This window comes from Hibiscus syriacus, unplaced genomic scaffold, assembly GCF_006381635.1.
Source record: "Hibiscus syriacus cultivar Baekdansim isolate YM2019G1 unplaced genomic scaffold, ASM638163v2 tig00111708_pilon, whole genome shotgun sequence".
Classification (NCBI taxonomy): Eukaryota; Viridiplantae; Streptophyta; class Magnoliopsida; order Malvales; family Malvaceae; genus Hibiscus; species Hibiscus syriacus.
Window position 1 is genome coordinate 1,928,921 of NW_024063159.1, and position 62,698 is coordinate 1,991,618.

Genomic DNA, 62,698 nt, shown 5'->3' on the forward strand with positions numbered 1-62,698 from the left:
TCCCGAATTTGTCCATCATAGTAAACAATAGTTGAAATACGCGTCATTTCGAGAGTTTGAAAGATTGAGAGTCTTATATATACAAAAACAATAGTTGAAATACATATAATTAAATAAATAATATATGGATTAAAATATAAACTAATCCAATTTTTTTTAAAAAAAATCACAATAATTTAAATAACACAATTTCATATTGTTACCATATCGACAAAATATTTCGAGGTATGATCTCACATTCTAATTTTACAACCATAAAAAATAATACAAAATAATTAGTACAATAAAATTTATTTAAATAATTAAATATAAAATAAATATAATATAATAAAAAAAATAATTTTACCTTATAAAAACAATAACAAAAATTACTTAGATTGATAAAAGTAATTGATAGAAGTGAAAATAAACAAGTAATTTTGGTATGGTGATGTTTGTATTCGGACGGATTATTTATAGGGGAGGGGATCGTTAAAAAGATGAGTTTTCAGGCTCGAGTAATAATGGAGTGCCCGATAATTCAACATACATGATGGAAGACACAGATGAATGTGTCAGAAGTTCAGCGAAAGTGCCGATGACCATCCACGCCTTTCTTTACATGTCGTCAGCTCGGACATAACTCCGCGAAGGCACAACTGATGATATGTGCTTTATTATCATTGTGTAGAAAAGAGTGTTACATCGATAATATTAAGGAAGAGAGTATCTGATAAATAAATATTAAATCTAGAGGTGATTTTTCGGTAGAAACGCTGAAAATAAACGAGTAAAAAGTTTTTCAATTAATTATAATAATTGATTACGTTAAGTAATAAATATATTTATTTCTTTCATGTTTTCAGATTGAGCTGACGTTTTCCCAAGAAAGTTAAAGATGAAGCTTAAGCTAGATCTAATCCAACAATTTAATTATTATTTTAATAAAAAAAATAAGTGGAGTTCAAATAAATATATCTATACGGTCCAACCCTAAAATGCATACATGTTGAATTATATATTATTTTGTTAATTCTTAAATAAAATAAACAAATTTTAAAATTTTAAATTATTTATTTTAATTTGATTTGATTTTAAAATTTTACTTCCGACAATGATTTGTCATTTCCATAGCCGCTATAAAGGTTTTAACCCATAAGAAAAAATAACCTCAGTGACCGAAAATTCCTTATAATATACGATTTTAACCAACTTTTTTACGATTTGCCAAAATGACCAACAAAATCGCAATATGATCTCTAAATCGCAACGCGGTCTCCATTATCGCAATTCAGTTTCCAGATTCGCAACGCGATTTTGACCATCGCATTGCGATTTTTGAAATCCGCATTGCGATTTTAGATAATCACAATGCGAATATGTAAATCGCAATGCGAATATGTAAATCGCAACGCGATAACACTTGATCGCAATGCGATTCTGACTATCGCAACGCGATAATACGTGATCGCAACGCGATTCTGACTATCGCAACGAGATTCTGACTATCGCGTTATGATAATATAAAATCGCAATGCGATTTTCAAAGCGCCATTAGTATCGCAACGCGTATTTTATTTTCAAATTCCAAACACGAATATTTACCCGTAATCGCAACTCTTAACCTAAAACCCTAAATCACAACTCAGTCCCATCTCCATCTCTCACTCTCTACGGCGACATCCGTCCCCATCTCCGACAAAATCCATCCCCATTTCCGGCGAAATCCGTCCCCATCTCCGGCAAAATCCGTCTATCTCCATCTCTCAGAGCCACCCTCACAATCATTCACGATCAGAAATGGAAAATCAACCAAATCAACCACCGAGGGTTAGTTTTTTTAATTATTTTTATTTTGAAATTTTTGCATTATTATTAGGTTTTTCATATTGAAATTAATGATAAGTTTACTGGTAATTTCAATAATAGATTGCTGCCAATACTGCTACTGTTTAGTCTTTAACCCTATGAAGTTAGTAATTGTCTTTGTTTTGTCTTTTGGTTGAAGTAAAGCAATTCATTCAAGTTTCAATTTTAGACAATGACCATTTAAAACCGAGAATCGCAACGCGAAATGAAAATCGCAATGACAAAATTCGCGTTGTGATTATCTCGTTGAGATAGCCATTTCGCGTTGCGATAGTCGAATTCGCGTTGCGATAATCATTTTCGTGTTGCGATTTTCATTTTCGTGTTGCGATTTTAAGTTTCAGAAACTATTCTTCTTCTGCAAATTGAAACTTGAATGAATTACATTACTTCAACCAAAAATCAAAGACAAATACGAAATTCACAGTGTTGCAAAATTAAGTTTGAAGAATAAACTACTACGCTTTATGTTTATTATTGTTTATGGTATATCTTCACAGTTTAGTTTTTGGTATATCTAACTTGGTATGTTTATTTTTTTTGTAGAACTTTTTTTCGGCTTAATTGACCTTAAGGAATAAAATAAGCCTAGTCACTACAATTGCGTCGAAGCTTTCACCTGTACAAAGACAATTATTTGAGGATACTTGCTTCGGGCCATGGTTGAAAGTACAACATCCGGGTGGAGATGCTATGTTGACCCATTTGTGGCTTCAGACCATGACACGCGATCTACCCGAGAGTATAGAATGTGGTAATGAAGAGATATGGTTTCATTTTCCACCGGCGTATACGTGTTTTGGGCGGGAGGAGTTTTGCTTAATCACTGGTCTACGCTTCGGACACGATGATGTAGGTCGATACACTAGTCATATTACCCGCCCATCATGGTTATCCCGGGTTTTTCCTGAGCTGTCAATGGAGAAGCCGAATTTACACGTCGACGACTTGACGAGATTATTTAATAAGAAAGATGGTTTTACTCGGATGGATGACGTCGATGTTGTCCGAGTATGCCTTTTAGTACTTTTGCATGCCGACTTTTTAGGCATAGAGGGCAGACAACCTATTCCTAAGGACCTAATATTATTGGTAGAGGACCTAAATGTATGGAACCTATTTCCGTAGGGTTTGTATCTATGGAAAGCTACCTGGAATAAGTTGTCGTCTGCCTTTGATGACCGCAAAAGTTTGTGTGGCGATGGTTCCAAATACACTTTGTCAGGTTTTATTTGGGCCTTTAAGGTAAGAATTTATATATAATGTTTCCAAAATTATAATTAATTATTTTAACAATTACTAATGTTTGTGTATTATATTGTTTGTAGATTTGGATATTTGAGACTTTTCCCGACATGCAGACATATGCATTCAAAACTTCAAATGATATTCCTAGGGCTATTTCCTGGAAGAGGAAACGGCAGCTGTTGATTTGGGAAGAGTTACTACGGTATACGATAATAAATGATGTAAGTTAACAGGAATACTACCATATATAAACAAGTTATTACTAGTACACGTTTAACTTTATTTGAGCTTTTATATTGTTAGGAGGCCAACACTCCATTACAGAGGCTGACACCCACGGAGGCTGAGCTTGCCACTGATTGGTGGCAAGCTAATAAGCGTTTTTTTAATGGCACGGATGATGAGCAGCCTCCACTTCGAGAGCCATCACCTCACCCAGAGCCATCACTAGATCGACCACACTATACACCTCTACAACGAGAGCCATCACCTATTCTGTCACATCATCGAGCCTCTTCTCCACCATCACCTCATGATAGGCTACCAGCAAAGATGCCACGACATTTATCTCCCTGTTCTCCACCTCCACCTTCACGGGATGAGTTAGGGGAGTTACGTGATAAGGTCAATGCCTTGCGTGAGGAGGTCAATACTTTACGCGATGACAATGGTGAATGGCGTGAGGAGGTATCTACTTTACATGGTGAGGTAGCGGCTCTACGTGAGATGGTAGCATTGTTACAGAATGAGGTTCATACTCTATGCAACGAGGTAAGTTTAAGATTTTTCATTTAACTTGATTAATCGTAATTTCACTTAGATTAACCATTTCACTTGGATTGCTTAGTAAATTCATTCGGTTGCTGTCAATACTGCTAAACAGTTCTAAAATAACTTAGTATTTGTCTTTGTTTTGTCTTTTGGTTGAAGTTAGTAAATTCATTTTTGTCTTTTGGATTGCTTAGTAAATTCATTCGGTAGTAGTTTATTCTTCAAACTTAAATTTGCAACACTGTGAAGTTAGTATTTGTCTTTGTCTTTTGGTTGAAGTAATACAATCCATTCAAGTTTCAATTTGCAGAAGAAGAATAGTCACAACACGAAAATGATTATCGCAACGCGAATTTGACTATCGCAACGTGAATTTGACTATCGCAACGGGATAATCGCAATGCGAAAACGACTATCGCAACGCGGAAATGACTATCGCAACACGAATTTGACTATCGCAACGGGATAATCGCAATGCGAAAATGACTATCGCAATGCGAATTTAGTTTCGCGTTGTGATTTTGGTTTCGCGTTGCGATTTTCTCGTTGCGATAATCATTTTCGTTTGCAATTTTAAGTTTCGTGTTGCGATTTTAAGTTTCAGAAACTATTCTTCTTCTGCAAATTGAAACTTGAATGGATTGCATTACTTCAACCAAAAGACAAAGACAAATACTAACTTCACAGTGTTGCAAATTTAAGTTTGAAGAATAAACTACTACCCTTTATGTTGTCCTTGAACATGCACTAAACCTATATGTTGTCCTTTTAAATGTTTATATAAGTGCTTACTTCTGGAATGTTATCTGATGCATTTTGTGAACTATGATAGAATAATGACTTGGGTGAATACCGTGCAAGTTTGAAACATATTTGTCTTTGTTTTCACTATTTAATATAATGTCTGTTTATTTACTGATTTTATGTATTAATTTATTTTTAGCGGCCCGATAAGGTGGATGCTTTACGTCGGGTTTTTTTTACACGACGGGGTTCACACATCAGACGGCGTACACGTATCATTAAGTCTCCGTTCACCCCAATAGTGCGAAGACTCTGTAAGAAGAAGCCCGACTCACCTGTCATCGTTCAAGAGGCCTCTCCTATCGTTCAAGAGGTCCCTATCATCCCTCAAGAGTCCCCTCCCACCGTTCAAGAGGCCCTTGTCATCGTTGAAGAGGCCCCTCCCAACATTCTAGAGCCCGATTCACACGGCATATTATATCGAATTATTGAGAAACCCCCTCTCGTGCCAGACATGATGGATGACTGTTGGCTTTCGTATAAGTTACCGACCAGTACCATTCCGGCAGATGAAGTGAAGAGGAAAAAACTACCGGAAACAATTCTGGATAATACCTTTTGGGCTAAGACCGCAGTTGATTTTTATCTACATGAGCGGAGCCAGGGGTGTTACGCTGACATATACAAACTCAACAATGATATGCATTTGTTGATTGATCGGTCTTGGTGGGGTGTGTTATTAGGGGTTGAAGACAATGGCTATTTCGATGGGGGGTAAGTCTTATATTTTTCTTCTTATAATTCATTTTGATTAATTTTTTTTTAAATTTATGTAATTCACTAATATATGTCTTTTTTTGTAAACATAATATTGATGCATGGGTGTCACGTCTTCTAATAATAAGGAAAATAAGAAAAATAAAAAAATACCCGATATACAATTATGCCGACGTCTTTTCACGTAGTTCACATGAAGAATCAACGACATGAATCATATGTGTTGGCTAATGGACAAGCTAAACTTTATCCTGCATGGTGGGAGGTCGATAAGGTTAGTATTTATTTTTTAAATATTTTAAAGGTGTTTATAAATAAGTGCGCAATTGAATTATTACTTATGATTGTAGGTGTTTATCCCTATTTTGGAACGTACTCATTGGCTTCTTGTCGAGCTTCAGCTTCCATCCCTGAAGACAATAGTATATGACAGCATGATAAATTACATATCATTGTCTGATTTGAGAGATATTATTAAGGGATGGAGCTCTCATTTGGCTAAATTCTTGGATGCGATTAATTATTGGACTTATTCTGGAAACAAGAAGCCAAAGAAGTTCAATATTACAATTATCAGAGACGAGACCGCACCACAATAAATGCAAGAAGCCAGAGGGGATTGTCGTCCTCTCGTATGCATGTGCTTGGAGCGTTTGACGACAGGAAGTACAAAGTTTCTACCTCCCACCGATAGAGATAGAGGTGCAGTAGGCTTGTGGTTTCGGCATTTTATGGCTAGAACGATATATGCGAGACGCTTCCTACCTGCATCTGCGTTATGAAAGATTCAATAAACAATTGGTAAGTCAAATGCAAGTGTTGTTAAGTACCTAGAATTCAATATAATTTGCTGTTTGTTGGTTTTAGATGTGTAGAAAGTGTTGTTTGAGCAAATGTTTGGTTTCTGCAGGTTAATCCTGAAGTGAGCTGCGTGAAATTGATGTGCATAAACAACTGTCTGGGGTACACTTTTTTTATTGTGATTGATTCTTAAAAGTCTGACTTGTTTAATTGATGAGAAAAATAATATAATAAGAGTTGATTTGTTTAATTGATGTGTAAATAATTCTTATTTGTGCTTGTTTAATTGATTAAAAGTTGATTATTGATGTGTAAATAATTCTTATTTGTACTTGTTTAATTGATTGAAATGTAAAAGTTGATTTGTTGATTTCAACTGCATCATATTCCGTTGCGATAGTCTAATACACTTTGCGATTTTCTTGTTGCGATAGTCAAATTCCCGTTGCGATAATCAAATTCGTGTTGCGATAGTCATTTCGCGTTGCGATAGTCAAATTCGCGTTGCGATAGTTAAATTCGCGTTGCGATAGTCATTTTCGCGTTGCGATAGTCATTTTCGCATTGCGATTATCCCGTTGCGATAGTCATTTTCGCATTACGATTATCCCGTTGCGATATTCAAATTCAAGTTGCGATAGTCATATTCGCGTTGCGATAGTCAAATGAATGTGTAATAAGTGATAACAACTGAACAAATCATAGCAATGTTCAAACTCAAGTTACTAATATACATGGGCCTAACTGAAAATGTTAAAAGTTTACACATAAAATACACATAATACAACGTTTGCATTTACAAATCACCTAAGTTAATAGTCCTAAAAGGTGAAGCCGGTTGTGATTGGGATTTTGATTTTGATTGCGATTTTGATTGCCTTTTGCTTGACACCATATGAGCTTTGGATATTGATGATGATCCATATTTTGGTAGAGGAAAAGATGATTGTGATGGCACTGGTGATCCACATATCAACCTTGTATGACCACTTTCCTTGCACCGACTACATGTCAATCTCTTCTTCTCTTCACCCTTAGACGGTATACGATCGTGACTTTTTGGTCAGCCATGTAGCCTTCTGTCCATGGCTAGTGGCAAAACTGTTTGTAAGTCATCTGGTATGTCTCACTCAAAAGGATGTAGATAATCTCGGCATAAGTCTGTCGATATACTTTTGTAGTGTAGCAATCCATAGCATATGCGCTTGAATCATCTTGGTTTAGATGAAGAGCAACTTTTATAACATGGCCACACGGATAACCAGATATTTGCCATTTTATACAACTACACGTCTTTGCATTTAGATCGACAAGCCCATTTAAGTTATTATCCAGTACTTCAAACAAAGTGTTTGAACATGGTTCAACTCTCCATGACGTTGACTTCCCAACACGTTTCGTTATCTTTTCTTGTAGTACCACTGTTGAATAGAGGCTCGAAAAAACTACATTAACATAGTAATGGGTAATTTCCAGGAATGACGACTTAGGGCATTGATTGATTCTGCACTATTAGACGTCATGAAACCATATCTTGCTCCAAGTTGATGTACTCTTGACCATCTTTCAAACACGACATCTTCTAGTGTTTGAGCACACTGAGGCAAAACACGTCTTAAACAATTTATATGCTTATTAAAATCCACTTCCCGATAAGCTTTTACAGCCTTCCAGTATGTCCATTTGTGATTTTTTATACCAGCAGACCTTGATTTTAGATTTCTATATAAATGAACACCACAAAGTCCATGAAAAGCATCTGGGAAACACCTTCTAACAGCGTTGTCAATTGAGTTTGCCCTATCAGATATGATTGTCAGATTGCTAATAGGACCTATGCAATCCCTAAGATGCCCCATAAACCATGTCCATGAATCAGAGATTTCAGATTTGCCAACCCCGTAAGCTATTGTCAGAATCCCATTGTTAGCATCCATGGCTACTGCTAATAAGTTTACTCCAAGGTATCGACCTTTTAAATGTGCTCTGTCAACTATAATAACTGGGCGCATGCAAGTAATAAACGAACGAATCTACAAAATCATATACACAAGAAATATAATCATTTAAATGTGAAATGCATGTAACTAACAAAAATGAGTCAACAAAATTATATTGATTTACTAACCGTAGCACCAATGGAGATAAACAGCAACTCAAAGCGTCCATCTCTATCTGTTTTGATATGAGTTACCAACCTATGATTTTTCAACTTTAAATTGTGACAATAAGCCGGCAGTTGGGCAAACGATGCTTCTGGCGACCCCCTCAACAATTCCAAGGCATAACATTTGACTCTTCAAGCTTGAGAATATGAGATACTAATCTTGAACCGAGCATTCATGTCAGTCATAATTTCATGTCCCCGATATACCATGCCATTCAAAAACATTAACTCAGCCAGAAAACCACCCAACACCTTTTTGTTTGCCTGTCTATGGTGAGGAAAAACTTGGGTTCTTGAACATGTATGTTTATCAATAAAAGTCCTAACTTGAAACATTTCGCAATCTTTTATCCTCTTTGCAATCATACGACACGTACAGTTTTTGTCAATCATACACCTTGTTTCGAAACGATCTTTGCTTGATTTGTTAACTTTTAGTTGATAGCCATCTTCCACATATTTCGTATACAAAACTATCTTCAAGTCTTCCTTTGTATCAAAACAATCATCTTTCTTGATACGAATAATTTTTGTGTAACAATCAACTGCTATTTTTACCAACTCTTCTTCCGGTATCTGAAGTAATTATGGCATATTCAGTTATACTCTCGTGGTATTTTCTTCGGGGATTTCTTATTCTTCTTTTTCTTCTTCAGGGTTATATAAATTACAGAATGGATGTTCAACATGTTCATTCACAGTCGTAACTTCCTCCTCATTATCATCAACAACATCTTTCTCGGCAGCGGCTGTTTCATCGTCAAAATTCGGGTATTGACCAATAACAAAATCATTACACGCAGGGTCTGTTTCTTCTTCTAAAACATCATCAAAATTCGAGTATTGACCAAGATCAAAGTCCGGGTATTGACCAAGATCAAATTTCGAATACCGACTAGTACTCATAATTTTTTCTGTTGGCTCATCATCGTCTAACTGGTTAATACGAAAATCGGAATTTGGTGTTGAAAGTTGATTGGGATTTGGATTAGGAAAAGGTTGTGGGTTTTGAGATTGTGTTTGGTATTATAAATGTGGTGAAATAAAATTTTCTTGGTGATGAAATTATGGTGGAACCATTAAATTTTGAGCACCATGAACTGGGGTTGAAAAACTTAGTTGATTACTACCCGCTACTGACCCAACTTCACTACTTCTAGGTTCAATAACATACAATGTAACATCATCTTGCGAAACACTAATGTAAGCAATGAATCGTTCAATATCTTCATTGTCGGTTAACAAATAAACTTTACATTTTCTCTGATAAGATAACCTAAATCCACTTAAGGGCTCTAAATTCAATTTATTTGCAACACGTAACATTAGAGTTTCATAAGTTAACTTTTTTAATGACAGTTTTAGTTGAAGATTCATGGGTAAAGGCATATATTGTAAAACACCATGAACATTCTCCCATGACCCTCCAAAACACAAATCTATCCAAACATGATCAACATTAGATGATTTCATTATTGTAAATTAATTTACTAAACAAATGAGCTACGAAACTAAAACCTGTTGCCGGATGGGGAAGGATGTCGTTGGATATAGGAACGGATGTCGTTGGAGAGAGTGATAGATGGAGATGGAATGAGTTGCGATTTAGGGATTTAGGTTATGAGTTGATGCTGTTGCGTAGTAGTTATATACCCATTTGTGTTGCGAAACTAAAACTTGTTGCGAATTTGAAATTCAGTGATGCGTTAGTCAGAATCACGTTATGATAGTCAAAATCGCGTTGCGATAGTCAGAATCGCGTTGCGATAGTCTGAATCGCGTTGCGATAGTCAGAATCGCGTTGCGATCAAGTGTTATCGCGTTGCGATTTACATATTCGCATTGCGATTATCTAAAATCGCAACGCGGATTTCGAAAATCGCAATGCGATGGTCAAAATCACGTTGCGAATCTGGAAACTGAATTGCGATAATGGAGATCGCGTTGCGATTTAGAGATCGCATTGCGATTTTGTTGGTCATTTTGGCAAATCGTAAAAAGGTTGGTTAAAATCGTATATTATAAGGAATTTTCGGTCACTGAGGTTATTTTCTCTTTACATAACAACGATCTCTCTCTCGGCGGCAATAATAAACTAGAACTTTCAAAAGTTCAGAAAAATATTCATGTGTGGCAGTTTTAATATAAAGCTTTTTAATTATTGATATATATAAATACGGTAGAAAAATTGGTAAAAAAATAATGTTTTAGGTAGCGTTTTACTAAAAACATTATTTTTTACTAGGTTTTTCTACCACGTTTACTTATATCGGTAATAATAATAATAATAATAATAATAACAAAATCGGTAGAAATAATGTTTTCTATCATTTTTTACCGGTTTAATTATTTAAAATAATAACAAAACCAGTAATATCTTTTTTTAGTCATATATTAAGGTTGTCGCACTGTAGAACTTCCCCACCATAATCTTTATCGTGTAGTGATATAAGCAGAGTTTCAAATCGCAGTCGCGATTGCGTTTTTCGGTCATTTCGGATTTACCGTGATTGTGGCCATCGCGGGTGCTATTGCAGCCGTCGCGGGCACTATTGGGTGCTATTGTGGGTGTAACAGGTAACTCGGATAGTAACGAAACCGTTATTTCGCAGGCGCTATCACGTTTTCGGACCGTAATTTAAAACACTAGATATAAGTATTGAATTGATACTTTGGTCTATATCTTCAACAGACATTTCTTGTGTGGCAAATTTCCTGTCCATGATATTTCTTGGGAGGAGATATAGAGTAAATCAACTACTTGGATGTTTTCTTGTAGCCGTTGGTGTAATCATAACCGTAGCAAGGTAACTTAAGGCTGTTTTTGAGTTCTAATCTTCTATTGCTACATTTATGAATTTTGGTGGTGCAACTTCTAAATGACTTCCAAACGACTTGTTTTATAGAGGGCTCTGAAACCGAGTGAGGGCCAAAAACTAGCAAATAGAATCTGATTTGAGTGCCCTAAACTTAACCTATGATATCATTATTTCTAGTGGATTTTTATAACAGTAAATCTCAATAGAAGTAGCATGCTCTTCCTGTTCTAGCTGCGTGGAGAGAGATTTGTATAAAAGCTTCAGCCTTCAGTGATTAGAATAGAATAATAAAACCATTTTAGAAGTGAAAACTGAGATATATGAACATTCTTGTCATCTTCTTGTATTATCACTGTTGATTGCTTGCTTCCTCCGTTCAGGCCAGATGAACTTCTCAATAGTCTTTCTTCTAGAATCTCAACTACTTCATAGTAGTTTACTGTTATCTTCCATACAGATCTTCTAATTTTGAAGGCAAAGTTATACTGCAGTTGTAGCATAACTTAGATTTAATTCAAATGATAAATAATTTTATTAGTTTCAGTCATGGTGATTTGAGAAACCGGAGCTACATTTTTATAATGTATAATGTAACAATTCCTGATAATGGTTGTTCCCTTACCAGATTTTGAGAATTTTGTTTATTGCCTGTGTTTACATCTACAGTGGGTCCAGCAGTGGTTATTCACTGATGGAAGCTAGCATATATTGTAGTTTATTGATGATATTGCAAGCAGCTGATACTGTTCTGAAGGTTGTTCGACTTTCTTTATTGACATCTATCTAGTCATTCCAAGTTCTAATATAATGCATTCATCTAAAAGGTGGTTGTTATGAATTAGGATGAGAAATAGAAGAAATTAGAGATTTCAGAATTAGAAAGACTTAGATACAGAAAATGTTCTTCATTCATAAGATAACCCTTAAAGGATTGGTACAAATTATATATATACCGTACCAGCTGTCATAACAAATCTAACAAAATAACCTTCCTAAGCTGACTCACCCTCCAAACTTCTCTCCAAAATTATAATAACCATTCAAGCCCAAGTCTAGACCCACCTGTAACTTATATTGGTTTAAGTCACAGTAAGCCCACTAACCTTCCCCAGCCTAAGTCTTCAACCCGTCTCTTACTCTTCATTTCATTTTTACTTCAATTCCCAATTCCTCATATAGGAACTCAATCCCTAGCCCCCATGTCAATCCCTAAATTCCTTCGATCCTTCCCCAATTTCTGATGTTGCTTCCCAATTCTTCCCTTCATCATTTCCCCTAAATCAACACGATCAAACGCTAACTTTTCTGTCATCATAACAATACCCCCTTCCCAGACGATTCTTGTCCCCAAGGATCAAACTAAGGAAATTGTTGTCTCAATACGGTATAATCTTCTGAAGTTGCTTCTGTTTCTCCCATATTTGTCCACTGAATGAGCAGTTGAATGACTGCTCGATTCTGTCTTGTAATCACTTGCTGATCCAAAACGAGGGCTGGGTAAATCTTCACTTATCCATCCGACGCGACCTCTGGAGGATCGATCGAGATAAGTCCTTTTTTCCCGACTTTCTTCTTAAGTAAACTCACATGGAAAACTGGATGTATCTTCGAATTTGCTGGCAAATCAAGTTTATAAGCAACTTGACCAATTTTGTCTTTTATTTTGTACGGTCCAAAATAACAAGCAGCAAGCCTCAAGTTTCTTTTTAGGGACAGTGATGTTTGTCTGTATGGTTGGAGCTTCAGGTAAACTTCATCCCCAATTTGAAACTCCCTGTTTATTCGATGTTTATCACTTATCTGCTTCATTCTGTTAGTAGCTTTAAGTAATTGCTCTCGTAGTAATGAATTTAACTGCTCTCTATTTTGCATGACATTCTGCATTGCCTCCACCCTAGAATCTGTAGTCCATGTCACATTAGGAGCTTTATACCCATATAAAGCTTCAAATGGTGTCATTTGTAGAGCAGAGTGATAATTAGTGTTGTACCATCATTCAGCCTAAGCTAACCATTTAGACCAAGTCTTTGGTTTCAAGAAACACATACACCTCAAATATTGTTCCAAACACTTATACAGTACTAAATAATGTAGTTGAACCCAATTGCTTCATTAATTCCTGCCAAAACAGACTAGTAAAAGACTTGTCCCTATCAGAAATAGCCACCTTAGGAGGACCATGTAACTTGTAAACCTGATTAAGATAAACTCTAGCAACTTTCACTACTGTATAGGGATGAGATAGTGGCATAAAATGAGCATATTTAGTGAATTTATTAATCACCACCAAAATGCAATTATATTTTTTTGAAGATGGCAAACCCTCAATAAATTCCATTATAATCATTTCCCAAGCATTGTTTGGGACTGCAATAGGTTGTAACAACCCTGGCTTAGAAATATGTTCTATTTTAGTCATTTGACACACATCACACTGTTGTATATGCTCTTGAATTTGCATTTTCATCCTTGGCCAGAAAAAATAAGACTTAATTTTTTGATAAGTAGCTTGAATACCTGAGTGACCTCCTTGTGGTGAGTCATGCAGAGCCACAATTATATTCTGCCTCAAATCCCCTTTTCTGCCCACATAAATTCTATTTTTGAAATATAATACTCCTTTTAATAATTTCCAGTCATGTAGCTCATCTGGCTTAATAACCATAATAGGAAGTTTCTCTTGGGCTAAAACATCTTCCTCATAACTTTTTTCAATATCATGTACCCAAGTAGGAGTTATAACAGTAACTCCCATTTGAATAAGTTCACCAGAATCCAGTTGTTGTCTAGATAGTGCATCTGCAGCTTTGTTATACTTACCCTTCCTATACTGAATAATATAATCCAACCCCAATAACTTTGTAAGTCCCTTCTTCTAGATAGTTGTAATTAACTTCTGATCAAGTAAATGTTTTAAGGACTCATGGTTTGTTTTAATGACAAACGAACCACTCTCCAAATAATGCCTCCAATGAGAAACTGTCATCAAAATGGCCAAATACTCCTTCTCATAAATTGAAAGATCTGCATGCTTAGGTCCCAAAGCTTTACTCAAATTGGCTATAGGTCTCCCTGCTTGAGAAAGAACAGCTCTAATCCCTTTAGAACTAACATTAGTTTCTAAAAAGAATTTCTGGTCAAAATTAGGCAAAGCTAACACTGGAGCATTACACATAACTTTCTTGAGCTTTTCAAAAGCTGTGATGGCTTCTTCAGACCAACAAAACCCATCCTTTTTCAACATATTAGTTAAGGGCTTACTCAGTTCTCCATATCCTCTTATGAATTTCATGTAGTATCCAGTTAATCCAAAAAATCCTCTTAAAGCTTTCTGATTCTTAGGCAAAGGCCACTGTTGCATAGCTTTAACTTTGTTAGGATCTGTTTCCACTCCCTCAGCTGATATTAAGTGTCCTAAATATTCCACTTGCTGCTGTCCAAAGAAGCACTTACTCCTTTTAGCATATAACCTATTTTTCAACAAAACCTCTAACATAGTTCTTAGGTGTTGTTTATGTTATGCCAAGCTAGGACTGTAAATCAATATATCATAAAAAAAAATACAAGAACAAACTTCCTTAAATATGCTCCAAACAAATCATTCAACAAAGCTTGAAAAGTAGCTGGAGCATTAGTAAGACCAAAAGGCGTTACTTTAAACTCATAGTGTCCTTGATGAGTCCTAAAAGCAATTTTATGAATATCTTCCTCCTTAATTCTAATCTGCCAATATCCAGACCTCAAATAAATTTTTGAAAAGAAGATAGCCCCATTCAACTCATCTAGCAAATCCTCCACTATAGGAATATAAAACTTATTTTTAACTGTAGCAGAATTAAGTGCCCTATAGTCCACACAAAATCTCCAAGTTCCATATTTCTTTTTTATAAGTAAACATGGAGAAGCAAAAGGACTTTTACTCACCTGAATAATAGATGAGGACATCATTTCAGTAATCTGTTTCTCTACTTCAGTCTTATGATGATGAGCAAATCTATAAGGTCTAAGGTTTACTGGTTGTGTCCCCTATTTAAGGACAATTGCATGATCATATTTCCTACTAGGAGGCATCCCCTTTGGTTCTTCAAAAACCTCTTTAAACTCTTCCAGTAGTTCTTGTAATGGTAAAGGAACTACATTGTCTTCCACTTCAGCACTTAGCAAATAAATCTCCCCACTTAATTCAGTGTCTTTTTCTGCTAACTTTTGTAATTTCTCACCCGAGATTGATCTGATTAAGGGCAGCTTTTGAGACCCCTTTATAACTATATTTTTACCATCTTTCTCAAAACTGATGGTTTTAGTTTTAAAATCCATCATTATAGGGCTAAATACTTCCATCCAATCTACCCCCAATACCATATCACTACCTCCCAGAGATAACACTCTGAAATCATGCTGGAAATCATAGCCCTGCATCTTCCAACTCTCATTGTTGCTTCTAGCCGTACTGAACAGTTTCTCCCCATTAGCTACTGTAATAACTAATGGCTGGGTATGAACCAATTCAACCCCTTCCTTGGCCCATTGATGAGTTACAAAACTATGAGTGTTGCCACTGTCAATTAGTACATTAATAGGTTTTCCCTTGATAAAACCTTGAATCCTCAAAGTAGTATGTCCCACATTCCCTGTAATAGCATTGATAGAAATTTCCAAGACTTCTTTAGCTTGATCTTCCACCTCTATTCTCTTCTGTTAAATCCTGTTCAGTAGAATCTGTATGTTCTCTTCCTCCATACAATTCAGCTGTCTGACTTTGCACTGATGCCCTGGAACAAATTTTCTCCACATTTAAAACACAAATTGTTGGCTCTTCTATAATCCAACAGATTCTGTTTTGGGTTGGTATTATGAGGAACTGACTTAGGTAATAAACTCCTATTACCACTGTTCTGTTGATTGTTTGAAGGAGTATAAGAAAAAAATCTACTAGGAGATTTGTACTTCTTTCCTTCAATCTCATTAGCTAACTCATATAGTTTAGCTTGCCTATAAGCTTCAGATAGGTTCTTAGGCTCCAACACTTTCACCTTATGTTTTAATTCCTCCTTAAGACCACTAATGAAGCTAGAAACAAAATAATCCTCCCCTAAATACTGATGTTGTTGTAACAAATAGGGTCTTAACTCCTCAAACTTTTCTTGATACTCTTTTACATTACCCTTCTGCATTAACTTATTAAATTCTTCAATGATATCTGAATAGTTTCTGTCACAAAATCTATAACACAAATCAGCCTCAAATTCATGCCAGTCACTCTATGCTTCGCATAATAACCATCAAACCAAGTCTCAGCCTTCCCCATCAAATACATTGCAGCCACATCCAGTTTCTGCTCCTTAGGAACTCCCAAAAGATTAAAATATTTTTGACATTTTCGAACCCACCCTCTGGGATTACTGCCATCAAACATCAGTAACTCCAATTTAGGATGAGGAAACATAGGCCCAGAACTCCCAAACAAACCCTTATTGTCTACTTTAAACTCATAGCACTGCCCATAATATTTCTTCTTGCAACCTTTGAATTAAAAGGTAGATGACTAGAAAACTCCACAGGTTTAGCAGCTAATATCCCCGGTTCATTTGGTTTAAAAGTATACTTCTCATGCTCACTCAAAATCGTAACTAAACATGGTTATTTACCTTCGCCTTTGTTTTGGTTTTCAACTGCTGATGGTTGAATTCTTGCTGACTGAGGTGAGTCTGTAGGATTCTCTGTAAATAGCCCCTGTTCTCAATCATCCCATCCTCCAAGGTTTGTATCCTTCCCTCCAGCTCTGCCTTCTGCTCAACCCACCAAGATGGTAAGGTCTCTTCTTTCCCTTCTACTGCTTGTTCCGTTACCTCAATGGTTCACTTCTTTTGCATCTTTCTTGTCTTCCTCAGCGTGAAAAGAATGGATTTTTTGGATCTCCAAACTTAGCTCTGATTACCAATTTGTTATGAATTAGGATGAGAAATAGAAGAAATTAGAGATTTTAGAATTAGAAAGACTTAGATACAGAAAATGTTCTTCATTCATAAGATAACCTTTAAAGGATTGGTACAAATTATATATACACCGTACCAGCTATCATAACAAATCTAACAAAATAACCGTCCTAAGCTGACTTACCCTCCAAACTTCTCTCCTAAATTATAATAACCATTCAAGCCCACGTCTAGACCCACCTGTAACTTATATTGGTTTAAGTCACAGTAAGCCTACTAACCTTCCCCAGCCTAAGTCTTCAACCCGTCTCTTACTCTTCATTTCATTTTTACTTCAATTCCCAATTCCTCAGATAAGAACTCAATCCCTAGCCCCCATGTCAATCCCTAAATTCCTTCGATCCTTCCCCAATTTCTGATGTTGCTTCCCAATTCTTCCCTTCATCATTTCCCCCAAATCAACACGATTAAACCCTAACTTTCCTATCATCATAACAGTGGTATTTTAATCCTTTGCAGGAAATAATCTTTTTGGATGCTGCAAAGCGATTAAAGGTACGATGTTTACTGTTGAAAAGTTTCTTATATCTCATTGGTCAAATTGAGCATAGGACGTTAAATGAGTTTCTTCATTGCATTGAACATCATTTCGTTGTATTTGTTGCAGTGTGGTTCAGTAGATCTATTTATGGATCTGCATTTCAAGTAAGTACGGTGTACCGTATAGTTTTAGGTTTTGGCCATTTTTATTCGCGGTCTCCCCTTTAATGTTCTTTCTCTATGATGGGATCTTTCTTGTATGTTGATGTGGTTCTACCTTGTTTAGTGCAGGCAGTGTTCATTTTCCTACTTCTACCCTTTTTATCAAAACTTTGGGGCATCCCATTTAGCCAGCTTCCAAACTATCTTAAAGATGGTGCAGCTTGCTTCTTGAACGTAGGTGGCACTTTATCTAGTGGTAAGCCATAATTAAGACACTTTTAGAAAATTTTACTAGATTCTTGCAATAGTAGAGGGCCTGGATTGCACCGATGAGCTCAAATTACGGAATGAAGATAGTGCAGCTCATTATGAGAGGATGGAAGTTCTATTTGTTACGTATAGAGTTGGCTTGCTATTGAGATTAACCATTATGTTTTTACACAACCGCCCTATGTTGTGACTGGGTCGTGTCTCGAATGGAGCGAGTGATTGATTTAGTTTCATTGAAATTCCGTTGGCCTTAGGATGTGATGGTGCACCACTACTTCCCCTGCTGTTTGTTATTGTCAACATGGGTTTCAACATATCATTGCTACATCTTCTCAAGATCTCTTTTGGAGTGGTTTCTTCACTTGCATCCACTTTTTCGGGTAGGTCTTTGTATCCTTTTCAACATCCAGTACGAGTAATTAATTTCATCGAAATCTGTGCTTAACAATGCATGCACACACAAACATATGCATACCCAGGAAAACACAATCGAATTTATGATAATCTCGTATCCGTTCATATAATTGCGGTGCCTATTTCAGTCTAAATGTTCACGTTGCCGCTGCCGTATGTCGGTGTAGCGTCGTCGCTTCCAACCGGTTTCGTAGGAGGAGCAATCATCCTAGTGTTGGGGTTGCTTATTTATGCGTGGTCACCGACTGGTTCAGCCACGGCATTGCCCTCACCCTCTAGATAGAATGCGACAATTTACCCATCGTCGAGAACAAAATGAAATCAATAATACGGTACCATATCAAGTAAAAGCAGAGCAAGGCTGGCCCCTGAAATTGAGGGTAAGAGCAGATGTTGATCCTTTGTTCTAAAAGTTGTATTCCTTATTGTGCATACGATCCTTGTATGCGTTCCCATTGAGATTGTCTTCACGGGCTGTTGAATGATACATAGAAAGGATTTTGGTAATCAATCATTGCGATTTCTGCCTCCCAGTGCAGTGATGATATGGAATCATTACAATTTATTATGTAGAGCCTTTGGCTTCTTTTACAGGTCGAAATGTGGTCTCTACCAACTTGAACCACCTCTATCAACTTTAACAAACTCAACATACATCTCATAGTCCATTTGCACTCGTATCGGTACTAAAACATTGATATTTCACTTGTTTTTCTTGTATTCGGAGTTGATTTTATATCAAATTCACTCAAAATCGATAAAAATCATATAAAGTGATTGCATAATAACGTAGATATCAAAATTTTACATGAAAAATTATTTTGAAAAAGATCATAAGTAGAATTTTTTTTACTAATATCAAAAATAGAAGAGTATAAGAGAATTTTCAAAAACAACTTTTTAAATTCAATCTCTAATATCCATTTATTGGAGTAATTACTTGGTTAAAAAACAATAATAGAAATCCATTTAAATTATATTTTTTTATTTTTAATCAACATAGCGGTAAATATTCACTTTCAATCAAATTAAGATTTTTGGGTAAATTATGCATTTAGTACCTAAACTATAAGTTTTAGTCCATTTTAGTATCTAAACTTTTAAAATCACTCCTAATGTTTAGTTTTTATTTCATTTTAGTACCTCGGTATTAAAAGCTTAACGCGTTTAGTACATAAACTTTCAGTTTTGGTATGTTTTAGTACTTAAATTTTTATTTTTCAAAACTTAATGTTAAATTTTAAACGGGATTCTAAAATGAAACAAAAATTAAAGTTTTTAATGACGGATACTAAAATGAAACGTTAGGTACAATTTTAATAAAATTGAAAGTTTATGTACTAAAACAGACCACAACTTATTATTTAAGTATTAAATGTGTAATTTACCCTAGGTTTTTAAATTTTTTATTTTTTAAATTTTATATCTTCGTTAATTTAAATTAAATTGAATTAGAATCAAAATTAAACTTTAATGGTTATATTATAAGGTTTTTTTAATAACATTATACTATTAAGTTAAAATTGTTATAAAACGGAAACTTTAATAGCTAAAGGTATAATTTATAATTATTATTTGTAAGAAAAAAAGTAACGAAATACCGTTCAGCGAAATAAATCTAAAGGTGGTCGCCGCCACTCAATTTCTCCCTTCGAGCTCTCGGAGAGAACAAATTCGAGGAAAAATAAATCCCTTTCCTCACTGTTCTCGTTTTCTTGTTTTTCATGATCCCTTCACTTCAATATTTGGTTTTGCTCGTTTCTTCTCTTCGGATATTGAAGATTCACTTCGGTTTTCTGTTCTTCTATTTTGCTTCTTGGGTTCAGCTAATAGGTGCGTTGCTACAAACGCCGCTGCTTTATTTTCTCTGGAGACATGCATTTGTTTGGTTTTTCATTTCGATCATTTAAAATTTGAACTTCATATTAGACGTCGTGGGATCGAGTCCACAGTAAACAATTCATATCACGAAGCTGCTCTCAACGCTAGGCAGCCTACTACCCTACATCTCATTACATATGAGAATAGGGTCAGCCATTAGACTTATTCAATTGCTTCTTTTATTTATTTATTTTCTTTTTTGAATTTGTTAATTTGATAAATTTAGGGTATCTGATCTTTGGACCTATTTTGTTTGTCTGCCAAGAAGGGGAAAAAAACTTGAGATGCCTTTACTTGATTCTTGTTTACACTTTCAATATTGGATTGATTCGGATAGCTATGAACTAAAGCAGAACATGATTTGAGATAAACCTACTTATTATTATTATTTAATTTTTCAAGTGTTGTATATGATTGCAGTAAGCTAGCATGCAGATTTATGTATTCTGATTGCGGAATTTCATGTTCAAATATTGTACAAAGAAACTAATTTGGGGATTTTGCACTTGTTGATGCTAATTGGAATTTAAGAATACCGCTAGGTATATGACCTATAGGCTTCTGGGTTTGGGGAATTTTTTAGTCGACCTGTTAGAGTCAAATAAGAAGATTCCTTTTATTCTATTAGCAACTCAAAAGCAAGAAAAATATGTTAAGATCATAGCGTTTAAATGGCAAATCCATAGTTTTTTATTATTTTAAATGTCATTGTACTTTGAATTAATAGCTTTTATCTCTTCCAACTTTTGAGGAACCAAAAAGAAAAATTGTAAAAGGCATAAAAACAATTATAGATAATAGACTTAAGTTTGAGCTTATTTGATCTTTTCTTTTTTTGATTCATGTTGATCTGAACAGGGCAACTGTTGCAATGGGCAAGAAAAAACAAGAGGGCGGTGTTGGTACTGCAAAAGTTAAGGGAAGTAGCAAAGATGTGAGAAAAGAGAAACTCTCTGTTTCGGCTATGCTTGCCAGCATGGACCAGAAACCTGATAAACCAAAGAAAGCGGTCCCCTCTTTTAGTTCTACCTCTGCAAAACCCAAGGCAAAGGGTCCGAAGGTTTCATCTTATACTGATGGGATTGATCTCCCACCATCTGACGAGGAGGAGGAGGAGTATGCCTCTGAGGAAGAGCAAACTCAGTCTAATAGACACCAGAGGCAGGACTTAAGGCCACTTGAGACCTCTATAAGTGAAAAGGAACAGAAGAAGCGTGAAAAGAAGGAAATGCTTGCTGCCCAAGCTGCTGAGGACGCTAAACAGGAGGCCCTTAGAGATGATCACGATGCCTTCACAGTGGTTATTGGAAGTCGGGCTTCTGTCCTTGATGGTGACGATGAAGCAGATGCTAATGTCAAAGACATAACCATAGACAATTTCTCTGTTTCAGCTCGTGGGAAAGAGCTTCTAAAGAATGCCTCAGTTAAGATATCACACGGTAGAAGATATGGTTTGGTTGGGCCAAATGGGATGGGAAAATCTACCTTGTTAAAGCTTCTTGCCTGGAGGAAAATTCCAGTTCCAAAAAATATTGATGTGCTTTTGGTTGAACAGGAGGTGGTTGGTGATGATAGAACTTCCCTTCAGGCAGTTGTTTCCGCAAATGAAGAGCTACTTAGGGTTCGAGAAGAAGTTGCAGCCTTACAAAATGCGTCTTCTTCACCTGGAGGAGAGGATGACGGCAATCTAAATGGGGATGATGCAGGAGAAAGGCTTGCAGAGCTGTATGATAAGCTGCAGATCTTGGGTTCAGATGCTGCTGAAGCTCAGGCATCAAAGATTCTTGCTGGGTTGGGTTTCACCAAAGAAATGCAAGTTCGTCCTACTCGATCATTTAGTGGTGGCTGGAGGATGAGAATATCTCTAGCTAGGGCACTTTTTGTGCAGCCAACGCTTCTCTTATTGGATGAACCAACTAACCACCTTGACCTTAGAGCTGTTCTTTGGTTGGAGGAATATTTATACCGCTGGAAGAAAACATTGGTGGTTGTTTCTCATGATCGGGATTTTCTTAATACCGTTTGCACTGAAATTATTCATCTCCATGATTTCAAGCTACAGTTTTACCGTGGAAATTTTGATGACTTTGAATCAGGGTATGAACAGCGTCGTAAAGAGATGAATAAGAAGTTTGAAATTTACGAAAAGCAGGTAAAAGCTGCAAAAAGATCTGGGAACCGAGTTCAGCAGGAGAAGGTAAAAGATCGAGCCAAGTTTGCAGCTACAAAAGAAGCAGCAAAGAACAAGGGAAAGGGAAAGATTGATGAGGATGAAGCTCTAGTTGAGGCTCCAAAGAAGTGGAGAGATTACAGTGTGGAGTTCCACTTCCCTGAGCCTACTGAACTAACTCCACCTCTTCTACAAATAATAAATGTAAGTTTCAGTTATCCAAACCGAGAGGATTTCAGACTTTCAGATGTTGATTTGGGTATTGATATGGGGACTCGGGTTGCCATTGTTGGGCCTAATGGAGCTGGTAAATCTACTCTTTTGAACCTTATTGCTGGTGATCTAGTTCCAACAGAGGGTGAAGTACGAAGGAGTCAAAAATTGAGGATTGGGAGGTATTCACAACATTTTGTCGATCTACTAACTATGGGGGAGACCCCAGTGCAGTATCTTCTTCGTCTTCATCCAGATCAAGAAGGACTTAGCAAGCAGGAGGCCGTTCGAGCAAAACTCGGGAAATTTGGACTTCCTAGTCATAATCACCTCACTCCAATTGCAAAATTATCTGGAGGACAGAAAGCTCGAGTTGTCTTTACTTCAATTTCCATGTCAAAACCTCACATATTGCTATTGGATGAGCCCACAAATCATTTGGACATGCAAAGTATAGATGCTCTGGCTGATGCACTAGATGAGTTTACTGGCGGAGTGGTCCTGGTAAGTCATGACTCGAGGCTCATATCACGTGTCTGTGAGGATGAAGAGAAGAGTCAAATTTGGGTAGTAGATAACGGGACTGTGAACACTTTCCCTGGTACTTTTGAAGACTACAAGGAGGAGCTGCAAAGAGAGATTAGAGCAGAGGTTGATGATTGATACCACTATTAGATATCGAGTTTTCCAAATATATATAGCCATATAAATGCGTTAAGGCCTGCATATTTCTGGAAAAGAAAATATGCTCAAGTGTTCGTCTGTATCGGCTTCTTGTTTGAAATTCAGAGACTAGGAATTCTGCGTTGTGTTTTGTCGATTGGTTATGAATTTTTTTTTTTTGGATTATTTGTTTGTGTTGCTATGAAAAATTCTGTTCGTGGATGTTAGATCTGTTGTGTTTTTCCAGATTCTCTATGCACAATTTGCCTTGTTCTTAAACAAGGCTTATATTTGGAGTTGCACTTCCAATTTAAGTTTTATTGTTAGCTTTACGGTGTGGATTTTCGGATAAATTTAAGAATGATATTGGTCAGCTTTACATCGGCATGGTGCTCTGATTAAAACTTGTCATATTTCAGTTACATCGGCATGGATAAAAAAATGAATATAGATTATTACGTTAAAAAAACCCTTGTTTAGTTATGTTTTCCTAGCAAAATTTGAAAAAGAAAACGTGGACGCACCCTCGGCCAGGTTGCAAACAGATTACCAGACGTACAATTATAATTCAATACTTAAAACTTTATTATATATATAAACATGCGTATTCTTATACACAATACTATACAAAACAATGCATATATATATACACACGTATCATAGCTTTACATCACTTGGGCAGACTTGTTTTGTTTTGCGTCTTGTACCCTGTACAACAATACTGTAGACTAGCTATAGAAAGTATATTCACAAAGTACAGTCATGGTTTTAAAAAAACAAAAAGCCTTGTGTTTTGTGCTTCCCCACCGGAATTCAAGGTTTGACGCAGCAGTTAATGCAGCCCAATATCTTCTTCTGCATTTCAATACACAAATAAGAATGTCATATGCCTCATCTGTATATACCAAAAATATGGACAAATCTCGATCGTTAGCGGAACGGAATTGGCGTTGTCTCGGGGCCGTCGAGGAAAAGGATCGACCCTGAAATCACGTTCATCTCCAAGGCTACGCCTCGCATCAGACGTGCTTCTTCCTAGCCGCACGAGCTTGGGAGAATATCATTGAATAGTTCATGGATGCTTGGTCTTCCTGATCCCAAGCTCCAAATCGAGGGACGGGCATCCATGCCATATTCGTCTATGGTTGAAATCAAAATTTCAATGTCAAAACAATATTCACATATTCAAGACTTGATATTTACATAAATCCACTATAAATTATTCTTAAAGATCCAAATTTAAATATTATAGGAATCCGTTGTTTTCCAAATATTTGACTTCACATATTCAAGAAATTATGCATGGAGCAGACAGTGGCTTTGGCCACCAAAAAATGATTTGATTGGATTTTAGTATCTTTTAAGATAACAAAATTCTGAATTAATATAATAATAAAAATACACTTCTATTAAATACTAAGCAATTAACTCTATTATTAACCTCATTGAAAATGACAAATACACTAATTTGAACATTCATATTGAATACCAAGCAATCCAAAAATAAATAGAATTGTAATGCTTATTTCTGTACATTATGAATATTGAATCTCCCAACTACAATGTTAATAAAAAGAGAGAAAAAGGGTAACTAAACCATATCCTTTTTCATTTTGTTAGCTTCCATTATCTCCACATGTTGTCTAGATTGTGTTAGCTTGTAATATGTGTTGCAAATTATTGAAAAATAGTGTTGTAGTATTATAATCTAAAATTTTCATTTCAATAATAAAGTTGAAAAAAATGTGAAATTAAAATATAACCTGTAATCGGATGGAACTGAATAAACATAAGAAGAGTTTTGTTGAGGCCTGAATGAACAGTTTCCTTAAGATAGATTCATCATCTCCTCGGTGCTTTGAGTAACATTGGACGTCGGTCTCCCATGATACAACAACAAACGATCACAACAGTAAGCACAACCGTAGTGATCAGTCGAACACAATCTTGCCTTTCTCTATCACCGGAAAGAACGAATTTGGAAGAAATTTCTAAGAGTTTTCCTATTCCAATGTTTGGGAATTATATCTAAGATTGAGCCTTAACTAACCTATTTATAGAGGATAGGAAATTAATCAAAAGGTTATGACCTTTTGATGAAGAGATTTGTTGAAAAGCAAATAGGTATAATTGAATTGATGTAATTTTATATCAAATAATAAGTCTGTTCACCAAGTGACATAACTTATTATTAAAAGACATCAATTTTATTCAATTATTTATTAATTTTTCCAACAATATGTACAAATTTTGCATCGCCCTTGATCACAACCATTTGTTTTCATGGTCTCTTCTGCCTGTGTTGCGAGTTCTCTACCACGAAAATATTCATAATGCTTTCGTTCTTCGATTTGATCAGTTCCTTCGTTCGATCGACATAAAAATTAGACGAATATATCGTCACGTCGTTGCTTCGGACCTGCTTCAGAGTTTTCTTTTCTCATCATCGCAACGAATTCACCGTGGTTGATCCTTCCATCCTCTGGAATAATTTTTCAAACAATCGTGGATCAATTTGCTTTGAAAATGGAACATGTCATATATGGTACTTATATGATTTTCTTACGTGGTTTGTATCTACTTCGGAGAGGATTTCCTTTATATCTCTGCCACCATGCATGCCATATTCACGTAGAGCTTGCTCTAGTTCTTCATGTTGGGAAATAAACGAGAACGACTAATTTCCCTATAACCAGATTAGTGAGAATGCGAAATAAAAGCAGAAAAATAATACCCGAAATTGATAACGGAGTTCAACCAATTTTGATTACGTCTTCGGACTGCTGCAGATCTTTTACTAGAGAGAAAATTTACAGGTGTTTACAAAATACTCACTACTCACAAGAAAACTCTCTAGTTTTGGGAGAAAGAAATGATTTGGGATTTTGGGATGATTTTGAAGCTAAATGAGCTAGATTATTTATAGTTGCAGCTTAAGGACTAATCTTATAAATATCTTAAAGTTCAGGGACTAATTGTAATTATCCAATTTTTATTTTCAACAAACAACTTTCGGTGTATTTAAAGCCACCGAAAGTTGCCCACCTTTCTTGACTATTTTCCAACAATCTCCCACTTGAAGACTGATTTTAATATGTCTTCACACCTTGATCACTACAGCAGTATTTCTGGACTTGTTACTCTAGCATGCCAACTGAATCTGAACACAACTTCAGTTTATTCGTGGTCACCGTCTTTGTCAACATGTCTGTCGGATTTTTAGCTCCACTAATCTGTTCAAGTTTTAAAATCCCATCTTCCAGAAGAGACCGGATAAAATGATATCTCAATTGTATATGCTTCATCCTAGAATGAAAAGACGGATTCTTTGCTAGATGGTTAGCACTTTGACTATCGCAATACAAGAAATTATTTTCTTGTTTCTTTCCTAACTCTTCCAAGAAACTTTGGAGCCAAACCATCTCCTTGCTGGCTTCCGTAATAGCGACATATTCTGCTTCAGTTGTGGAGAGAGCAACTATCTTCTGTAGTTGAGAAACCCAACTCACTGCAGTACCTTCTAGAGTATAGACATACCCTATAGTGCTCCTTCTGATGTCAACATTTTCGGCTAAGTCGGCATTTACTTAGCCTGTCAGTATCGTATCTCCACCTTTGAAACAAAGTGCTTTGTTTGTAATACCCCACATATATCTGAGGATCCATTTGACTGCTTCCAGTGTACCTTGCCCGGATTATTCATGTACCTGCAAACAGCTCCCACTGCATGAGCAATATCTGGTCTAGTACAAACCATGGCATACATCAGACTTCCAATTGCTGAGGTATATGTCACCTTCATCATCTGTGCACGTTCTTCCTCCGTCTTTGGTGACTGTTCTTTGGAATGTCTAAAATGAACACCTAAAGGTGTACTTACTGGTTTAGCATCTTTCATGTTGAACCTGGAGAGTACTTTGTTGATGTACTCAGTCTGTGATAACATCAAAGTCCCCGACTTTGTGTCTCTCTTGATCCTCATCCCAAGAATCTGCTTTGCAGCGCCCATATCTTTCATTGCAAACTGCTTCGACAATTTTTGCTTCAAGTTTATAATCTCTTGCATGTCTGAACCTACAACGAGCATGTCATCAACGTACAACAATAAAATAATGAAGTTGTTGTCGAACCTCTTGATGTAGCAACAATGATCTGCTTGGCATCTGGTAAATCCACTGCTACTCATGAAGTATCGAATTTCTTGTACCACTATCTAGGAGCTTGTTTTAAACCATACAAGCTCTTCTTCAACTTGCATACCAGGTTTTTCTTTTCTGCCTTTATGAAGTCTTATGACTGCCTCATATAGATTTCTTCCTCCAAATCACCATGAAGGAAAGCTGTCTTTACATCTAAATGCTCAAGATGTAAATTCTCTGCAGCTACAATTTGTAACACCAGTCTGATTGTAGACAGTTTTACGACTAGAGAGAAAATTTCATTGTAGTCAATATCTTCTTTCTACTGAAAACCTTTGACAACCAATCTTGCTTTGTAGCGTTTGCTCCCATCGTGCTCTTCTTTGATCCTGTAAATCCACTTGTTGTGGAGCGCTTTCTTGCCTGGTGGTAATTCAGTTAATTCCCACGTCTGATTTGACATAAGCGAGTCCATCTCATATTTCATGGAAGACTCCCACTTGACTGAATCCTTCACCTGTATTGCTTCATCATAGCACTCTGGTTCACCATTATCAGTCAGCAACAAGTAGTGCAAAGAAGGCGAATAATGTTGGGTTGGTTTAAGAATTCTGGAGGAGCGTCTTAGTTCTGGTGTGCGTGGTTCTTCTTGAACTGCTTCAGGATTGATCTGAACATCATTTCCAGAAATCTCCTCAAACTCAACAAATTCCTTTGTTTCAGCTTTGGCATTAGAGCTACTTGATTCTATGGATACACTATCTTTGTACATCACATTCTCATTGAAAATGACATCTCTGCTTCTGATGATCTTCCAATTTTCATAGTCCCAAAATCGGTAACTGAAATCATCACCACCATAACCAACAAAGACGCATTTGTTGGACTTAGCATCGAGTTTACTTCTTTCAGCAGAATTTATGTGTACATAAGAAATACAACCAAACACTCTTAAGTGTGAAAGATTTATTTCTTTCTTGCTCCAAGCTTCCTATGGTATTCCACCATCCAAGGGAACTGAGGGCCCACGGTTGATCAGGTAAGTTGCAGTATTGATAGCTTCAGCCCATAGCAATTTGGGAACTGAGAACTCTAGGTATTTTAATACATTGAGGTTGTGTACTAATGCTATCACCACATCTCACATAATTTGCATCAAAGTGTCACATATTTGTCCTGAAGAACCACATAGTTTTGTCCCGAATGACCACATAGTTTTGTCCCAAAGGACCACAAAGAACCCTCGACTCTTGGCATGTCAACTATACCTCTAATTCTCATACATAGACATTGGGCTTTAACTTTATCATCATTTTTCATTTCACTATTTAAAGTGTATCTTATTTTTCATAAGTACATTCATATATGGATCACTTTTACTTATATCACCTTCTCTGAACACATAAATTATTTTCATATAGAACATTTTTGTATAAGTATATTCATATATCACACGTTCATAATCATATACATATAACGATCAAAACATAGCTTTAGAAATATAACTTGAACAAAGAATTGTAAAATATTACATAAAATAAATAAAAAAGTTTTCGATCAAAAACTCTGAGGTTGGCTTATCGCAAGCCGTCCTCGAATCTAATATAAAAAAAATGAGTTGCACTTACCTTTGCCTTACGTAAATTCTAGCAAAATCTTTATCAATCATGATCGATAACTTATAACGTCGAATCGTCCGGAATTTGCCTTCGTTTAATGTCTACACAATAATACAATCGAGATGAATATCGAAGTTCATATTGCTATTAACCAATCATTAATAACTTAAGTTGAAAGAAACATCATTACAAGCACACTAGTATCGGTACCCCACCTAAAGTACCGATACTTCCCTTCTATGGCATCGATTCCCACTTCGGTACCGATACCATTTTGGTATTCTAGAATTTTATACTTGATAATAGTATCGATATCCTAATCTTGGTATCGATGCCCCCATTTCAGTATCGATACCTTCTTCAATCAGTATCGATATTGTTCCTCGAATTCAATTATTTTTTACCTTGAAGTATCGGTAATGTTCTTCTAGTACCGATACTCATACCCAGAATTTACGTATTTCAGTTTGAAAATTAGCCATAACTCACCCAAATCTCCCACTTTTATCCCTTTCATGCTTTTTAACTCGATTATTCTTATCAAAACCAACTTATATCACTTTAACACTCCTAACTATCCAAAGTCTCACTAAAATACTTGAGACTAAAAATCATACCATAATTTCAATCATGTTCTAAATCATTTCTAATACTTCTAACTTCTTAATTAAACCCTTGAATAGTCAATTTTATCAATATAAATCCAAAAACTAAACCATATCAACATATCCTTTAAAAATTCATTTTACAAATTTATCTATAATTCATCAATCTCTTAGTTTTACTCAATCATAAGCTTTCCTTAAGCTTATAAATCACCCAAATAACAAGAACCAACTTAAAAATTCAAGGAAAAACAACTTGAAATCAACTCACCTTTAAAATGGAGCTCACGACAACGAGTAAGAAGATAACAATGATTTCTAGATTTTTCTTTCTCTTCCACGTGTTTTATATCCCTTAAACTTAAATGTTTAAAGCCTTGCTTGAAGAAACTTAACAAGGATAATTTTAGTGACATCTTTGCAAGGGTAAGGCTTAAGAGAACTGAGTTGGAGCAGATTCAAATTTTTACTTTAAATGGGTAGAATTCTTTTGAAAAAGAATTAAATGTCCAAAATGAGTTAATTACCCCTGAGGATAATGAGCTCATGTTCCTTAAACAGAAAGAAAAGGTGAGATGGATTAAAGAAGGAGACAAATGCTCCAAACTCTTTCACACTGCTATTACCTCTAAATTCAAAAGAGATATCATTAGGGTTCTTATTAACAATAAGGGTAAAAGACTTGAGACCTATGATGATATGGTCAATGAGATCATTGATTACTTCAAGAATCAATTAGGAACTTCTTATCCTAATGTTCTTCCTACTGATTCTGCTTTCTTGAAAAATCTACTTCAGTTTTCTATGCCTACTGAGACTGCTTCTGAGCTTACTAAAACAGTTTATGCTGAAGAGATAAAAGAAGATTTGTTTAGTCAATGTAATGACAAAGCTCTAGAATCTGATGGATTCACACCTATGTTCTTCAAATTCTCTTGGTCTGTGGTAGGGGAGAATGTTATCAATGCTGTCATTTTCTTCTTTCAAGAGGATAATATTCCCCTTGCTTTCAACTCCACCATTTTAGCCTTGATTCCTAAAATTCAAAACCCCAGCAAAGTTAAAGATTACAGACCCATTTCTTATTGCTCAGTGGTATACAAAATTATCACTAAAATTCTTGTTAAAAGACTTTCTTTGGTGCTGCCTGATCTTATTACTCTTAACCAAACTGCATATGTGAAAGGTAGATCTATAATTGACAACACTCTTCTTGCTCAAGAATTGGTGAAAGGTTATGGTAGGAAAAATATTTCTCCAATTGCTGCTATTAAAATTGACTTACAAAAAGCCTTTGATTCTCTCAATTGGGATTTCATTTCTTCTACTCTCTTTGCCATAGGGCTGCTAGCCACCTTAATAGGATGGATTGAAGCTTGTTAAAGAGAAGCTAGATATTCCATATCCTTTAATGGATCTCTAATAGGATTTTTTAAAGGTCAGAGAGGTATTAGGCAAGGAGACCCATTATCTCATATTCTTTTTGTTCTGGCTATGAACATTCTCTCTAAAATCCTCAACCTTGCTGCTGACAGAGGCATTTTTGGATATCATCCAAAATACAAAAAGTTAGGTATCACTCATCTCTCCTTTGCTAATGATCTTTTGATATTTTGTAAAGGAAACCTTGAGTCTATTGTTGGTGTTACCAGTGTTCTTAACCACTTTTATACCTTGTCTGGTCTTAATCTTAATGTCAACAAGATTGAATTCTATGCTACTGGAATATCTGTTGGAACTCTTGAATCTATCAAATCTATCACTGGTTTTAAACAAGGATTTCTGCCAGTTAGATATCTTGGTATTCCTCTGGTCACTAGAAAACTTACTGAAACATATTGTATTCCTCTTTTTGACAATTTCAAAGCTAAACTTCAACATTGGTCTGGTAAATTATTAAGCTATGTTGGACGTCTTGAGCCTATTAAAACTGTCTTATATAGTGTTGTTAGTTTCTGGTTTTAGCAGTTCATCCTTCCCCAGAAGGTTATCAATAGTCTTGAACAGCTATGCTCTGGTTTCCTTTGGAAAGGATCTGATAAAGCTGCCAAAGGTGCCAGGATCAGCTGTAACAAATTATGCTACCCCAAATCTGAAGGAGGCCTTGGTTTGAAGGATCTTAACTCATGGAATAAGGCTTATATGATTCAACTCATCCGAAAACTTCTTGCATGAAATGGTTCTCTGTGGGTTACTTGGATTCACTGTTATGTTATTAAAAAGAGTGAATTAAGTAACATCAATGTTAGTTCTTTATTTAGCTGGAGCATTAGAAAACTTCTTAAATTAAGAATAGAGGCCCTTCCAATTATCTCTACTAGAATTACTAAAACCACTGCTATATGGGAAGAATTAAGGGAGCATAGAGAAAAGGTTTCATGCAGAAAATGCTCTGATTTCCTCTTCACATTCCCAAACAAAGTATGATTTCTTGGATGATAATTCTTGATCGTCTTCCTACTCGTGATATACTTTTCAGAATGGGAATTTCTACTGACCAGCTCTGTATCCTCTACAATGAGGAACCCGAATCCAGAAACCACTTGTTTTTTTACTGTGCCTAAGCTTCTTCTATCTGGAACTCTATCATGATTCTTACCAACTTGCGAGATTCTCACAGGACATGGAATTCAAGGATTGAATGTGCTGCTAAAAATGGAAGGGAAAATCCTTACTTTCCATTATCCTAATAATTGATTGGAACGCTTTTAACTACTTGATTTGGGAGGAAAGAAACAGAAGGATTTTCAAAGGTGGATCAAGAACAACGAATCAAATTCTTAATTCTGTCAAGGAATTTGTTCGCATTCAGCTTAGTGATAAAGATATTAATAGAATAGATCATGTAAATTCTAATCTTTGTAACCTTTGGGGTATTGACTAATCATTTTTGTTGTTGTAAATAGGGGTTAATACTCCCTCTTGGGATGACTGTTATTTGTTGAACTTTCTTTTGTAGATAATAAAATCTTAATTATCCAAAAAAAAAATCCTTCTTTGAAAAGATCATAATGCCTTTCCAATAATCTAACTTTAATATCAAGTCCTAAATAAATCATTGAACTTTTCAATTAAACCACTAAATTTTAAATTCTTACATTTTGGTCACTGACCTGATATTTGGGGTGTTACAGTTTCCTTTTGGCAATGGTCTTGCAAGCGAATTGTTCTCCAGTTTGCCAGTGAGTACATAAATGAGTGACCCCAAACTATCCCCTACCCAATTCTTTCCCGACGTTGTAAGTGGCTTTAACGTCTTCCATAGGTCGACCTAACACATGCCGATCGAGGTAGAAGTGGAATGCTTGGAGGAGACTCCACCTGTGGATAAAGCTGAATTCCTCGGTGACAAATTCCCCACCCGAGAACTGCCATGATTGTTGTTGACGTTCTCCATCGTGGTGTCTCCCTTTTTGTCGTCGCCATCGCTGGGACTGCAATGAGAGCAACAATTCCCTATTGTTATAAGGGAGATGAAGGGTCAAGTGACGCTGGCCGCAGATGGTTTGGTTGCCTATTGGTGTGTCATGTACTAGATCGGCAATGGGTGTGGAAGTTGATTCAGATATTACTGGATTTTGTGTGGAATCTGTTGGTTCCTCGTATGTGGCATCAGTTGAGTCTTTAGAATTTGCTTGCTCTTGTCGTTTCTCTCTTTTATCTCGAAGCATTCGATCGTGAATTTGTTTAGCTCGTGCTTCGATTTCTGGATCAAATTCTTCTAATGTGCTCGGATTCTGCCTAGTCATAAATCAAATACAAGAAAATTAAATAAGTGCTTTGTCATAGTCCTCAACAACGACGCCAATTTGACAACATGTCATTTTCACTGTCAAATAATATTTAGCCTTAGTATCAACAAAAGAATATAAAAGATAGTATAGACAGTGTAAAGGATCGATCTGCAAGAACTACGAAGTTGATGAATTTCTCGCTTTTGATCTTGATTCAACCGTGTTTTGTAGAGAAGAATAAGCAAGGGGGTTTTGAAAGTTAAGGTAAAAGTAAGTTTTCAAAGTAAAATAAAGAAAATAAACTATGCAAATTAAAATGAAAATTCAATTGGTAAAAGTCAACCTTGAGCTAAAAATTATGCCTAATTTTAAATCGATCCTTGAATAGGATTTTGCCTGAAGACTCGCGTCGGTTACGGTTTACAGGGCTCAACCCCTGTAACTTGTTTTTCTCTCAAATTAATCAAGCATCTAAAATCAATTTTTGGATCTCAACTATTTATGAATTAATCGCGACAATCACTTACCAATTCAACACCTTTAAATTCTAGAAAAACCCGACTTGGATTGTACTGTCTCAATTGAGAATCTAACTCGATTTTAGTTTCCCTTAGCAGACCCCCTCTAAGTGTGTTCACAAGAAGTCGAGCATGTCACAGGTCGTTCCTTCCTCCTTACTATTAATCGAAACCAAAATTCAATTCCAACGTGCACTTTTTGAAATGAAATCGCTTTGATTATAAAATGATGGTCAATTACCAATCATTGATTTCTGAAAACTAAAAATGTAACCCTTAAGGGTATAATGTGCTTTTCGATTCTCACTATTTAGAATCGATTCATTGCTTTAGCCTTTGGCTATGGAAAACTTAATTAAGCGTGATTGAGTTCATGCTTAGCATTTTAAAAGAAAGTAAATTAAGAACTTGAAAAGAAAATAAAATGAAAGAAGAGTTTTTATAAAACTTAAAGAAAGAAAGTAAATTAAAAATTGTCATGCATTGAAAATGAACGAAAATGGCCAAGTTAGCAACTTAAAATAGCCAATCAATGAGTAATTAACCACAAAATAATACATAATTTAAGCACTAATCAAATTCCCCCTCACTTATTCAATGCTTGTCCTCAATCATTTCTCAGTTATCTTGACAAAAATCTAAGTTATCAACTCCAATTTCGTAGAATTTCCAAGATTTCTAAGCATGCTAAATCAAGCAAATGTTGAAATTCAAGATCAATCAAGCAAGACACAATCAATTAAGTGTAAATCAACAATGACATTTCAATCATTCACCAATTTCAAAGAATATAAGACTTAGTTCCTCACATGAGTTCACTCATTTCGCTCAAGTGTTTCGGGTGAAAGAATCACCCAAGCCTAAATCAATCAACACATTACCATAAGCTTGTAACTAAATCTAATATCCACTACCTAATATGAAAATAATGCAATAATCAATAGGTTTTCAAAATGAGTTGTAACGGGGCTAAGGTTCGAGTAGGATAAAGGTCGAAAATGGGGTTTCAAAAATTCAAGACAATGAGAAAATAATTCCAAAGATTTATTCAAAGGGAAGAAAAAGATTAAAGAAAGGAGAAACAAGAAATCCAACAAAGCTTTATTCACTCTCTTTTTTCGAATGTTTCTTTCTTCTTCTTCTTCTTTTTTGCTACTTTTTTGTTGTTCGAATCTTCTTCTTCTTTTTCTGCACTGCATTTTCTTCTCATTCGAATCAAAATTATAATGTTTTGAATTTTTCTGCACTAAATTTCTAAACTGTTCGAACCAAACTGCACTATTTTTTTTGCTGTTGGAACAGTGTAATTTTTATGGACTGTTTTATTCGATTATGCACTGTTATGAACATTTTTTCTGGGTTTTTTTTCGAAATAACCTCACCCTTGTCCTGAAAAATGGTAATAAAAAGAGGGAAATCCCAATGTGTTTGAAAGAAAAATATTTTTATAACAATTATTTTTGTTATATTTATGATATAATTCAGTGTGTTTGAAAGGAAAATAAATAGATTTTTGAAAAGCAAGGTTGCCTCGGTAGCCTAGTGCGACACTTTAGGCCCAATCAGATTTAGGGTGTTACACCTCTGGTTTTGTTGATTTTAGGGGTTTTGTTTGTGGGGTTAAGTTGTTTGTGTTGTTTGTAAAGTTTATTTGAACTATGGTTTTTCTTTTGGATGAATAAATAAGATTTATCTAACAAAAATTGATATGAGTTAAGTGACTAATTATATTATAAAGTTATAAGGTATTATAAAAGTGTAGATATTATTAAAGTTGTATATATAATTTGATGATAAACAAAGTTATAAGTACATACAATAATTGATTCTTAAATCAATTATATAAAGAGATTATGATTCCCAAGAAATATACTAGTTCGTATTTTCTTTTATCACGTTAGAGAGTTTATACTCAAGATAATTATATCTTCTTGGAAGATCATAACCAAAAAAAATTTTAAGAATTTTATCATATCAATTAATTCATGTACACTTTTGCATCTAATTTTTTATTCTTAATGATTTAACATGATTTGATCCTGATTAATTTTTCATATTTAGTATAACTTGATTCTAACATTATTATTATTATTATTATTATTATTATTATTATTATTATTATTTAAAAGTAAATGAAGAAAGTTTTGAGTTTATATTAATTAGCACTAAGCTATTCACATTACGGCCACTGCCATTTTAAATTTATTGGAGTTTAAATTGCTTCTTAATTAGATTATCGTCAAACAAAAAAAGGGTTGATTTTTAAGGCTAAACGGATTTTGCTCATATAGATTCCACAAACTTTTGCTTTTAATATCCACACAAAAATGTATATATATTGCCCTTTTAACCATTGTCTTCCTGTATCCATCCCCATACCTATTCATCTGCTGATAAACAAAAAAGGAAAGAAAAAAGAGAGAGAATTTGATGAAGAAGACCAAATCGATCAACTAAGGTCTTCTCCATCAAATTTCTTAATCTCAAGTTTTATGTTCTGTTTTTGTGTCTTTTCTTCCAATCCAAACTAACCCAGATTTTGTTTTCACCTTATTATCTTCAAAAGCAAAAAGGAAAAGATTCTGTTTTGTTTGTAAGATAAAGAAATAAAAGTGTTTTTATCTAAAGATTGTATGGATATGGTTGGTTGCATCTAGACTTATTATTATCATCTTCAAAAAAAAAATTCTTTTTGGTGGATAAAATTTTCCAGGTGTCAGAAATAACTCGGATCTCAGTAGCCCCACCACCATATTTCATTTCACTTTGTTTCTGGGTTCATCCATTAAGATCTCCAAGTTGTCTGCTCGGTTGAGTTGTTTTTCTTTTAAAATATTAAAAACGGAGTTTTTTTTTATTGGTTAGTAGGTAACTTTTCTGTTTGGAAGGGTTTTGTGGGCTTCGATTTTAACCAATATAAACCGTTCTTTTTGTGATATTTTAAATCGAAGTTGGGGTCTTGTTATATTGATGATCTCACTTTGGTTTTTAATTAGAAAGAAGATGAGATAAATGAGGAGGATAGATAATTGGGTTCTCTTCCATTGATTTTTTTGCCTTATATTATTGAATTTGGACCTATAAGAGAATTCAGGTCTTCACCTCTTTTTTCTTTCCTTTTTGTATTTATTGGAATGTTACTTTACTTGTTCCTCACTTGTTTCCCCTTCTTCTTTTTTAAGTTGAAACCACTTCCACCGTGGCCAACTGAGTTGAAATTTTCCCTTGCTTCCATTCCCAAGTTGATCAAAAACAGTCTTGGTATTACATATTTCACCTCCCTCCCTTCCAAAATGTCTCTAAAAAAGATGTCTTTCAGTTCAAAAGTTGACAGCTTTGAGGCGGTTGAAGGAGGAGGAGGTGGTGGTGGTGCCATCTCGGTTCTGGACTTACCAGATTTGGCCTTGGAATGCATCATCGAAAGGCTGCCGCCCGCTAGTCTTTGTAACATGGCTGATGTTTGCAGCTCTTTGAGGAGTATGTGTACGGCCGATCATTTCTGGGAAAAACATATGAGGAACAAATGGGGTAGAATCATTGGCCCTGCTGCTTATAGAGAGTGGCAATGGCATGTTGCTTTGAGAAAGGATTCGAGACATTTGAAACAAGGGAGGCCAAAAGGTTTGATGAGGATTTTGTCCATGGTTAGACCATCTTGGTGGTTTAAACCAAAGGTTGATGATGATTGTCGTAGGCAGAGTTCTTTGCCTGATGATTCAATCATGTCTTGGTTTCTTACTCTTGAGAGTGGCGAATTCTGGTTCCCTGCTCAGGTCTATAACCGTGAGGTATTTGATTCTCTTCACCTTCAATCAAATTCCTCACTTGTGTTTGTGATAATTCCGACTTGATTATAAGATTCTTTGTTGTGTAGAATGGCAATGTTGGGTTTATGTTGTCATGCTATGACGCTGAACTCAGCTATGATCAACGTACCGACACGTTCCAAGCAAGGTAATTTGGATTATGGACATACTTTTTATGGTGATTTTTGAAACTTAACTTAGTCTGGTGGATTGATATTAGATTTGGTTTGATGCTTTTAGGTACCCCCCACATGGAAGGAGGGCCGTGGCCATCGAGAATAACGTGCCATGGGAACGGCTGAGAGCACCACCGATCGATGCTTCACCACACAATCTTCACATTTCTGATTGTTTGAACGAGCTACGCCCCGGTGATCACATCGAGATTCAGTGGAGAAGAAACAAAGAATTCCCATATGGTTGGTGGTATGGTGTAGTTGGTCACTTGGAATCGTGTGACCGGAACGAAAATTACTGCCGGTGTCATCAGAGTGGTAAGTTTGATCTCATCTTTTCTTTTCTCAAATGCACTCTCTGATATTCCCATAGACTTACCTAGAAAATTAGAATCTAACTTCACTTTGGTACTATTGCAAGCATTACATGTTATCTGTCTTTTAAGCTATTCCAAGGGACACATCTTCTGCCTTTAAGAGTAGAAACATCTTCTCGTGTTGAAGAAATTATCTGTTCGTGTTTGTGTTTGTGTTTGTGAGTTACAAACATTCTTGTAATCTACGTTACGTGTTGGTATCTAACATGAATATGGTCAAATCTTGTTCATAGATTTGGCAAACCACTATCCTCGTTATTCGATCGTGTATGTTTGAACGTGTCGAATACTGATATGGAGAAAGAGTCCATGAAATATAGCAATTCATAAAGTTAACTTTCATGGAGGACATCCGGTTTTGGATAGGCCATTTTCAGGAACCTCATCTCTCTAATACATGGTCCCCAAGTTGTGCTGTTGGGTTGGTCACGAAACACGAGTCGTCGTCATTATGTCGTAAATTCAACCGGCATTGCGATAACGTGTGTCTCGACAGAATATTTATGGCCAACCACGCTAAAAGGACACAATGTCTCTAGTGGGGCACTGTTTGCTTTACGTATCTGGAATCTTTTAGTCTTGTGGGGCTGCAATGGTTGTTTCACACTTCAAAATTCACATTCGTGTTCTGCCTTTTGTCACACCAGTGCAAACTACATAAAGCATAAAAGAAATAAAAAGTGGTCTTTTTATTGTAATCATTTGCATCTTAAGAAACCAAATAGATTTCCATCATAATTGAAGGATTGAGTGATTATTGCCCGTTTTTTAACATCATAGTGTTGTTAAACAGATACGGTGGCGTTAGAGTTCAATCAGTACGCCCCTGGCTCAAGGTGGCGACACTCGATGATCAACCGGAAAGAACATCGGGAGGAGGGAAACGAGGCAGATGGATTTTATGGCGGAATCCGTAAACTTAGCAGCGTCGAGGAGATATCGGCATGGAAGCGGCTTTGGCCATCCGAAATCCTGCAATAGACATGCGAATACAACAAAATGCATGCACCAAGATTTCAATACAGATATTGGTCCATTTCCCTTCCAACTGTGCAAAATGTATAGGAATTTCTGATCTATGAATGGTGCTCCTGGAAACCGAAATTCGAGTTCAAAGTGGCATGGAAGTGAAGCAAATTTACCTGCCACATCCCAGGTTATGTGAAGAATTTGGTAAAGAAAGCATTCAGAAGGACATTGATTGTTGATGGGGATAGAGAATGGCAACTTTATTAAACATGGAATATTATATGTTGTAGAGCTCAGACATTTTACATTATTTTTCGCCTTTAATGATATAGCTGATATTTCATTTCACCCTGAGAAGCAACTCTTCTCTTTCTTTTATTTTTCCTAATATTTTTTCTTTAAAAAAATACCGTTCGAGGATAAAAAGAATGATTAGACTATGAATTAACTAATTTAATATCAAGATTTAACATAAGGAAAAATATTCCATAGATTGTCAATAGGGTTAAATAAACTTCGCGAATGCACAAATCAAGTGATCTTAGTGGTTAAGGGACTTCTTGTTATCTTTTGAGTCATTGGCTTCAGCAACCATAAATATTAGGGATGTGTGTGTTCATTGTCAAATAAACATCCTATAATGAGAGACCATTTATGTACTTTACCATAAAATTAAAGGGATGACACGTAATATAAAAGGGTTAGAGTTTATGGCTTATTGTTTTGGCCTATTTTTTATTTGAAATGTATAGTTAGAGGACTATTTTATAATTTTTGATAGTTGGTGAACTCAATAAAATATCCTATAGTTGGAGGATCATTTGTATACTTTATCATATAATTAAAGGGATGACATGTAATATAAAAGGGTTAGTTCATGGCTTATTTTTTATATGAAAGGTTATAAAGTAATAATTTAATAAAGGGTAAACTACATATTTAGTCATTCATCTATATTCACAATTCCGTTTTGATCATCAACTGTTTTTATTTGGAATCATACATGATGTTAAGTTTTTATTCCGTTTTAGTCACTCACAGTTAAAAAATAAACACAACTACTGATATAACAAAATCTTTTATTTTTTTCAACGATGATGTGGTATTACCTTATGGTGATACATCAATACTACCATTAATTTTTTAACGGAAGGTAATCAAAATATAATATTAGATATGATTTTTGAAAAAGATAGTTGAGTGACCAAAATTGAACTGCGAGAATAAGTGGCTGCCTAAATATATCATTTACCGTTTGATTAGGTTTGGCCCAAATACTTATGGGCGGGGTAACAATAACCCAAATTCGAGCCCAACATTTCCTGGAAGGTTCTGCAAAATATGGAAGAGGGGCCCATCCAAATTCAGTTTGAGAAGCTCAACCAGCTAAACTTAATCACACTTTTCCCGTTATTTTACATTTTCCGGAGCAAACTCACGAATTTTGAATCCGAGTACGACTTGTTTTCGACATTCTTAAAGTAAATAAGCGTTCAGATCGCGGTGATGGCGAGTGCTGATGTGGAAGCGGTGGATTTCGAGCCGGAGGAAGACGATCTTATGGACGAGGACGCCGCCGGCGACGCCTCCCCTCAAGCGGCAATGCCGAAGCTCAAGTCTGCCATCACTGGCGGTGCTTCCACCTCTCTTTCAGGTCCTAAGAAGACTAAGGGCCGTGGATTTCGCGACGAAGATGCCAACCGCCAGTCCCGTCTCGCCTCCCGCGACTTCGAGTCCCTTGGCACTGATGATGGGCCCGGTCCCCAGAGATGTTAGTCCTTCCTATAAACCCTAATTTTCATTTTTTGTCTTCCTCTCGTCGTTTGTTTATATTTTTTTCCTTTTGTTTTATCTAGGGTTTTATTTTATATGTGGCTTAGATGACAAGATAATTACGAAATTGACATGAACAATTAACAGTGTTGTTAGAATAAGTTTGGTTGAAATGAGCTGGGAGATTTGGTAGTTTGAGTAGGCTAATATTAAAAATATTTAGAACATAGTGTTAATTTGTCTTCTGTTTTTTATTTGGTAACAGTTGCTCATAAGTAAATTGTTCAAAAAACTAATCATATTGAATAAATTTCCCTGATAAGATATCTTAATATTTGGTTCATTTAACAGGTTATTCATGAATTATATGTCAAAATGAATTATACGTCAAAGAGTTGTTTTGCAGGTCTTTGGAACATCTTAACCTTTTAAAGTCTAGTTCCTAAAAGCAACCTCCTCAACTTCGTTAATGTGGATATTTTTCTCCCATAGTATACTTTGTAGGAACCCTTCATTAAGAACTGTTTTATTACCCTTCTCATTAGAAATTACAAGTGTAGGGGCATAATATGTTCAGGTCATTTATGAGATTTGATCAAATTTAGTGGCAGAGGCTTCATGAATTTCTTCATCTGCGTTGTATACGCTTCGCGCCAACTCTAGCATGTAATTTTCATTTAGGTTTTAGACCTGTTTCTTTGTGCAGTTACCTGTTAGATGGGGGTAGTTAGTATTTATGAAGTGGAAAGTATTAAGAATTAAAAGAAATCCCTGAAATTAGTTTTTTTCCTGCTCTTATAAAACTAGTTTTCTAGATCTGTGTGATGAACATGACCCAAAATTCAATAATATATATATAAGTTTTCTCTTGATTTCAGAGGATATTTCATTGCCATTATGTCTATATTTTCTTGGCTGATTCTTGAGGTTCACTTTGGTCCATTATCAAAAGAACGGGATGGGGGTTGGTGCTGTTTTCCTGTCGTCAGAATTTTGTTGGAACATCATGTGGAGGATATTTGAAATTCCTTTCCGTCAAGGACAATAAGTCCAATGAAAGAAAAGGAAAAAGATTCTAGTTACATTGTTGACCAAGTTTAATTATGTATGTTCTTCTTCAAGCACTGCTATTACTTGTTTGGCCATGTTTCAACCACTGATTGAGTGCGTTAAATGTATTATATTGTACTGAACCTAACCTTCAGTGTGTCGAGCTAATTTTCCTACACAATGTCAATGTAACTCGTAGAGTACGGTAGATAAAAGCAATTGTGTCCAAGAACAAAATAAGATTTTCCTATATGTTTGTGAACTCTTTTCTCATTAGTACTTCTTGTTAATAAATGTGCAGCTATTGAAGGATGGATTATTTTGGTCAGTGGTGTACATGAGGAAGCCCAAGAGGATGATTTGCACAATGCATTTGGTGAATTTGGTGAGATCAAGAATTTGCATTTAAATCTTGATCGTCGCACTGGATTTGTAAAGGTAGGTAACTTAGTAAATTGGTGTATCTCACTTTATGACCATCAGACCATTGCATAAGTGTATTATGTTCTGTTTTGTTGGAGTACTTCACATTTGCATGTTTTATTTTTATTTTTTTATGTATAGTATGTGTATTGGAAATATTTTAGCTATCTCTTTCTGCTTGTTTAACATTTTTATTTTGCGTGTTTATTATATGTATTAGAGAATGTGGATTCAATTATATTATGATATCTCAAGCAGTTCACTGTTTCTACCATTTATGTAGTTCCTAAACATTTGTTTGACAAACAGCGTTGATTGAAGATGAGAAGACAAAGGACAAATCATTTATTTTATACCTTCTTTGACAGTATTTCCTTAGGATTGCATATTTGTGATCTGGTAAAATTATAAGAGTGTTTCCCCATTATAGGGATATGCACTGATTGAATATGAAAAGTTTGAAGAAGCAAAGAATGCCATATCCACAATGGATGGAGCAGAACTTCTTACACAATCCATCAATGTTGATTGGGCCTTCAGCAATGGACCTAGTACTGGAGCCTTCAAAAGAAAAAATATGAGGTTTGCTCTATTTATATGCTCTTGGGTTTTGATTGAGATCTGTTAATTCTATCAGTTGTAAGTGGTGAAAGAATGATCTATTCATGCAAGATGACTCTACTCAAGAGCATTTATTACTTGAACTGAAGCAATCCAAATTTGAATGTCTTGGGCCTTGGATGAACCTGTAAAGGTTGAAACTTGAGACAACCTCAACCTAGCCTAAATGGACCTGATTGCCTGATGCCAACCTTGCCCGAATCTCACAATTGAGCTTTAAGCGTAACCTTCTTTAAAAGCTAACCTTATTCGATAGTCATGCCAATTTTATGAAGAAAAAAAAATGTATGCTTGATGGTGTTTTTTTCCCGAACATGTTTACAACTACTTTTTTTTTTATGTTTCACAAAGTGATCCTACACAAACTATAAGTTATTGCGAATTTGGTTGTAATCTGGTAGATATATTGTGGGGAAATTGAAACTTTTAGCTGGTTGGCATCTGTTATCGTCTTTTCTAAAGTTGAAAGGTAGCGGAATACTTGAATCTAACAATACACTTCATACCTTGTAACTTTTGCAGATCTGGACGGACACATCGGTCCAGGAGTCCTAGGAGAAGATACTAACTTGTCCTTTATTATGAGGGTGTGGATTTAAAACTAGAGATTTCGAGATATGGTGCTTAAAGTTCCACTGAAATTTATGGGGTCTGCATTTGCTCATCCTGTTTCTTCCATAGCGTCTCAAGTGGACTGGCGGTGATTTGTTTTCTAGTGCGGCTTGCATTTGACAACTTGGGATATTGCATTGTTCTTGAAATTCGTAAGATGCTTTTTTATTTTCAAGATACTGTTGTTGACTCATCTTTTCTCTTGGCACTTTTTCTCGTATTATGGTATGGTTGTGCTTATTGTTTCTTAGTCATGGCATATTTAGATGATTACCTCACATGAAAGAATAATTAAATATGACAGAATGTAATATAACATGAATGCGTTCTAAATTTATAAATCGATATATTATTTAATATTAATTAAGTGATAATGAATGTAAAATAACAAGTTCAATTCAGTACGAATGCAAAGTTTATTTCAGTATTATTATGACTTTATCTAATTAAATTATTTCTCTGATTGATATAACTTTTATTGTTATATGATATTTAGCTATAGATTAAAATATTACTTCTTTAATTTAGTAATATAATGAATTACAAACTGGGATGGACCAGGGTTACAATATATTTTAAATTTTTTTCTATGTATTTCCTATTGAAAATTTGTGTTGTCTCCTAGAATTTTAGTTCGTCATGTAATTTTAGTTCGCCTCCCTTATGTTTAATTTTGTTTCTCAAGATAAAATCTTGTGTCCGTCCTTGATTAAAAATAATGTTTTTATCGGTTTAAAAAATTCTTAAAATTCACATTTTATATATATTATAGATTATAGATATATGTAAAAATGTATATATGTGCGTGTATAGGTATGGATATAAAATAGCATGAACCAAGTGATTTCTGTGATGAGTCATCGTTATTCTTTGAGGTATCGGATTCGAGCATCATATATATATATATATATATAAGGGGTGTTTAAGTGTTTAATATCAAATGGTTGAATTTTTTTTATTGGATATTATCTTGTATCCATTCCAAATTAGTAAAATGATAAAGGATATATAACATGATAAAGGATATAAAATAGTTGGAAGCCGAGAATTGATTCAATCCCTTTTACTAGGGTCGGAAGCAAAGCACGAGAAAAAAAATTAAAGCTTAATCACTTTAGTTGGAAGTATTGTATTGATTCCGTCACCTTTCTCGTACATATAAATTGGATTTTAAAATTCTCTCGAGACACAATTTGGCTGATTAATTCATTGTATGATAACTTGAAGAGGGTTCTTTTCGGCTCACCGTTTGAGATCTATAGGGGAGACGGTATATCAACCCTACAGGCAAGTCCAAGTTACCACTAAAACAAAACTATTTAGGGGTTTCTTGTGTTCTGATAGAATCACTCATTATTTATGGTTGGGAAGTAAAATATAAAATATTTAGATATATAATTTACTTATTATTTGTATTTAATCAGAACAAAGGGAGGCAAGGCAACCCAACACTACCATGAGTGTAGTTACAGTAATAAGGAAATTATGGGATGCCAGAGTTATGCTTCTTCTCAGTCTCTTTCTACAAGCTGTTCTCTTTATACTCGTCAACCGTAGGAAACACACAGTCAAACCTTGGTTCGGAATTCTTCTCTAGCTAGCCTACCTAAGCGCCGACTGGGTGGCCACCGCCGCACTAGGGAAGCTCTCTTCTTATTGCGCGTATGAATCTTATGTGAACAACACCTTAAGAGGGTGGTGAGCTTCACTGCTGCTTCTGCACCTTGGTGGTCCTGACACCATCACCGCCTATTCCATGGAAGATAATCTCCTTTGGAGGAGACACCTTCTTGGTTTAATCATCCAAGCAGCACTAGCAGTTTATGTCATTGTTCTGTCGTGGACTAGTTCTTGGCTCGCACTCTTGAATTTAATGCTCTTTTTAGTCGGTGTTGTCAAAATATTTGGAGAGGACTTGGTGTCTTTATTCAGCTAGCAGCAAAGATTCAGGACGAAAAGCGCCCTTATTTGATGGCAAAATCCTTGATAACATCGGAGGGAGTCAAGTGGATGAAGAGAAAGTGGTTTTGGGTTACCAATGGTTTGGATTAAGTAGATAAGATAAGGGAAATCACTTCTCTACTACTGGAAGTTTGAAATCATTGATGGCGAAGATTGCAGAACATATTTCCCATCAAACTTATTTTGAATTTAAAAGTTTGGAGTTGATGGTGAAGAAGAGTCAATCTCGTGGTGTGTTTGACATTGTGGAAATCGAATCCGGCTTCATGTTCGACATGCTGTACACCAAATCAGCCGTCGTTTAAACCAAGGTGGGATGTTTTTTACGTTTAATCAACTTCTGTTCTCCTCATTCGTCTTGGTTTTCTTTTTGCATAACTTCAGTACAGGAAACTCATTCTGCAATACTGGTCAAGAACGGATATCTACATTACTGGAATCTTACCGGCTGTAGCTGTTGCTTTTGAGTTCTATGGCTTGTTTTTAATTCTTTCTTCGGATTGGTTTGTGGTCCTAGGAATAAAGTACAGTTTGTTCCGAGAAATGATCGTCAAATGATCATTGTTATAGCATAAGGAAAAGGAAAGATGGTCAAATTGTATGGGACAATTCAATCTTTTAACATATTGCAGGAGCTTCAGAAAAAGTACCAAAATCCTGGGAATGATTGGTATCGATGAACTGATGAACTGGTTAGCAGATCACCAGTTGGCTGTGTGTTTGAGATTGCTTCATTCGAGTTGGGGTTCATGTTTGACATGATTTACACCAAGTCAGCCATCGTCTACACCAAGGTGGGATGCATTTTACGCTTAATCGGCTTTTGTTGCTCCTCATTTGTCTTGGTCTTCTTTTTGAAAAGCTTCAGTCAAGGAAAGTTGCCCAAGCAAAACTGGTCGAGTATAGACATTTGCATCACTGGAATCTTGCTGGTAGGAGCTATTGCTTTAGAACTTTATAGACTACTTGCAATTCTCAGTTCAGACTGGTCTGTGGTCTTGAAAATGAAGTACAACAAGAGCCGTTTGCTACGAGGAATCTTCCGGTGGTCATCGGAAAAGCAGCAGAAGAAGAAAAGGCGGTTAGATTGTATGGGACAATTTAATCTTGTAAGATATTGCACGAGGAAAAGGTCAGATTTTTTTAAGCGCAGTTACAATGACAAGTCAACTCTAGAGGTGGACGAAATTAATCTGAACTTCGCCAAATTAACAGATGATCAAATGGAAGGTTTAGAGGCTGCTTTTTCGGAAAAGGAAGTGTGGGAGGCTATCTTCTATTCGGACAGCGCGAAGGCACCTGGTCTGGATGGATTTACTATGGAATTTTTTAAAAAATTCTGGCCTCTAATGAAGGAGAATATTATGAAATTTGTTCAAGATTTCCACAAAGGTAGGCAATGGGGAATGGGGTTAATCATTCTTTCATTTCTCTAATCCCCAAAAAACTGAATCCAGAGGTAATTGAAGATTTTAGACCCATAAGTCTTGTTAGCAGCATTTATAAAATAATTTCTAAAGTGCTTTCGAAAAGGCTAGTTTCAGTTATTAATGACATTGTTAGCCCATCGCAATTTGCCTTCATTCCGGGAAGACAATTGCTTGATTGTGCTCTTTTGGCTAATGAAGGCATTGAGTATTGGAGGAAAAGGGGGAGACGTGGAGTAGTCTTCAAAGTTGATTTCCGAAGGGCATATGATTCAGTTGAATGACCAATTTTACTGAGATTAATGAAGGTTATGGGCTTTGGGGATAAATGGATTTCTTGGATTGATCGTTGCATTTCTACAGCCTCTATCTCGGTGTTAGTGAATGGATATCCTACGAAGGAATTTCACATTTCTAAAGGGTTGAGACAAGGATGCAGTCTGTCCCCTCTTCTGTTCAATTTAGTTGGGGAACTTTTAAACCTAATGTTGATCAAGGCTGTAGATTTAGGCCTTTTCCAAGGGTTCAGAATCGGTAGGGATGGTAATTCCTTCCATTTGACCCATCTACAGTTTGCAGATGATCTAATTTTATTCTGCAGTGATTCACCGATGCAGATCTTGAATATTAGGAGAGTTTTGAGGGTTTTCAGTGTTATGTCGGGGCTGCATTTAAAATTGTCAAAGAGCACTTTGTATGGTGTCAATGTAGGGGTTGATAGGATTAAGGACTGGGCGAAGGAAGCGGGTTGTGGAGTGGGGTCTTTTCCGATGACGTACCTCGGTTTACCGATTGGTTCAAGTAGGAATTCTATAGGTTTGTGGGAACCGGTAATCCAACTTTTTATTAGAAGACTAGCAAGTTGGAAAGCTAATTCTTTATCGATGGCTGGTAGACTTGGGTTGGTTAAATCTGTGTTGTCTTCTTTACCGATTTTTTTTCTCTCTATTTTCAAAATTCCAGTAAAGGTGACTCGGAAATTAAATTCGTTGATGGCTAACTTTCTTTGGGGAGAAAATCAATCTAAGAATCGAATTCACTGGGTGAATTGGAATTTGGTGTGTAAGCCTTTTGAAGAGGGAGGGTTGGGAATCCTTGATATTAGGTTGATGAATAGAGCCTTGCTTGGGAAATGGGTTTGGAAATTCGCAAATGAGAAAAATAGTCAGTGGAAAAAAATGATATGCTGTAAAAATAACGTTAGCAACTTATCTCTTGCATTATCACATGCCGCTTCACCTATAGATTCTTGGGTATGGAGGGGTATTTTGAATAATTATGTTAAAGATGATACAATGGGAGAGTGTTTGAGAACAAATTCCAAGTTCCAATTGGGGAATGGTAGGTCGATTGCCTTCTGGACTGATGTTTGGGTGAATAATTTGACATTGAAAGCTCAATTTCCCAGGATTTTTGCTTTGTCGACGAATAAACGGGGGCTTGTAGCCGAGTTTGGTGGTTTTCATAATAATGTTTGGGTTTGAAATATTCTTTTAAGAAGAAACCTTTGTGACTGGGAATTGGAGCAGTGGATTACTCTTATGTCTTTGCTCGATAATATTGCGGTTTTCGGTTCTGTGGAAGATTTTCTTGCTTGGTCGAGGAATGGGGCTGGTTTGTTCTCAGTCAAGTCTTATAGACAGACGTTGTCGAGCAATTTTGAATGCAAGTTTGAGTGGAAGAAATGGGTGTGGACAGGTTTGGCTCCTCCTAGAGTCCAAACCTTTCTGTGGCAGGTTTGCCATCTTAAATTGGCAGTCCGAGTGGAGTTGAGGAAAAGGGGAATTCCTTTGGATAATGTTCTTTGTCCGTTATGTGGTTATCTTGAGGAAACAGTAGAACACCTATTCTTATTGTGTTCTGTTGCAAGAGAAATTTGGAATAAATTACTAAAGTTATAGGATATTTCTACTACTTTGCCTCAAGATCCCATTTCCCTCCTCTGTTCTTGGGCAAACCTACGGCAGAATTCTATTATTTGGAGGTTTATCCCGGCTGTCGTCTTATGGTCAATTTGGAAGGCTAGAAACTTGGTGGTGTTTGACAACGGAAATTTGGACAACACAGCTCTTTTTTTTCTTCATTAGACTTAGGTTGGCTAAATGGTACCTTGCGAAATACCCTACAGCATGTTTGCAGAATGATCTGCTGGTAGGGGATCCATCGCGGGCTGATAAGTTTCAACAACCGTCTTGTTCAAAGAAGGTTATTGGTTGGTCACCTCCACCATCGGATATGTTTAAATTTAACATGGATGGGGCAGTTACAAGTGATGGGCTGAGAGGTGGAATTGGAGGTATTTTAAGAGATTCAAATAGCTCAACCTTAGCCACTTTCTCTACAGCATTAGGGTCTACTCTTCCTATTCTGGCAGAACTAAAAGCTATTAAGGAGGGAATTGATTTTTTCTATTCATCGGGTTGGTATAAGAAGGGAAGACTTATTATCGAAAGTGATTCAAAAAGTGCAGTGGATTGGATTAAGAACCAACAACCTGCCCCTACTTCATTGCGGGATCTGGTACAGGAAATTGGGGCTCTTATTTATGCTTTGGACGATGTTCTTAGATGGATTCCTAAGAGCTGTAATATGGAGGCTGATAAGTTAGCAAAGCAGGGGATTGGTTGATTGTCTGTAGATTTTTGGTTTGTATGTTTTGTGCTTTCTTGGGCAAAACACAAGCTTTGAGTTTGTAAGGGTGGTGGTAATTTTGTAAGAGGTAAACCAATTAGGTATCTAAATTGGTTTACCCTAAGTCAGTGGTGTTGGTTATGGTTGTTTTTGGGTGTCTTTTGTTTTTATGTTTTTGAAGGGGTGTTTTTCTGGATGTATCTTATGTAATTTCAGGTGTTGAATAAATTTCTAAGACACTCTTTTCCTCCTTCCACTGATTAAGGAGCTTGGTTATAAGCTCCTATAATCAAGAAGGGGGTTTTTAATGAGGCCTACAATTCTTATCCAAAAAAAGATCTGGTGCTCAAGTACTAGCACACAAGTTTTAGATACATCCCCTCATCCCTAAAGAACCCAGACAGCTTCCCTTTTGTTAGCAATCGTCGCCCTCCTCATTTCACTAGAGGGGAGAGGGCACTTGAAAGGCACAAGTGCATAGATGAGATGGTGAGCGACACATTTTCGATGGATTTGGGTGCAACCATCATGATCTGGCATGTTGCGACCGAAATTTGTTATCCCGACCCTGTGTCTACCACAAAGGATGAAAACATCATTACATCCAAAGTGATACTGATTATATGATGTACCTTTTGGTGATGAAACCCTGGATAGTTTTGGAGGAGAGCAACTTCAGGTTCGATTCCCTTGGCGGAAAGCTAAGGAAAAGACTACAGCAGAACAATGGCATTTCGCAGGAGAATGCAGCCACAATTTACCAAAATTGTGCAAGCATTATTTCAGATGAAGAAATAGACTCAACGCCCAATGCAATCGTGCTGAATAATGCAATCTAGGTGGTGAAAGTTTTGGGGTCAGGGGATGATACGTGGGGAAGTGAAGTCAGTTTGGTTGAAGATGATGCACTACGCAGCACTATGTTGTCCCCATGCCTCTCATCTTCAAGAGCTTAGACAAGGCAGTGAAGTCCTCACTCTGTTTTGGCTTCTTGCAAATTACAAAGCATATTTGGATTTTGTAGATGTTTTGGTTTTTCTTATTAATGCATAAACAGTGGAGACCGAGGAGACCGACAATGCAATAACGGATCCAGAAATTAAAATATGATAGGTTCAAAAATTTTAATACTCTTTTTTCCGACAAAATGAATATGCAAAATTTCTTCTTTTCTTCTCAATCTCTTAATATATTAAACTATTTTTATCTAAAATAATGTGTATTCATTTGGCCCATAGAGAACCAAGTGCATCCGCCCCTGCGACGAGGACAATTGTTTCTCTAAAAAATTATATTTGTAAAACATTCGTGTAGTTTTTTCATGCTAATTGTTATAACATACTTTTTGTCGTGTTCGATTTTGTTTTCATACGGTGCAATCTCCCACAGAACACAGTTGCTATGTTCTATGTATTTTAGATCTTTCTTGAAGCTTAAACGAACTCAATCTGTCGACAAATTATTAGGTATACTTGGCTCACCACGTTGTTAATGGTCGCAATCAATAAAATTCATCTATCTTTTTTAAAGTGGATTTTTACCTCTTTTCTACATATAAATAAAGAGTGGGTATTTACTTGAAAATTACTTTGAAATATGTGAATTTTACAGGTTGGAATCATGAATAACATGAGTCGAGTCCATTAGGGGTGGCAATCGGGTGGGGGAAAATCAAAAACCGTAGGATCCGAACCAATGAGGATGGAGAATAACCGAAATCTTCACCAACAAGGATGAGAAAGGAGACGGGGAAAGTTTTATTCTCGAAACTCAAATGGGGATGGGGGACAGGGATTCCTATATCCAAATCTTGGGGAAAATCGAACCGTGTCCATGTGAATAATCATGGGGACCCGAAAAAGAACAATAGGGATCCTGATATTTTACATAAATAATCGTGGGGATCCCCGAAAAATATTTGTGAGATTAAGTGTTGATAATGTTATATCTCAAATGAACTAAAATTGAAGTTTAGATTTTTTCTCATTTAATATACATTGGTTTGTTGAGATTGAAAATAATTAAGATTATACATATATATTGGGTGTTAGATAAATATTGACGTTTGAAACTTTCATATTATAGATAGAAACTAATTTGAGACAATCTGATATTTCTTACAAATTTTAGGTGTTGCGTTGATTTCAAAAATATTTGTTTGTTTTTTTAGAGAAAATTAACCGAAACCCGCATGGATCTGTAAATGATGACTATGAGAACAAAAAATCTCTGAAACATAAAATGGGAATTTCTCAAAATCGTACCCTAAATTTTGGGATGAAATGAGTAATACAAAGCCTTTCCCGCCCTGTCTCATTGCTAGGACTAAAGTCCATCAAATAATTTCTCCGATTTATCACTATAAAGGTGTAAGTTTCGAAACTCAAAATCCTAGTTTTGAAAATAATTTACGAATTGATTTTTTATGATCGAAATAAGTCTCTAAATTTCAAAACTCAGAACGTCAAATCGAAATCGAATAGTGAGTTTCAAAATTCATTGTCTCAATATTTGGAAATTATTATTTTATACCTGTGATGATTTGCGCTGCAAATTAACCCATGTATTTGACATGTTTTATATTTTAGTCCCTTCAGTGAAGGTACCATGATTGTATAATTGATGAAATGCCATTTTGACTTTATTTTCGATTAAATTTATAATTTGATCAGTTAATATGACAACTTTGATCAAATTTATCATAAACTAAATTAAGATATTATAGCATATTAATCGTAATGTAAGTAACTCCATTTCCTTTTGCTTACAAAGATCCGAAACTACGAAGGTGGTTCAAAGGTTTCTCCAGTAACGACTGTAGCTACACTAACAGGATGGTTCGATAAATGTACTTTCCTTTAAAGGATGTCCTCGATATAGTTTAGTCAAAATATCCACCACTTGATTATGCTTCAAGAAATTTGATAGATTTGAATCTTTCAATTATGAGTAAATTACATTATTTCTCACTGAACTTTATTTTTTCTTTAATTTTACTCACCCAATTTTTAATTTATCAATTTTACTTACTGAATTTTAGAAATTAAATTATTTTACTCTATCAACCGTTAAGCTTATAACGCCGTTATGATGTGGATTACCTTAAGGGTGCGTTTGGTTCACGGAATGTAAGATTACCAGTGGGAATAAAAGATTATCAGGGAATAGGATTACTGGGAATGTTGTATTTTGTGTTTGGTTGGTTTAGCAGGAATGTAAGATTATCGTGTTTGGTTAAAGGAATAAAAGATTATTAGAATGTATATTTGACCAAATTATCCTTATTATATATTTGTTTTTCTAACAAGTTGGAAAATATTTATATATTTTCTTTAAAAAAATTTAAATTCATATAATTCATATAATTTTTTTTACAAAATTGAAAATATAAAAAGGTTTAATGAAAGGGTAAAATTTTATTTTAACCCCTAAACTTCATATAAAATTTTAATTATAGATTTTTTTTATAAATCGAAAATAGTTTAAGGATAAAATTATAATTTAACATTCGTAGAATTTTTATTATTCAATGACAGGATATGGATATTTTTTAAAGAAAAAAACATTTAAGGGCATTTTAGTCCAAAATCCCGGTAATCCAACAATACCCAAGGAAATAGAGGTAATGACATTCTCGGTAATATACTCCAAAAATTTCACTATTGGTAATGTAAGATTACCGGGAATGACATTCCCGGCCAACCAAACGGGGAATGTCGATTACATTCCCATGGGAATCTCACATTCCCCAAACCAAACACACCCTAAGGTGACGTTTGGTTCGTTAGAATGTTTATGACGGAATTGGAATCTGTGAAGGAATTGGAATCTGTAGGGATTGGAATCCAATTCCATATTCTGTTTGGTTGGCAGGAAATAGAATTGGAATCCAATTCCATATTCTGTTTGGTTCGCAGACATGTCAGATGAATTTGATTTCAGTAATGTAAAATGACAGAATTGCCCTTCTTATTTTTTTGCTTTATTTTAGTTTATTTTACAACTTACATGTAGTAATATATTATAAAAAATTAAAAAATATTAAATTTTCATTTTATTGATTGATTATTCATTTCAATAAATTATAAAAATCATGCTAATAAACATTATAAGTTAAAATAATCGCAATCAAAATATGTTAATAAGTTACCAAAAGATAGAGCAATATTTCTATACATTCCAATCGGAGTATGTTAATTAGTTACCAAAAACTATTTTTATTCAATATATAAATTAGAAACTCGACCCGACATGACTCAAAATAATAAAAAAAAATTATTTTTATTCAATAAAAACATTGACTTAATTGAAAAAAATATATATATAGAGAGGGGTATTGTTGTAATTATTCTTAAATATATAAGGTAAAATTATATATTTTTTTCGGGTCGGTCCGGTTTTTTTCACCCTAAACCCGACCCGACCTGACCCAATTATCACACTTAAAAAAACCCGATCCGAATCGACCCGAATATCACACTTAAAACCCCGACCCGAACAAAATAAAGTTTCATCCGACCCGACCCGAATATATGAATTAGAAATCCGACCCGACCCGAAATAATAAAAAATTATTTTTATTTAATGAAAACATTGACTTAATTCGACCTGAATTATATATATATTCAGGTCGGTCTCGTTTTTTTCACCCTAAACCCGAATCCGACTAGACCTGAATATCACACTTAAAAAAACCCGACCCGACTCGACCGAATATAACACTTAAAAAACCCGACCAGACCCGAACAAAATAAAGTTTCATCCGACCCGACCCGAATATATAAATTAGAAATCCAACCCGACCCGAAATAATAAAAAAAAATTATTTAATAAAAACATTGACTTAATCCGACCCGACCTGAATTATATATATTTTCGGGTTGGTCCGGGTTTTTTCACCCTAAACCCGAACCCGACCCGACCTGAATATCACACTTAAAAAAACCCGATCCGACCCGACCAAAATAAAGTTTCACCCGACCCGACCCGACCCGAATATATGAATTAGAAACCCGACCCGACCTAAAATAATAAAAAAAGTATTTTTATTAAATATATTAATAAGTTACCAAAAGATTGATGAGGGTAGTATGGTCAAATTTCAATTCCCTCCAACAAGGGAATTGAATTCCATCCATTTTTGGATGGAATTGAATTCCATCCTTTTTTGGATGGAATTCACTTTTCCTCATTTGATGGAATTGAATTCCATCAGGGATTTCAATTCCCTTGAAAAACTTAAACTAAACATGGGAAAATTGTGGAATTGGATTCCAATTCCCATCAATTCCAAAAGATTTCATCCAACCAAACGCCACCTAAAAGTTTTTAAATCATTAAAAACATGGGTAAAAAGAAAAAATTAGCTGATCCTTATTCTCATATGTAATGGGATAAGGGGAAGTAGGATAGTAGGTTGTCCCCAACGTCAAATTGAGAACAACTTCCGTAGGAGACTTCCGAATGATGAAACGCTCTTCGTGACATGTTAGAAAAAAACAATAATTAAATTAAAATAATAAAAGAATTAGGGTAAATAAAATTACCCGATTCCTTATCTTCCGAAAGTGCTTCTCAAAATTCATCCCAAATCTGTTTTAGGGTTTCTGCGAATTAAAGGGTTTGGGGTTTATACAAGTTAAGGGTTTATGCGATTTTTTTTGTGATTTTGTGTACTGAGAAGTATTTTGGTTCTTATAATGAAAAGAGAGTTTTAAACTTTTGGAAGATTGATAAGGATTTACTTGTACTGCCATTATTCATAAATCTCTGTTATAGCACTGGTTTGCCTCTTCCGGGTTGTTTGATGAGTCTCCCACCTGATTTGAAGCTTAGAGTTCTCGAGTTGTTGCCTGGTATTAACATCGCGAGGATGGCATGCGTTTTCTCGGAGATGCGAAAGGTGTCTTTAAACGATAATTTGTGGAAGAGGAAATCTGAAGAGAAGTTTGGAGGAGAAGAATCAAAATAACGATCATTTGAAGAGGAGTCAGACATTGCTTCCATCTCCTTCCTCGGCTTCTTTTCCCTTTCAGTGTGAAAATTTAAGGTTAGGGATTTCAACCATTTATTTAAATAAATGACCAAATATATTTTATTATTTTAATCTTCCATACATCTGATGTGGCTGTTTATTATTAAACTATTTCATATCAATCATCCAACTGTAAACTTTAAACTATTCTTTGTCACAATGCCGTTATAAATTTATCGTGTAGTGAGTAAAATAATTTAATTTGTAAAGTTTAGTAAGTAAAATAAAAAAATAATAATTAGGAGAATAAAATAAAAGAGAATAAAATTTCGTGAAGAACCGTATAATTTACCCTTCAATTATTTTGGATTACGGAATGAATCGAGCATTCAAAAACAGGATTACACAGTGTTGGCAAATGAAGTGCTTGATTATACGAGTAAATGTGTATCTTGGTGGTACAAATTTCAAAACTGACTTCCAGATGGTGCATTGCACTGTGGATTGGGGTTTCATGTCCCTCATCAAGAAGAATATGGATTTTGGGGTTTCATTGCACTGTGGATTGCAAATGGATCCGATGCTGCATCTCAAATACCTCTATTCCGGTTCATGTATACCAATTAACACACCAAAAGTAATAGTTGAGATTGGACTTTTAAGTAATGGGTGTCATTAATGGTTGTCCCTTTTTTCCCTTATGTATGGGGTAAGGGGAGGTAAGATAATAGGTTGCCACCAACACCAAATTGAGAGCAACTTCCGTAAGAAACTTCCGAATTATAAAATGCCCTCCGTAGGACTCGATCCCACGACCTCAATGTTAAGAACCTTGTACTCTACCAACTGAATTGTATGGTCATTTCGATGGGTGTCATTAATGTTAGGTATATATATATATATATATATATATTATTTAGTAACAATATTTTTCAATCATATTAGTTGCATCAAATGTTGGTTAGAGCTAGGTATACGGGCTACCCACCCGTTTAACCTACGGGTTTTGACGGTGCGAGTTTAAACGGAGCGGTTTAAAAAGTCTGCAATATAAACGGTCTTGAATTGTAAGACCCGCGGCTCGTACCATTTAACCCGCGGGCTAACGGGCTTACTTGCGACCCGTTAAATAACAACAATTTTAAATGTTTTAAATGTAATAAAAAATAATGTTCTAACTTGCTACACCTTTAAAAATGATCCAATAACTTTAAAAAAAAATATAGCAGCAAAAGTTTCAATAAGTCTTAAGATAAACAAATAAATAAATTACGGGGATTAGAGTGAAATTTCCTTAATTCAAGGCTCCAAGCCAGCCACTTATACAGTACAATTAGCCGAATACCAAAAATATAATAATAAAGCAGAGCAAAGTCTAAGCACCGTCCACTAAAGCAATGAGAAAACAATGCTTTTGCTAAGAAAAACTTCATTCATATTTCATATTGTTACATTTGAAAACGGGATTCAAGTCCAAACCACATGACAAAACTGACACTGCTGGACCAACTTTTTCTCTTTTCCAACTTTACTGCTTGGATGCAAACTGTTAACCAAAGACCAAGCATTGCTGGTGTAACAACCCGGAAAATGGAAAAAAATATATAATTGTAATTTGAGGTTTTAATTAAGTTAATTGGTGAAATTTGAGGATTTAATTGGAAGTTTTAAAACTTGTAGCCTATTTTAAAAAGTGGAGGAAATTCAATGACCAATCACTGAATATTTCCAAGGAGTGTCGGCAGATTTTTTTTCTTATATGCGTGCAAATTGATTCTGGTTTCATAACAGAACAATTTGTTAAGTTTTTACCCCACGCACCTCAACTTCCGACGACGATTCTGACACCGTCCGAATTCCGATCGTCGTTTTGAAAGAACCATCGTGTTCGTTATCGAGTCAGGAACAATCCCCTCAATTTAATTGAAGCGAAACGCTACCAAACGTCGTGAATTTCAAGTCAAAGCATCGACGTTTTTTTAAGCTCAATCGCCTAGAAAATCCTAAATTCATCGCCGATCGTTGCTCCTTTTACGACACCTCCCGCACCATCGTATTCCTTGTGCCGTTCCAAGTCCGCCGGTGTCAACCTCGATCTCCGTTGACGGCGGCGCGTGGGGAGGTGGATCAGTCAAATATTCGGCCGAGTCGAAATCGAGCTCTCCGCCGTTCAAAAATTTGAACCGATCTTTGTAAGTATCTCGAAATCGCTTAAAATAATTTTTAGAAATTTTTCCGTGATTTTTAGAGCCCCGGAGGACGTTACACGCGCCCACACGCGCCGCCGCAGGCGAGTGAACGCTGGAAACCGGTTTTGACCGGTTTAACCGGTTTTGAACCGGTTTTGACCGGTTTGACCGGTCACGACCCGACCCGTTGACCCGACCCGACTGTTGACCCGACCCGACCGTTGACCCGACCCGACCCGTTGACCCGACCCGTTGACCGGTGCTATTATGGAAATTAATTCGGTTTTGGTGCTATTTTGGGAATTAATTCTAAAAGGGTGCTATATTGGTAATTATTTTAAAAATGTGCTATTTGTGTAAAATGTTCAACAGATTATTGACCTCCTTTGACCCAAACTTTGACCGGCTTTGACCAGCTATTAGACGACCTTTGTTTTCGACCAAGAATACCTATCCTGATAGTTTTCGATGTTCCGAATCCGTTTTTGGGGTCCGTTTTGCTAAATTCAAACCCGAAAGTCTCCAAATCGTCAGTCAACCCCGTTGACTTTAATTTTGACCAAGAATTCGAAATTTCGGAAGGTCATACTTTATGTTTTTCGACGTCCTGAATTTGATTCCGAAGTCCGTTTTGCCAAATTCAGACCCAAAATTCCCGAATCGAGCTTGTAAACCCAAAAGGCTTAATATTTTAATATTTTGATTATTTAAATGAGATTTGGTCAAGGATTTATTCAATAAAATATTTTATGAAGGTACTCGTGTTTCACCTGAGCAAGGATCAATTAGGTCTGGTATTATCCGTTCGTTAGATCAGCCTGAACCGCGTACTACGAGAATTACCTGTAGGTTTCTGTATATTATTTAAATAATATTTAGATTATTTATATTAGGATTCCAATATGGGTTTTTCCAATTCGTAGGATCTAGCGCTGCAGCAGAACGTGATCGACAGACCCAGTAATAGGCTTCCCTATCTGATTTCTCAGACTGTTACAGGTGTGTTTCCTGACAGTGTTATTTTACTGTTTTAAACTATCATATAAATAGTTTATCTGATTTTTGACCTGGATTCTGATATGATATTTGATCTGAATTTTTATATGATACTTGACATGGACTCTGTTTTGTACTTGACTTTAATTATGTTTTAATTTTTGATATACATATATCCGTTATAAGCGGAATATGATTATTTTGGGGGGAATAATGTTGGAGGAAGTATACCTGGAGGTTCCTATGCTGTGTGCTCAGGACCTTATTTACCGGCTCCTCTGCTGTGTGCTCAGGACCTTACTGGACTTGTTGGTGGGTGTATGGTTCTGGGGAACCTACACAATTTGGACTTGATGGATGGGGGTAGTATATATATATATAAAACATGTTTGATAACTGATTTTACTGGAATATTTTATTCGTACGTTTTATACACTGTTTGGAGCACACTGAGCTTTTTAGCTCATTCTATAGTTTTTACCTTTTTCAGATAATAGCAGATCATAAGCTAGCAGATTTGGCATCAGGGGAGATCAACTACTTATTTTGTACGAACATATATTTCTATATGTTTTTAAGTTATATTTGGTGACATGTATTTGCTATCGTTTTGGACATATCTGTAATATTAATATATTTTGTTTAATATTCTATAAGTTGTAAAAAAAAAACCTCTGAATGGGATATGTGACCTCTTAGGTTTGGGTCTAACTTACAGATCGGGTCTGGGGGGTTACATTTGGGTGACTGAGCAACATTGATCACACCACCTTCAATGGACATAAAATGTACATAAAGTGTGAATTGGACCAAACGTGAATTGTATTCCATAAAATATAAAATAAATTAAAAATAATAATAATTAAATTAAGCGGGTTACCCGCAGAATTCGCGGGTATACCCATTAAACCCACGGATTTAATGGTCCAGTCTAATAAGCCCACAATTTAAATGAGTTTTATTTTTTGAGGTCCGAAACTCTCACGGGCCGCGAGTTATACGGATAACCTGCGGGCCTTAGCCCATATACTCGGCTCTAATGTTGATAGCCTCGTTAACCTATAAGTTCAGTGTTATTGACACCTCTTATCTTACAGGTTAAGTGACTTTAACACCCATTATTTAGAATTCAAACTCAATTTTCTTCCATTATAAAAAATAATAATTACATTAGATAGCGTGAACATATGGTTTGAAATTTAAATCTTTATATATAATAATTTGTAAAAATTAAACTTTTATTTAGGGATGTACTCAGAGAGCAAATGGAGATAATTGCATCTTAAAAAACTAAAATTATTATATATTTTTAAAAAATTATGTATTTTTTATTAAAAATGTATGTTTTTTCTTTATAATTTTATAAGTCGATTTCTTTATAAATTTTTAGAAGTTGGCTTCCCAATATAAACTTATGTGACCAACCCATACTTCTGTTAGTAATGAAATGAAAATTATTGCCAATATATTCGAATATTCTTACAAAATTGTACACTAGATCACACTTTTTATATTAAAATTGATTTAATTCAAATATTTTAAAGTAAATTATTTCGAATAAAGATATCTACTTGAACCATGTCAAAAGGAACTTACTGTCATCAAATAACTCTTCTTCACTTTGATCATCTCCCTCACAGCTTCACTAAATGGCTTCTCATTTCCCACCAATGGGTCACCGTCATCGTTTTCAATCATCCCATCCACAACGGGTTTGATAAAGACGAGCGTTGTCCCTTTCATCACATACCCTGATTCAGGTAACTCAAGCACCGGCAAGTACCACAGTTTCATGTTCAATTCCGGTAGCGGACTCCTCTCCATCGACGATAACGATGATTCTTGTTGTAATAAGTTCATGGAGTTCCTCATCTCAACAAGCTCCTCTTTTCCCAGGGAAAACACCCCTTGCCTGTTTGCATCGGAAATCACCACTCTTTCAAGCAATGGGATGTTGGGATTATCAGCCATGATTCGCTTCAGCAAACAATGCCTCGTCGATGCAGCTATCAAGAAAGAAATCGTCCATATCACTCTTGATTTCAGCTTGCCGTCGTTTAACTCAGCTTCATCCATGGATTCCTCCCGCTCTTCCTTTTCAGAGCTTTTCTGAAACGATGTTGCCCCAACAATAACGCAAGTCTTCAAGTTGGTTCCGAAACCCGCTTTCCATCGAAGAAAAGAAGCTCCGTTACTCGGCCCGTCCAACTCACCATGATAACCGGGAAGTTCCAAATGCAACGATTTCATCTCCTTGAAAATCTTCAAGACCCCATTCTGCCGACAACAAGAGAGATCGAACGACGACGACGTTGACTTGGGGGGAGCCATCATTCGACGGAAACATCTGATTGGTTTGAGGAACAAGTTGAGGAAAAGAAGTCTCAGGGATGTGTTTGCATGTGAAGTTGAAATGGAGGTGGGATGGAGATGAAAACGGTGTCGGTAAAGGGAACGAGGGCGTTGAAACGCTTTGAGAATAATAAAAACATTTGACTCGTAGCGGAATATAAAATCGAATTAGGATAGCAAGTGTGTAAACGTGAGAATAATAAATAAAATAAGAAAAAATAAAAAATAACAAAACAGGTAAAAAATAATAATAAAAAATAATAAAAATAAACAAAAAGAATAAAATGTTAAAAAATAAAAACACAGATAAAGGAAAAAATTAATGGAGTAAAAAAAAAAAAAAAGGTAAAATAAATTAAAAATAAATAAAAATAATGTGTACATATAAAGTAATATTTACTGAAACAAGTAAAAATAATAAATATAATACTAAGTAAAATAAATAAAAAATTAAAGATATACATGATATTAAGAAAATAATAATAATAAAAAAATAAAGTAAAATAATATATATATATATAAATAAATAAAAACAAAAATAGAATATTAAGAAAATATATATAAAAACGTATAAAATATAATATTAAGAAAAAATATATACATAGTAAATGGAGAAAAATTAATACATCTATACATATATATATATATAATGATATAAGATATATATAACAAAAATAATATAAATATAAATAAAAAAAGAGGAATATAGTAAATAAATAAATAAAATATAATTAAAAAATATATATATAGGGGACGAAATTAATATAAAAGTAAAATTAAAGGGTAAATTTCAAGGTAAATTAAAGATTAAGATTGACTTGGGGGAATATTAAATACTTAAAAAAATGAACATGCCTCAGGAGTAGATCTAGGTTCGAAACTTCGAAATCCCACCCCTTTTTGGTCATCGGCGCAACCCACGCTTTGGGTTATTCAAACCAAATCTCAAGAAAAATAACATGCATATACGAGTAATGAACGAATCAATGTAAAAAAAAGATGCTACCTTTTATTTCATTTTCGAATCATTTACAATAGCTTTACCTTTGTATTTTTTTCGTGCTTTCCTTTGTATCTTGTATGTAAATCCTCTGTTACAAATAGGGAGGATTACATATATTTATAGTGAAAAAAACTAACTATTTTTATAATCCTATTAACAATAGAATCTTAATGCAACTAGACTCCTTACTCTGTTGTTGCACGTTTGTTGGTGTGGTTATTGCTTTAAAAGATATGGAGGTGGAAGAGTCCTCTTAGGAGTTAAACTCTTGCTAGTTCTATCTTTTAAGAAAATGGGTGTCTACAGCTGCCCCACTTT

At 35.4% G+C, this 62,698-nt stretch overlaps 4 protein-coding genes and 2 pseudogenes across 4 annotated transcripts; 5 read left to right on the top strand and 1 right to left on the bottom strand.

The window, feature by feature from the left end:
* Nucleotides 1-3,757: 3,757 nt before the first annotated feature.
* Nucleotides 3,758-18,780, top strand: LOC120168060 (annotated as a pseudogene).
* A 1,324-nt stretch (nt 18,781-20,104) lies between these two features.
* On the top strand, nt 20,105-23,615 carry LOC120167993 (ABC transporter F family member 4-like). The gene is made up of 2 exons (XM_039176865.1): nt 20,105-20,330; nt 21,237-23,615. Exon 2 carries the CDS (start codon nt 21,250-21,252, stop codon nt 23,422-23,424), a length of 2,175 nt encoding a protein of 724 aa, XP_039032796.1. The 5' UTR covers nt 20,105-20,330; nt 21,237-21,249; the 3' UTR covers nt 23,425-23,615.
* Nucleotides 23,616-31,281: 7,666 nt separating this feature from the next.
* LOC120168062 lies at nt 31,282-31,962 on the top strand. Its single transcript, XM_039176905.1, has 2 exons — nt 31,282-31,599; nt 31,756-31,962. The coding sequence occupies exons 1-2, from the start codon at nt 31,282-31,284 to the stop codon at nt 31,960-31,962; spliced, it is 525 nt and encodes a 174-aa protein (XP_039032836.1).
* A 5,196-nt stretch (nt 31,963-37,158) lies between these two features.
* On the top strand, nt 37,159-39,691 carry LOC120168107 (F-box protein At2g26850-like). Its single transcript, XM_039176933.1, has 4 exons — nt 37,159-37,827; nt 37,914-37,993; nt 38,086-38,339; nt 39,192-39,691. The coding sequence occupies exons 1-4, from the start codon at nt 37,174-37,176 to the stop codon at nt 39,377-39,379; spliced, it is 1,176 nt and encodes a 391-aa protein (XP_039032864.1). The 5' UTR covers nt 37,159-37,173; the 3' UTR covers nt 39,380-39,691.
* A 1,113-nt stretch (nt 39,692-40,804) lies between these two features.
* LOC120168108 (RNA-binding protein Y14-like) lies at nt 40,805-44,096 on the top strand. Its single transcript, XM_039176934.1, has 4 exons — nt 40,805-41,138; nt 42,492-42,628; nt 43,044-43,195; nt 43,757-44,096. Exons 1-4 carry the CDS (start codon nt 40,874-40,876, stop codon nt 43,800-43,802), a joined length of 600 nt encoding a protein of 199 aa, XP_039032865.1. The 5' UTR covers nt 40,805-40,873; the 3' UTR covers nt 43,803-44,096.
* A 16,498-nt stretch (nt 44,097-60,594) lies between these two features.
* On the bottom strand, nt 60,595-61,517 carry LOC120168063 (annotated as a pseudogene).
* Nucleotides 61,518-62,698: the final 1,181 nt, after the last annotated feature.

What these genes read in the sequence shown, in the direction of transcription:
- LOC120167993 (XM_039176865.1), top strand. Translation starts at nt 21,250, where the DNA reads ATGGGCAAGAAAAAACAAGAGGGCGGTGTTGGTACTGCAAAAGTTAAG.
- LOC120168062 (XM_039176905.1), top strand. Translation starts at nt 31,282, where the DNA reads ATGAACATTCTCTCTAAAATCCTCAACCTTGCTGCTGACAGAGGCATT. An exon ending in GATATCTTGGTATTCCTCTG is followed by an intron (nt 31,600 to 31,755) that starts GTCACTAGAAAA and finishes TGGTTTTAGCAG; the next exon opens with TTCATCCTTCCCCAGAAGGT.
- LOC120168107 (XM_039176933.1), top strand. Translation starts at nt 37,174, where the DNA reads ATGTTACTTTACTTGTTCCTCACTTGTTTCCCCTTCTTCTTTTTTAAG. An exon ending in CTCAGGTCTATAACCGTGAG is followed by an intron (nt 37,828 to 37,913) that starts GTATTTGATTCT and finishes TTTGTTGTGTAG; the next exon opens with AATGGCAATGTTGGGTTTAT. An exon ending in CTGCCGGTGTCATCAGAGTG is followed by an intron (nt 38,340 to 39,191) that starts GTAAGTTTGATC and finishes GTTGTTAAACAG; the next exon opens with ATACGGTGGCGTTAGAGTTC.
- LOC120168108 (XM_039176934.1), top strand. Translation starts at nt 40,874, where the DNA reads ATGGCGAGTGCTGATGTGGAAGCGGTGGATTTCGAGCCGGAGGAAGAC. An exon ending in TGGGCCCGGTCCCCAGAGAT is followed by an intron (nt 41,139 to 42,491) that starts GTTAGTCCTTCC and finishes ATAAATGTGCAG; the next exon opens with CTATTGAAGGATGGATTATT. An exon ending in TTCAAAAGAAAAAATATGAG is followed by an intron (nt 43,196 to 43,756) that starts GTTTGCTCTATT and finishes TAACTTTTGCAG; the next exon opens with ATCTGGACGGACACATCGGT.